The sequence below is a fragment of the Macaca thibetana genome, chromosome 1 (assembly GCF_024542745.1).
Source record: "Macaca thibetana thibetana isolate TM-01 chromosome 1, ASM2454274v1, whole genome shotgun sequence".
Taxonomy (NCBI): Eukaryota; Metazoa; Chordata; class Mammalia; order Primates; family Cercopithecidae; genus Macaca; species Macaca thibetana.
The window spans coordinates 106,137,003-106,209,091 of NC_065578.1; the positions used below are offsets into that span (position 1 = coordinate 106,137,003).

Sequence of the window (72,089 nt, forward strand, 5' to 3'; positions counted from 1 at the left end):
GTTGCATAAAGACAGATATGCAACAGAAATACCCTAAATAAAGCACGTTCAGAAAATGACATTGAGCAAAACCTGCAAGAAAAAAAGCAGCCAAAAATTGCAGCTCTCTGGAACTCTCAAGAAATTAGTTATGAACAGCTGCGTTTTCCATATAGCTAAAATGTACTCCTTTAAGCAATAACATTTTCTTTAATGGTTTTGAAGTTCATACCCGCAAGAGTCATGCAAGCTAAAGACAACAGCTACTCAGTCTCAATTACTTGTGTGTTTTGTTTGTTTTTAGGCTGAAAGTAGTTACTGAAACATAAGATGCTTTTAATATTCACAAATGTATATAACTATCACCTGGATCAAAATAAAGAATATTTCCATTTGCCCACAAATTTTACTTCCCAGTCAATTCCCCCACCTCCTCTCCTACCCCAACAATTGCTATTCTGATTTCTAGCATCATAAAATCAATTTTTTTTGTTCTTAAACTTTATTTATAAAGAAATCATGTACTTCTTTTGTCTGGACTCTTTTGTTCCATTATAATGTTTTTAAGATCCATCCATGATGTATCAATAATTTGTTTTTGTTTCAAAAGTAAAATTGTTTTGTGAGACAATAAGCAATACTGTTGGGCAGTATTCTTTGTATGGCTATACCACGGTTTGTTAAACCATTCTTCTGTTTATCTATATCTAGCTTGCTTTCAGTTTGAGGCTACTATGATTAAAGTTGCAATAACCAATCCTAAATAAGTATTTTTGTGGATATGTACATTTATTTATCTTGGTTAAATTAGGAGTGGAATTTCTGGGTCATACTTTAGGTGTATATTCAACTTTATGAAACACATTGAAGCTGTTTTCCAAAATGATGACATTTTTATTCCTAACAATAACTTACGAGAGTTCTTATATATTTGAATGCTGAAAAGTGAGAACATGGGTTCATTATCACCATATCTTCTAATTTTTCCAAGAAATCCAGAAATTCCAATTTATAGGTGAAAGTTACTGATTTTTAAATATTAGTGAGTAATGCAATTGTTCTAATAAAGTGACCTAACCAGATGTATTAATCAGCCAGAATCTTCCCACCACCACCGATTTGATAATTTTGGTGCATTACATACTTCCCTAACTTCTTAAATAAAGTAATCTTAACAGATTGAATATTTATTGACAGTTCAGACTACTTATATTAATTATTATTCCATATTTTTATAATTGTGTATGCCGTTGGAATCTATTGAGGTACAAAAGGTCTTTCTCAATACAAGTAATTCCCATCATCCAAGAATTTATCCTTTTACATCACTTTTGCCTTTTATAACTTTTCTATTTCCTTTGTTGTCATTAAGCCATTAACTATGTTCTTGATGACAGACATATGGTCATTCTTCCCATTTCTAATTTACTGCAAAAATAAAATATCATTTGTATGAATCCAGACAGTAACTTTTTCTTAAAGAACTACATGTAAAATATGGACAAATAAACTTTGAGTGAAGGCCTAAAAAATACCTCTAAATTAAAGTGGGAAAATTTAGAATATAGATTTTGTGACATCCAATTTTCTGCTTAGAAAGGCCTGTTTGTTTTCTTGTACTAAGCCAAGTTAGTGCAAGTTAAAGAAGGGAGTTATGAAGAGAGCTAAATTTTTGGATAGCTAAAGTGTTAGTTGTATCAATGAGGGATTTCAAACAAGGACAAAAATATAAATAAGTGACTAATAGGCAGAAGTGATATGATGTTCCATAATGTAAGTTTCTTTAGAAAAAATAAGCATTTCCATGTTAGCCTTTCATTATACAACAGAGTTGTATTTTATGATAGTTATCGTGAATATTTATAAACCAAGGCTGATAGAAACAATTGGTTCTCAAATGATGGTTAAATACTTTTTGGGAATGCAGAAAATACTCCCAGTTTCTGGTTTAATTTTGAAACAATAATAGCTAACAGTAATCGAGTGGTTCGTGCTTGGCCCCATCTAAGCATTTTATGTGCATTGTTTGATCCACTTTTCACAACCATACTACCAGTATAGTAATTATCTTTATGCCCATATTCAAACTGAAGAGACTGCAGTCCCAACAAGTTAGTCAGTGGACTAAACTCACTCAGGTAATAGGTAGTGGTAAAACAGGTGGTGGAAGGAAAAATTGAACCCAGAAATTTTCTTCCAAAGCCCATTATATTATCCACAAAGTAACATTCTTCTGTGTCTACATCTTTTTCTTTTCTAGGTTGAATTTTAAGAAAATACTTTAATGGCACATTGCAATAAGTGTAATAGCTTTCTATAAGTCGTTGTCCTAGTTCCCTATGCTCTACCATAAACTGACAGAAATCATTACAGAATGAGCAACGTATCATGTGTAGATATGTGTAGATTTTTTATCATGTGTAGATTTTTTTTTTTTTTTTTTTTTTTTTGAAGACAAGGTCTCACTCTGTCACCCAGGCTAGAGTACAGTGGCACTATCACTGCTCACCGTAGCCTTGACCTCCCAGGGCTCACAAGATCCTATACCTCAGCCTCCCAAATAGCTGGGACTAAGGTGCATGCCACCATGCCCAGCTAATTTTCGTATTTTTTGTAGAGACAGGGTTCATCATGTTGCTCAGCCTGGTCTCGAACTTCTGAGCTCAGTGATTTGCCTGCCTTGGCCTCCCAAAGTGGTAAGATTACAGGTATAAACCACTGTGCCTGGCCATAGGCTATTTTATAAGAAGGCTTTGTAGTAGAGGACAAAATCGTGAATCCACTGTGCTTGCCTACGAAATAGATGCCTTTGAGGTGTTATAAAGAAGACTATAAATGGTCCATTCCATTTAGTTCCATAGCCATATTTGCAGTGTATTCACAAGTAGGCACTGACTATGTAAGTTAGTTTGACATCTTACTTAGAAAATCAAGTGATTTGCATCCTTAGGTACTTAAAAGAGAACAATTAGCTTTCACCTAGAAAAAAAAAAATCTGTTTAATTGTACATAGACACAGTACAAGCTGCAATGTTTCCTTTTGTTAAATAATTAATCGCGTATCTCTAAAAATGTTCCACTTATTGATGTACTGAGAAGGCCTTTCCATGTTTGCTTGCTAGTTCACAAAGTCCTGCCACTCTGGCAGCTATAATTAGGAATGAGTAGGATTTCTAAATTTGAAATATTATTTGCTTGACAATTAACATAACTTTTAATACAAATGTGTGAGTGGGTTTGAATATATTCTTTAAAAAAAACTCCCATAAGAATTATAAAATATAGAATCCTTGAATGTAGACATTCTCCACACTTAATCTTACTAAACCTCACACCTCTTCTGCTTTGTCTGGGATTGCGAAGGTCAACTGAGATGAAGAATGCTCCTTGTTTGGAAAGGCAGCCTCCACTGGGCTTTCTACACCAATCTGGAGTTCAACTAGGTCTTGACAAGAACCTTGTCAGAGTTTCATGACTCATTCAGCTCCTCGCTGGTTCGCTACAGAGTGCTAGACATTATACTAGCTTCTTCAAATACAAATATGAGTAAAGAAAATATTCACCTTTCCATAGTGACTTAGCAATCTCTTCTCCCAACAGGTAAAAAAAATTTAAAATTCCCATTAACCTTTTAATAAGGCAAAATAAAAAGAGTACTGCAAATGGGGCATTTTAAATTCAGATATGAATTTAAGGCACTCTTATTTAACAGAGTGCGTGTTAAAACTTGCCATGAAACCTTGAAATAATAATCATTTTTATTTGATTGTCTACAAGAAACTTTAAACTGTTGTTACAGGGGAAAAGGCTGAATAGGACTAATGATTCTGATAAATAATATCTTTTAACAGGGGCCAGTATTATAAATTGTATAGATAAAATATTTGATGCAGGGGGACATCAGGTTAAGAGTCCCATCAGTTTACGAAAATCAAAGTTCATTTTCTGAATACTTCTGTTTATATCAGTATAAACATACATAGGAATACAACAGGCATACTATTTGTGGCTCATTCATTATCCAAAGAAATTGCTATTATTAGAAACAATCTTTGAGATTGTTCACTCCATGACAATATGTTTTGACTAACCATTCAGTATTAGGTCTAATGAGCAAATTTAAGCATATAAAAGCTTTCAGCTCCACCAGGAGTTCTTTTGGTATTTTAAAGACACCCCATTGAGAGAAGATATGGCCCTCTCCTCCTGTCATAAACAATGTCCCATCAAATCCCCTTTATGAAAGACCTAAGCAAATTGTATGTGAGAAATATAAGAATATTTTGCTGCTGTTTCACTGGGAGATTAATAGGTTCTCAGTGGGATTGCTCAAGTTTTTTAATGCATTGTATTTTTATACGGAAAACAGATCATAGCCATTGTTCTTCTTAAGGACAAAAAAGAAAGAAAATAGAGTAAGAGTTAACACATACTGGTTTTATAGCATCTAAAAGGAGTAAGTTCCTTATAGAAGCAACTGATAATTACTGGAATGTATTATGGAAATTTGTTTCCCTGGAGGTGGCAAACTGGTGGCCTGTGGACTGAATCTGGTCATCAGATATATTCCTCTTTGCTTGCACAGTATTTTAACACATTGAGACATAACATGTGAAAATTCAGATTTTATGCTTCTCTCAAATGATCTGGTAGCCCTGTGCTCAAGTAACTAGCTGACTACAACCAGCCGAGCATCAGCTGTCCTCTATAGATTGAACATGCTCTCTCCAGTTTACCCTGGTTCCTTTTCATTTCCATTGCCCTGTTGTCTGCCTCTCACAGGCAGCTATACTTTCCTCTGCTGTTTCATCCATCCATTCTAGTTGGTCATAATGTACTGTATTTTTGCTACTGAAGTTTCAAAAATGTATTAACTTTCCCTCCTCAATCTTAACAAAATGCAAAGAATGAAATAGCAACTAGAAAACTCAAAGTTTTCAGTCTCCACAAACAGGAGAAGGAGAAGGAGAGAAAGAGAGGTAGAGGAAGAGCAAGAAGAAGAAAAAGAAGAGGAGGAGGGGGAGGAGGAGGAGGAGGAGAAGAAGAAGAAGAAGAAGAAGAAGAAGAAGAAGAAGAAGAAGAAGAAGAAGAAGAAGAAGAAGAAGAAGAAGAAGAAGAAGAAGAAGAAGAGGAGGAGGAGGAGGAGGAGGAGGAGGAGGAGGAACAACAACAATAAAGGCAACTCCAAACAGCCCCATATAGTCCAAAATATCTGGAAAATCATAAGTTTTGAAATAATCAGTTTAAAAGCATTTAGTGAGTGTCTTTGGTAAGTGTCTTTGGCTAACAGCATATGGGTTAGAAAATATTTAATTCATTCCGACCTTCATGGTAAGTGCTGGATGCAAATTAATATAATACATGGTGAAATCTTAGAATCGCTTGAGGTCAGATCTTCTTAAGTCCTGTGTTGCTTTTCAGATGTAACTAGATAATGTCTTGTTTGAAAAAGCAAACAAATGAAATACTTCCAATAAAAACTAATTTCCTGGGGCCATCATGGCTCTGCACTGAGTAAAACCTAGATCATTCTAGTATTCAAGTTCAGGAAATTGGAAGAAACAGAAATGCAAGCACTGTACCAAAGCCGTTTCTGACATCAATGTCTAGGAGATGTGATGTACCCAGAGTATTTGAACCAGAATGGGTCAATTGTTAATACCCCATCCCGTACATGACAACATTATAGCACTTATAGTCATGCAATGAAAGGAATACTGATAATAGTCAATCGAGAAACCAGATGAGAATTTTCTTTTATTGAAGTGTATGTAAAATTACACCAGTAAAAACAATTTTTTAAAAATAAAATAAATATTACAGCACAAAAAAGTAAGGTACTAACATTTTAAGAGGAAAATACTTATATTAGTCTGTAGCGGTAATGGATAATAATGTTGTAATATTTATTAAGTATATTCAATAAAATCAAAACGTCTCACAATTTACCACTGATGTAAGATTTTATTTTCTTGATTCATTTTCTACTTTTAAAACAAATGGTTAATAATTTTAAAAGAATAAACTTCATTTTGAGAACACATTATTCAAATTCCATAAAATATTTAATGTACAGATTAATATTTGCACTTTCCAAACAAATAGAGTAAAATATTACTCTTGTTTGTGCTCTGTTTCACTGTCCTAAATTTTAAACACAAATAAACACTATAAGGGGTCACATAGAATAATGAAACTAAAATAGCTCAGCTTTTTTTTCTTTGTTTTGACAGCCAATATGTGGGTGACTGCCTGCATCCCAACAATGACTCCCACTACTCTGTCCCAGCTCCCGTTTTCTACCTCTGTCCTGACAGGAATGTGAGTGAGGCTGGAAGGAGAGAGAACCAGAGCAGTATTCCTGGTCAGCACATTCCTGTAATGATTCATTCAATCTTGTCTGCTCCCTTGGCTTTTGCGGGAAGGGGCAAGACTGCATGCCTTAACCCTTCATTCTAGGAGACTGCATGAGCTAGGAGACTGCATGAGCAGCAGATTTTAAAATAGAAGGGCATTCTCCTGGACAATAAGAACAGGACATTCCAGACTCCATCCCAAATCACTTCTAACTCAAGATGACCAAGAATAGGCTTGGTTGGAAATGGAAAGTTTTCTGGTACTAATTGAACTTCTGAAGTATTCATGCACCTCCTAGAACAATTGCTTCCCAAGCTTTATTGTGCATATGAATTATCCGGGGATTCTGATTTAATAGGTCCTGGATGGGGTCCGGGATTTGGATTTCTAACAAGCTCTCAGATAATGCTGATACTTGCCGGTCTAGAACAATCTCCCCCATTTTTCATAGTCTTTTCAACAGCTCCTAAGGGCCTGGGATAATGTATGGATCTTAAAAGGAACAGTTAAAGAGACAGAAAGAGTAATAGAGAGAGAAACAGAGAGTGAAATTACATGGTAGGATAAGCAAAATTCTGAGAAATCATCCACGTAATAGTTATAAATTGTTTAGACTGAACTTTCAAACGTTAAAATGGCTAATCAGTAAGTCTGGTTATCAGTATTTGATTTAAAATGTTAAAATTTCCATTTTATTTATATTTTAGGTAAAGATCATTTGGTTTAATTTCCAGTGAGATTTATAAATAAAAATCAAATGATGATAAGGATTTCACAGTCTATTCTGTGTTATTAGGCTTGTGAACTAACTTTAATGATCATTTTAAGTGATGGTTAGGATGTCACCTTTAGTAATTTCTTATTTTAGATCATCCAAAATGCTATGAGTCCAAATTACTCTTTAGTTTATCAGTATTTATGTATTAATATAAATATCAATTTTTAATAAAATTTTTACATAGAACTTAAATATGTCTTTGGTATTCCTCTGAGTATACAGGTTTTAAAAATGATCAGTTCTAGATTTTTTGTGTGTTAAATTCCATGTGGTTAATGCAATGGAGAGAGTTCAGTCATTTCTTTGGTCTAGATTTCAGATTCAATCCCTTAGTTTTCTTATGTCTTCCTTCCTTGTGTGGTAACTAATTTAGGTGAAATAAAGCAATTTTTAATGGAATAGACTGTTCAAATGACCCTATTTCCTGAAGAGGGCATTTCCATGAATATTTATTTAATCTCTTTTACTTTTCTCAGGTTTTATTTTAAATTATGTTCACCAGTATAACCTCAGGAGTTGAAAAATCTATTTTTTCATGAAAGCATTGAATAATAAACATATACCTGTTGTATAAGTTTCTGATAGATTTCTGGAACTTGCTTTTAAAATATTCATCAAATGCCATCCAGCCACAAATAGCAGATGCACTTCCTCTTTTCTTTAGATTTTTTTAAATAGAGTGAAAACCAAGGCATATAGAAATGATATAACTGAAAGGTAAAACAGAATAATTTTATTATTTAGAAAATGATCACAAATATACAATGTAAGTTTGCGATGAAATGGGGAAGTATGCATATCTACTGAATACAAAATTTTATATCTCTAAAATATGTAAACAACATAAACAGTTTGCATAAAATGTTTCATGACTGCTCATCTCACAAAGTTTGGTTTGTTAAATTTTTATACTAACTTGGGCAGAAATAACTCATTTAAGTGTTATCTTACTCATGCTTTAATCAGAACCATTAAAATAGTTATTTAAATTCTAGTTAGTAAGTGTTCTAAATTGCTGAAAATAAGTGTGAGTAAATTTGGTCTATAATAATTCTTTTCCCAGATCATTATTATTAGAGTTAATGAAAGGGGAAAAATGTATTTTTTAAAAGATATTCTGATTCCTCTAAGTTCTAACAAAGAAGATAGAAAACATGTAGCCCTAGACTCATCAGTACTAGATTTTTTTAAGTTACCATTAGGTACAAATGTCTCTGGCTGAGGCCATCCTATCTTGTGCCCCTATAAATACTAACGGGGAGATCCTCTTCCATATATCATAGGTTGAAGGCATAACTAACTCACCTTCCAGAACCAATGTTAGAAATGGTATTTGATAGCAGGGTTTTTGAAATGACTGAGAAATTAACCATCACTTTGAACAATTTTAATATTGGAAGCATTCTGAACTTTAAACAAATTTACAAAAATTTGCACACAGCCTGTACACAGTTTAGGGCCTGCTAAGTTATTGAACTTTTCTTGTTCCCCTTATCTATGCTTTCCATATAGAGGATTACATAAAATGACTAACTCACACTGCCTAACATCATACCTGACTTATAGGAAACAGCCCACATGCAGGACTTTCCTCTCTTTTGTCTCTCACTGTCCTCTCCACCAACCAGATTCTAAGAATCTTTGAAATGGATGACTGCTTGAAGTTGTCATTATAATAAATAGTACACTTGTCAATTTTAGATTTTAGAGCCAGCAAATCCAAAGGTGAATCTTCAAAATGTCATGTACTCTCTGTGTGAGTCACAAGTTTGCTCCATTTCCTAGCAAAATCCTTAACCCATGGGCTGTCGTGTAAATCAAATTAGGTAATATGTATGGATGTACTTTGTGAGCTACTTAGGGTAACAATTATCATGAAAGCAAGTAGAGAGCTAATTCTAAACTCAAAGGTAGACAACTCCCAAAGCTCCACTAGAACGTGGTGCAAACAGAAAGAAAAAGAAAGAAGGAAGGAAGGAAGGAAGGAAGGAAGGAAGGAAGGAAGGAAGGAAGGAAGGAAGGAAGGAAGGAAGGGAAGGGAGGGAGGGAGGGAGGGAGGGAGGGAGGGAGGGGGAGGGAGGGAGGGAGGGAGGGAGGGAGGGAGGGAGGGAGGGAGGGAGGGAAAAATAGCTCCTAAGAAAATGTTTATCTTCATACACTTCTTTATTCAGAAAACCAAATGCTAAATGAAAAGGTAGCTACTGTAATACATAAAAACTAACACAGTGCCAGATCCATTTGAATGCAAAACCCAGAATCAAATTATTATTTCTCTTCACCTTGACATTATTTTTTCAGTGCTATGGATAAAAGGCCACAGGCATTAAGTCAGCTTCTCCTTGACTTTCCCATAACCCTTCAAAAAGAAGCAAATCACAGCAAGGACTGAGCTTATTTTGTTGATAGGTGTAAGGCTTGCCAAGGAATGGACTTGGCTTTTCATGTGAAAAAGTCCTGAGGCTTTTAGTTGACTACAAATTCAATATAAACTTTCTCTGTGAAGCATCTGCAAACAATACTGATAATAGCAAAATCAATAATAGTAATAGTCAATATTTAATGAGCATTTACAATATACCAGCCATTGTTCAAAGCGCTTTATATGTTCTCATTTATTTAACCCTCATAATAATACTATGAGGTAAGCGTTATTTTCTCCATTTTTCAAAGAAGCTACTGACATTAACAGCTGGCACTGACTAAAAGCTTATTATGTGCCAATTCCTCACCTAGATGCTATATGACCTTTATTTTATCAAATTGTTAGCATAATTTTGTGACCAAAATGCAAAAAGGAAAATAAGGCCCCAGGACAGGACTGTCATACACTAAAATTCAAACTCTATATATGTTTTTCAATTGGGTGGGACTGTTCAGGGTGCTTCAGGACAATTAGCATCCCTCGTTACTAAATGTCAGTATTAGCCCTTTCCTAGATCCCATGACAACCAAAGCTTTTCTACTCATATCTCAGTCTTCTTTAAGGTACTAGCTTACTATTTATTCAGAATTAAATTATAGGGAGAATAGCAAAGTAGTTCTTTTGTATAGCCAGGAATGGATTTTGAATGTCTGTTTATAAGCCATTAATTCAACATATGTTTACTGGATGTATTATCTTTTAAAGCAGCACAATAGATGTTACTGGGCCACGAAGATGAAATGCACACCATCCATGTCCTGTTCGCAGTATTAAAGGGGGTAAGACATGAATAGAAATAACCATTTAAACGAAAGCAACATGTACCACAAGATGTGCAAATTAACATGTTCTTGGAGCTCAGAATAGAGTAGTCATTACTAGCTGGAGAAAGACCCCAAAGATTCCATGGAGAAGATTGGGCTCAGAACTAAGTTTTGAAGGAAGGGTAGCAAACTTTGGAAAAGTAAAATCTAAAATGAAGAGTATTCCAATCAAAAAAGCAACATGAGTCAAGATGTGGCAAAGTGTATGGTATTTTGACAAAGCATGATAGTGCTATTATGGCTGAATTAGCCTGGCTGGGGGTGGGGAGTGAGGTGGGAGGTGAGAGCAAGAAAGTAAAAGTCAGAATGAAAATCAAGGAGGATCGCAAGGGTCAAGTTATAGTGGCAAAGGGAAGTCACTGAACATTTTGAGAAAAAAAGCCATGACGACAGACAATAACCGTCTGTTGAAAATATTTATCTAGCTGCTATACTAGAAGGAATTGAAGGGGACATAGCTTGGGGACAGAGTGAAATATGAGGAGAAAATACTGCCTTTGTCCAAAAAAAAAAAAATTACTAGTGGAAAGAGGAGATGGATTCAGGAGATGTTACAAGATTTGCTCCACTCTGTCCACTGATTTAATGTGCCTGGGTAAGCTTCATTCATATTGGAGTTTTGAGCTTGAATAAATTAATAGTTATTTATTATAACAAAAATTATGGAATACGTATGCCTATTTGTGCAAAGTACTGTGTTAGGCATGGGAGATGAGATATAAATGATTCATAGCCTTGGATGAACAGAAAGGAGTTAATGACAGGTCCAGAAAAAGAAAGTCAATAAGAGGAGTAGATTTCATGGGCAAAGATAAATGCAGTTATGGAAACAATGAGTTTGAAGACCTGGCTGAACATCCAGAAACATGCACCCAATAAACATTGTTTTGAGTGCCCTCTATGTGCTAAGCACTGCCTGAGACTCCAGGGACACAGATTTTTCCCTGGACTCTATTTGATTCACAGCTCACTGATCTGCCCAATTTTCTTTATCCCCAAACAATTACTCTAATTCAGGCCTCCATCTCCTCTTAACTTCGTGAATGTATAAGCATAACCAGTCCCTTACCTGCAGCTTTACCTTCTGCAAATCTGTTCTTTATACTGGAGCCTGAGTGGTATTCTAAAACATAGATCTGATCGTGTCCCTCCCTTGCATAACACCATTCAGTGGTCTCCCACAGCTTGAAGAATAAAGGTCAGATCATGCAACATGACCTGTAACTCTTAGCCTCTGCTCACCTCTCCAGCATCTTCTCCCATTGCAGGCTTTAGCTATGCATTCAGATCTTCAAATCTGCCATCCTCTCCCTCACTGCCAGGTCTCCTAGGGTGCTCTTCTTTCCATGTGCATGACTGCTGTTTTCCTCCTCATTTGCCTGACCACTTTTCAACTTTCAGGGAATCTACCTATACCCCCAATTTTTGATCAGATGTCCCTATGTTTTCATAACACACTGTGTTTACCCAATCATAGCACGTATCATATTTTCATTGCATGTAACTCTTCAGTGCTTGTCACCCTCTAGACCGTAATTATCAGAAGGACAGGGGTTATCTTTATTTACTTCACAATTGTATTACCTAGCAAGTACTTGATAAATATTTGTTGACTGATGAAAGGAAATTACATTACAATACAGTTGAATACTACTTTTTCTACCAATGAACTCTACTAAATATGGATATTATAATCCTCATCTCAACACAATCACAATTATTTGTTTTATATTTGTTTCCCCAATATATTATGAACTCTTTGAAATCAAGGATTGCACTTTATAATTCCTGTGTGCCTCGTGTCTTCCAACCTGTCTTTAACATGGTAGGAACTCTCAATAAAGTTTTGCAAAGTGAAAAAGAGAATAAAATGCAGTGAATCTATCTCTATATCTATATCTATCTATATGTATACATCTATATCTATCTATATGATTGTGTTGAGATGAGGATTATAATATCCATATTTAGTAGAGTTCATTGGTAGAAAAAGTAGTATTCAACTGTATTGTAATGTAATTCCCTTTCATTCAGTCAACAAATATTTATCAAGTACTTGCTAGGTAATACAATTGTGAAGTAAATAAAGATAACCCCTGTCCTTCTGATAATTATGGTCTAGAGGGTGACAAGCACTGAAGAGTTACATGCAATGAAAATATGATAAGTGCTATATGTATAGATAGATATAGATATCACTGCATCTAATTCCCCCTCCCTGCCAGCAACCTTGTATTATATTTATAGACAAGCTATTAGATAGTTTTGCAGCTTATAAGCAAATACCATTTTCTGAAATTCTAGATAGACTTAATAAATTCACAGTAATTCATCATAAACATCTCCAAGATCTTCACTCCAATCCACTGATTTTCATGTTATTCTAATAGGCTAAAACAATGTTCCCCTGAGACAAGCCATGGACCACTTTTCTAAGAATTGCTGGTTAAACATACTGATTTCTGGGCCCCACCTACACCTCTTGAATCAAAATCTTATGACAAACAAAATTAGAGGACAGAATAAATAAGGAAAAAAAAAATCTCACTCACACTCACCTAAAAAGATTCATTTCCCATAATGTAACAAAAATTCAAACAGTTGTCCTTGGCAGAATTATAATCACATCTGTTCTCAGGAATGCCTATTTTAGGATCTAGACATATTTCAATTACCAGTTAAAAAGAAACTAAAAAGGAGAGAGAGAGAAGCAAACAAACCAAAAAAAAAAAAAAAAAACCCAAAACTGCATTCCTTGAGCACTTCCTACATAAACATTATTCTCTCTCTATTCTCTAAGGCAATCATATTTTTGACATTAAGTAACATATTGCCCCCTTGCAGGAGCAATTGATCCTTCGATGGGACACAAAGCTTGCACTGGGAAGAGGATGTATTTACCATCTGAGTTTATCCATACATAGAAAGATACAGCTGATGAGGCAAGGACTACCCAGATTAATAGGTCACCAAAAAATGAGAAAACTTAGCTTATTCAGAGTTCTCTTCAAAAAGATTTTTAAATTTTTATTTTAAGGCCCAACATTTAAAATACATTTAGTACTACTTAATGATCAAATTATCACGTTTTTATTAGTGTACATATTTACAACAAAATGTAATTATGAAACTGGATGTGAAGTTCATTTATTCATCAATAATAGAAACATCATTATATGAAAATAAATCATTTTGTTTTTTGTACATTTGAACAAGTAAGGAAGAGAACACCTCTTAGTGGATGGAAATTCGTGGAACACAAAGCTTTGAATTGCTGTTTTATTAACTGTGATCCTGAGAACCTTATTTGGTCATTCAGTTGTTGTTTTTTTTTTATCTATTGTATTAGTGAAGAATGTTTTGACTATAAGCAACAGAAAAGAACCCTGGCTTACTTCAAGAAAAAGAGAATGTATTGAAGGATATTAAAGTATCTCACAGATTTCAAAGAAGGGTTTGAAAAAAAAAAAAAAAAAAAAAAGCAGGCCTCTAAAAGGTGAGAGACAGGAACATGTCATGGAATTCAATACTATCTCATGCTGCCATCGGTGTAACTAATGAATCAACAGCTCAGTCTTTTGATCCTAAGCTCAAGATTTTAAATTATAGAGAAGCAGAGTTTATTGATCTATTTCTCTTCTGGCATGATAGTATTAAAATTAAGAATTTCTGTTCAACACAAATAATATACCCAAAGTTAAGGAAGAGATAAGAGAATGAAATAAGATATTTAGAAAGTCAAAAAACATGCAAAATATTTGTAATCAGAACATATCAGGAATTATTGCAAATTAGCTAGGGAAAAAAGCAACCCCATTTATAAAATGGGTACAAATAAAGAACAGACAATTGTAGAAGAAAAAATCCAAAAATTCATGATTCTTATGAAGTAATGTGAAAACATTCTAATAATCAATGAAATGCAAATTAAAAGCCACAATAAAAAAAAATCATTCTAAACCTATTCAGCAAAAATTAGAAATGTGAACAATGTCAAGTGTTGGTAGTAATATGAATCTACAGGAACCATCGGGTACTGTTGTTGAGACTGTGGAATAGAACAGCTATTTTTGAGAAAAACCTAATTCTACTCAGTCAAAATCAGTATGTACATAACCTATAATTTCTACTTTTGATATAGATCCCAAAGAAGTTTGTACAGAAGTTCTAGGGGAACATGTACAAGCATATTACCATCAGTGTTATTTATGGAGGCAATATTGTGTGTTAATCAATGAGACAGTAACAGGTAAAATGTTTTGAATGCACACCATGGAGTATAATGTACAGCTAAAAGAAACAACTTAGATATTATTATAGAAACATGAATGGATTTAAAGGCATTGCTCAGAATGAAAAATAGAAGTAAAACAAAATATATTACACAATGCCATTTATGGTCATTGAAAGTACATACTCACAAAAAATATACATTTTGTAAGGGTACAACAAACCAAAAGGTATATGTTCTGTACATTAGAAAATTTGCCTATGATATGGAAAAAGAGGGGAGAGGAGTTGAGAATTGAGATAAAATGGAATTGTTAAATAAATCAAACAAAGGAGTGGTTTTGTATGGACTAAATATGATAGTGTACCATGAGATAAGTAGTTAGCCATGCTACTTATTTTATGGTTATATATCTATATATGTTTTATTAACATACACCTCATCAAAAATAAAAGTCCATTTAAATGTATTAATTATCTGAACAATCTAGATTGAGGCACAAGGAAGCTGGATATGAAGATGGATTACAAGTAGTTACTCTCACCTTGTGATCCAGCATCCCTTCCACTATTTCAATACATTGTACAATGTTCTTTTATAACCACAATGTTCTACAACTCCATGGGGCCTATTTTGCTTGCACAACTGTGCATTTTCTTTCCAGCCTGATGTTCCCTTTCAGTCTTATTGACTTTTACATCCATGTCATGACTCATTCAACTTTCAGCCTCAGTTTGTGGCCCTCCGTGAGTCAGCCAACAGCTTCCTCTGCTATGCATTATTCATACACAAACTTGAATATTATCTTAGGCCTTATGTCACATGGTTTTTTTTATATATGCCTCTAATAAATTATTTACAGTATGCTCTTCTAACTCCTTGCATTCACTAAACCTACTTTCCACTGCCACATGGACTATAAAAGCTCAAACACAGATTATTAGGATTAACAATTGACTCCTTAATAGCATAGTCATCTAATTCTTTAACGTCTAAAATCTCACTACTTCTTTCTTAGCAGATGGCCTCATTTCACCTTTATTAGGGATATTGAGCTCTCTAACTACCATGAATCTCAATTCTCCAAATATCAGTCATTATCCCTATCAATTCATACTTTTATCACCTTCACAGGAACAGAAATCTTTCCTCTTACTAACTCTTCCTTCTCAGTCAAAAAAACTTTTCAATTTCCAAGAAACATTGCTCCCGTATTTATCTTATTTCTTTGAATATGTCCAATTTATCTCTTTTTACTGGGTCCATTCTCTTCTTTCAAGCATACCCGGTTCTTCTCTCATCTTGAAAACAATCTGCACTGAAATCATCCCTTCCATCTTCAATCTTTCTCTCCATGATCTAAATACTGCCTATATTTCTTAAATAAGACACTTAGACAAACACCATCTTGAATTGTGACTTAACATTTTTACATTGGGTAATTTTTTAACCCTTCCTGCTCCCCACCTCCTGACACACACATATGGGGATGCATACAATTAATTTCTTAGACAGAATAAAAAGTTTTGTTACAATATTAGAGACAATTTCGTTCACTCTGTGGACATATCCTTCCCAATATCAAAGACATAGAAATATAAATTATTTACAAATTTTCCCTGGATAATTTCATGGCTTCTTAATCAAATTTTACATCTCCATTATTCCTCCCTGCTCCAGCTTCCTCTTTTTCTACAACACAAGTATCTTTGTTTCTCTATTGCCTATAAAACAAAATTTTTTTTAGCATGGCGTGTAATTTTTAGTACAGCATAGCATTTAATCTTTCAAAAATTCACCCCAACTCTTTTTCATATTTTTATTTTTAGTTTTTTTCCAACTCTTCCTTCCAGTTTCATCTTCTACTAGCATCCTTCTCTTTTCCCATGTGTTTTAAGTGCTAGCTGTATCAAACTATTTGCATTTCCTCGGAGCAACCTATTACCTTTTTGTTTTACTTTTATGCTTTCCATTTTTGTGTATATACCCAGAATGTCCAATTTCCTTGTCTCTAGCTATTAAACTCTTACTCAGCCTTTAGGAACCCTCTCACATATTATCTGTCTTGTGATTTCCTCAAGTAATAAGGTAAATAGTCACTTTCTTTCTGTTCTCATGGCCCTCTGTTAGCACCCTGTACTTCTGCTGTCATAACACTCATCACACCTTACAGTAGTTACGTAAAGAACATCTGCCTTTACTACTGGAATGCAAGAGACAACTGTTTTAGTAACCACAGTATCACCAGCACCTAACTCACTCTATTTATTTATTTATTTATTTTTTATTTTTTATTTTTTATTTATTTATTTTTTTTGAGTAGGAGTCTTCCTTTGTTCCCAGGATGAGGGCAATGGCATAATCTTGGCTCACTGCAACCTCTGCCTTCCAGGTTAAACCAATTCTCCTGCCTCAGCCTCCCAAGGAGCTGGAATTACAGGCGTGTACCACCATGTCCGGCTCATTTTTGTATTTTTAGTAGAGACGGAGTTTCACCATGTTTGCCAGGCTGGTCTTGAAGTCCTGACCTCAAGTGATACATCTACCTCAGCCTCCCAAAGTGTTGGGATTACAGGCATGAGCCAACATGCCCGGTCCTCACTCCCTATTATGTAACAGATAGTCTATAAAGCTTTGTTGGATGAATAGAAAAATGAATGAATGTATTAATTGTATTTATTTTTGTAGGCCTTCCATTTCACCCACCACCCACATAATTGTTCCAGACCAAGAGTTAGTGCTCAAAAAAGATTTTTAGTAGATAAGTGGGCAAATGAATAAATGAGCTCTTCCATTTCCCTTCATCTAGACTTTGTCAAACCACGCCCTCTTCCATGGGGGTTTGTTATTATCCATTAAAATTGGTAAGAGACTGATTTCTCTTAGCTTTATGGATCCCTGACCCTGTCAAAAATCTGTTAAATATTACTTGCAATATATTTACAAATATATTTTAGGGGCATTTATTTTATTGTTATTATATCCAGGGCACAGGAATGAATTAATTACAACCAAAGGTTAATGAACATTAACATCCTTGGTCATTAATGCCCTTTTTTATTCCATTTGTTTATATTTTTGCTTATTTTACTGAATGGATGTCTATAAACCCATCGAACAACCTAAGAATAGAATATTACCAATGACTTACAGCTATTTCTGTATTATTTCTTATTGCTCACCTCTTTCCCTGCTGTGCCAAAGTAACCTATATCGAATTTTGTTTTTATCATTCCCTTGTTAGTTTTCATTTCCCTTATCCCATATTTGCCTTTGAACTGCATAAAAAGTATGCCATACTGCATATATTCTTCTGGGAATCCCTTTATTCCCTGAGCGTTATACTAAAAAGAATCAGCCCGTTTTCGCTTTTCCTGTAGCTGTAATGTTCTTTTTGGGAATGGCAAAAGTCTATTGTATTTTAATTGCAGTCATTTATAGGAGAGAGATGCCTCCTCTCTGAGGAGTCTGGGTCCTTTCAGACTAGTGATTTTAAAACACTTATACAGTGATAAAATTAGTATATTTTTAGATTGAGACTAAAAATGATGTATCCAAACTCTAAGCACATTGCCCATTGATTTACTTTTTAATAAGGCATAAAATTTCATGCATATGAGTCTGCAACTAACTACCCAAATATATCTGGGAATACTCTATGGCTTACTATCAAGGGTCCTCTAATAGCTTCTTGTCTAACTTGTTCATTCAATAAGCTTTTTTTTTTTTTTTTTAGCCTGCCTACTGTGTGCCTGGCACTGATTATAATGCCAGGTTCTCCTTCTGTTTAGTCATTTTCCAGACTTATATTTTACTAGTCAGTCACATAAGGGTTGAGCTCTGCATAGCACAAACCCAGTGTACAGTGATGAACAGTATTCTCACCTGCCAATAGAACATGATTTTAGCATGAGACAAAAGTAGGGAAAGCAGCAGCCATCTTTCAATCATCTAGTGAGATTATCTCCAAAAAACTGGAAGGCAGCAGAGTGTAACAGCGAAGGACACAGACTTTTTTAACTGGCTCTGCCACTTTTTGTCTGAGTGTTCTTTGAGCAAGTTATAAAAGCTCTGTTTACCTCAGTTCATTCATCTGTAAGAGGAGACTAACAACAGCACCTACTTCACAGTATTGTTATAAAGATTAAATAATTTAATATGTTCTTAGAAAATGTCTGTCTCATAATACAAGCCAATGTTGATATTTGATAAATAAACGGTTTTACTGATATCTCATATAACATTTTTTGCTTCTAACTTTAGCTACATTTTGATATCCTCCAAAAATTACTAATAATTATCTATTGACATTCTTTTTGTGAGAACTTTTGCTTTTGGAAACCGTGATATTTTATCCAACATGGAAATTCTGGTATAAGATCCTGTTCTTGATAATTATGGATTGTAGTTTTATTGTGAATATATGTAAATTTCAGGTAAGGACATTGTTCTGACTGAATTCATTCATGTAATTATGTAATAAATATTTGTTGAGCTCTTTATGCAACAGCTGTATGTGTGCACTGCACAAAGTTTTTTAGAAAATGTAAAAATAAATCAAACTTGGGACTTGACTTTTAGCTGCTTACTATCTAGTTGTGGAGATGACATATACGTACAATAAGAGAAGTAAAGGTGAATTATTATAGGAGTTTGGTAAAGGGAGATATTTTGCCAGATAGAGGTGCCAAGAATTTTTGAGAAGGTTGCAATTCAAGTAAACTCTGAATGACGAGCAGAACATGCAAAAGAAGAAAGCTATTCCAGTGAGAGAACACAGGATTATGCAGTTGGGCAGCAAGTTAGCCAAGTATGACTGCAGGGAAACTAAGACTGCAGAGGATAACAGCCAGTCATCATTAAGTATGCACTATGCTTCAGGTGCTGTGCTGACTGTTCTAATTCCAAGATCATATTTAATGCTCACAATAACTCTGTGAGTAGGCACTAATATTGTCCCGTTTTAAAGATGAAATTACTGAAGATCAGAGATGTTAAGTTAGATTCATAAGTACTCACAATGACAAGTATGAGAATCAGGGTTTTGAATCAGGTCACATGAAGAATAAAGGCTCAATGAAGACAATAAAGATGCTGCTCAGAATTAATTTTGAATTAGTTCAAGGTTTTTTATTTTTGTGCAACTGAATCTATGGAAAGAAAGATTTGAGTTTTAAATAAGTGAATGTTAAAAATCCTTGCTTTGCAAAGAGATATCATTTGAATAAGGCCCCAGGACCATATGAAAGGAGTGTAGATCTGAGGTATTTTCATTAACACTAACTCCTTGCAGACTCTGAGATGACATTGCCGTGCAGTACATTCCTATAAAGGTAGTGTTCTCACATCAACACCTGTGAGAAAGAGGAAGAAAGCGTGATTGGGTGGAAATATTGTTCTACGATAAAATCTCAGCAAACTCCTCAGTCCACATCGTGGGTAGCTCTGCCACTGAGTGACCCCTGAGAGTTACCTCCAGTTGACTTGAGGGGCCCAGCTTCTATACTGGAATGTTCACCAGTCACTGGAAGAAATTCACTCCTAGAAAGGAGGATGACCTTGGATAAGACGAGACTCTTCTATCCAGGCATTCTTTTTTTTTTTTTTTTTTTTTTTTTTTAACAGTGGAATTGCTGGGTGAAATGGTAGTTCTGTTTTAAGTTCTTTGAGAAATTGCCACATTGCTTTTCATAATGGCTGGTGGAAATGTAAATTAGTATCCGGGCATTCTTAAAGGTGGCTGACAACTGAAGACTCTCTGCTGGGAGCACTCCTGGAAAAAGTTCTTCACTTCTTAACAAGAACCTTCTTAAAGAAGGTTCATCCCAGCTTCCACGGCAAGTGGTAGATTAATCCCCAAATCTCAAAGACTTAATTTAAGAGTTTATTTCTTCCTCACATAAAGTCCAGTTGGTGTTAGTTGAGAGTTATTCTGTTTATGCATCATTCAGGAGCATAGGGTCCTTCTATTGGTGGCTCCCTTCACCTTTATGCCCTTGGCATCCTCTCCATTTATTCAGCAAAAAGGAAAGGGAAAGTAGAGGATCACATACGAGATTTCACAAGCCAAGCCTGGAAGTGACATATTATGACTTTTGCCCACCGTTCAAAGGGCAGAATTCAGTCATATGACCACACTCACCGGAATGGGAAAATAGGAAATATAGTCAAATATGTACTCAGGAGGAAAGAGAAATATGTTTTGGAACAAATAGCCAGTCTTTGACAAAATAATTTTCTTACTAAAACATATTTTCCTGTCTTTTGTTTTGTGTTGTACTAAGCAATGTGCCTTCCAGGCTATTCAACTCGGAAAATGTGAACTCCGTTGTAGTAAATGGCACCTTTGAGATCAGGTAGGCCCAATGACTGACTTAGATGAATGCCAGAACTTAGGAAATATGCACATGCAAAAAGCACAGTCAAAATGATTTTAAAAAGGTGTATCTTTATTTTTGTTGTTGATCTTAAGTCACTGTTTTTCTTCCCCTAATTGCTCCTTAAAAAAATCATAATCAAAAACATTTAATTTGTTTATAATAATATTCTATTGCACAGGTCATCAATTTTTTCTTCTTTTGGTTAGACTCTCTAGGTTTGGGCCAAGTTCCTAGAGGAAAACACCAGTAACACTTGCTGTTGGAAATATTACAATATATACCCTGGAAAGGTCTTCAGTAAGCAAGGGACAAGTGGTAGGTTTGATGGCACAAACATAGCAAATATCACAATTCATAAAATTCCAAGTTTGTAATAAAACCTTATCCCAAACCTGGCAGTAAAAGAAATACATTACTTACCTTTTGGTCTTCTCTGTCACTCAGATGGGCTGGCATACAATAACATACCATGCTGGCATGAATATTTTCTTGTGCTGTACTATACAGCCACTTCTCTCCCTCGTTTACATTGCTGTATTTCTAAAATAACATCCTGACACTTTTTATCCTCCATTTGTATTATTCCAGCACTTTCCTCTTCCAACTGCAGCTTGAGATGTACATTCACAAATGTAACACATCCATCGATTGCTTCATACATGAGAACCAGCACTACATTAAAAGCAACTTTAAAAACTCAAACATACTGATCTTTCTGCCTTTTCTAGGTCTATCTGTTGCTACCTTCTAAATCCCATGTATAGAAACAAACCATTTTACCTCTACACCCTTCAGTTTTCTCATCTGTGGAGTAGGGGTAATGATAACCATCATACAGAGTTACTAAAGATTATTGAATTAACACTCCTTATATGTCTGGAACCGTGTTTTAGAAATTGTAGTCTTTTAATTATTACATACCTAAACTGCATGAAAGGGGGATGATTATCTCCCCACCTCCCATTGTATAGATGAGAAAAGTAATTCACAGAAAAGTAACTTTCCAAAGGTCATAGTGAGAGCATGGGCAGGGCCAAACTCCAAATCCAGCCAGTATGATTCTAGAAATTACATTTTCAACCAACACGCTATATACTGAGAATTGAAGCTAATTCACTCAGAATCACTTAAAACACCCCCACTGGGCAAAAGTCACTCTGCGTTACGGAATGGGAACCTAAGTCACGTTCATGAATTATTTGTCCCAGACCCATGCTGTGGCTTAATTCTCTGAGTCCATATCAGCAGAAGAAAATATGAGTTGAAACTTCTTTGACTTTTTCAATAAAGATGATAACGATGACGATGATGACAACAATGATCTGTACAACTAAAATTTTACCTGCAGACTCAGTTTATCCTACTAATTATTCTCCATAAACCTAACAGGATAATCTTAAAATTGCTTTTTTGAAAGTAAAACTGTGAAACAAATAATGCTAATATAGGGATAACTACTAAAACCAATCATGTTTCATCGATATGAAAAAATACAATAACTGAAGTTTTCAATAAGTTAGTTATTTTTTACAAATACAGTTTTATTCCAAAGTTTTCTTTCTTCATGACTTCTAAGAAGTTAAAGATAAAATCCAACTTCATTTAAAATTGTCACTTTTCAAAACCTAAGAAATTGGAAGTGTCTTCTTTATTTGTTATTAAATAAATCACTCTTGAAAATAACATTTTCATATTTATATAGCTCACTTATCTAAAACAGTCAAACCAGAACGTATGTTGTAATAAATTACCCATAAAATAAAGCTTGAAATTATAACAGGACAAAGTATTTAAATTTAGAACTTTATTGGCAAAAAATCCCCAGAGACTCTCAAAGATTGCTAGTTAGATACCAGCTTCGAGAGAAATTGGAATCAAGTGTAGCATAAATCAGGTGGAGGAAGGAAGGCATAGCTTCTTTTGTTTCATACATCTGTGTGCTGCCACGGGAACCTGTTACTCTCACCTCTAGGACTGGGATCAGGATTGCCTCAGCACGGGAATGTTTAGAGAGGATACCTAATCCTCTTGTGTGATACACAGTAGCCCATCACATATCCTAACCATTGCTGTAGATAGTGGCCACAAAGAAACTGCTTTCCTGTCTTCAAATATCCCACAGCATGTTCTATCTTCATATTAAAACTCTTACTGCATTCGACATTGTATCATTGTTTGTTGATATCCTATCTTTTCTACTGGGTTAGAAATTTCTCAAGAAAAATGACCGAGCCTTCTTTATCTTTGCATGTCCACACCCTTAGTAGATACTTATCATTTACTAAATGAATGAATTAATTAAGGTGTGATGGATGAATGGATGGGCTGTGCATATCTGTAGAGTGATAGTGTATTAGTCCATTCTCATGCTGCTAAGAAAGACACACCCAGGACTGGGTAATTTATAGAGGAAAGAGGTTTAATTGACTTACAGTTCAGTGTAGCTGGGGAGGCCTCAGGAAACTTACAATCACGGTGGTAGGTGAAGCAAACACGTCCTTCTTCACATGGCAGCAGCAAGAAGTGCAGTGCAAAGTGGGGAAAAGTCCCTTATAACACCATCAAATCTCATAAGAACTCACTCATGATCACAAGAACAGTATGGAGGTAACCGCCTCCATGATTTAATTACTTCCCACCGGGTCCCTCCCAGGATCTATGTGTATTATGGGAACCACAGTGCAAGGTGAGATTTGGGTGGGGAAACAGTCAAACCATATCACATAGTGTGTAAAACTCTACTCCAGTCAAGTGGTGTATATCTTTCTAATACATGGAGAGTCCACATATTTATGAGCTGCGGACTGTAAGCCAATTTTTGAAAACACATCACCGACTACCATGTATTGAATAGACATAATGTGTCAGGCAATGTCTAGATAATTGTCACAATTTATAGTCCTCAGAATAATTTTCCAAAATACGAGTGTTATCCTCATTTTGTTAATAGAAAATAGATACAGAGAGGTTATGGAGTTTCCACACACACAACTAGTAAATAGGAAACCCCAGTCTAAATTCAGTCTGTGGTCTTAAAAAGGCATTTTAAAAGACCAGATTTTTCTCAGAGCACACTATTGGTATCATCGTATTTTATAACACAGTAAATATAATGTATGAAGGTTAATGCAGTGTCAATAAAGTATTTTCCGACAATAGGAAGATGTACCCTATAATTCCCAAATCAGTCTTTTCCTGTCAGTGTTTCCTTTTTCTTGCTTGCTTTTTTAAAATACCTTTTATTATTTCTCAGAACTCAGGGTGTCACTTACCAATCCTCCTTTCCAGAAATATATGCAATAGTTTTACTAGCCAAATAGGAAACAAAGTTCTAATTTATCAAACTGTGTTGTTTAAAGTATATTGATAAGTTATGGTATTTAATGAGGCTTACACCCGAGGCTGAAGTGGGATTTCCTATCCCTTACCTTGTGATTGGTAATAGCAAAGCTCAAAGAAAGGCTCAATCCGACTTATCTCCCATGGCCAACACCAAAGCTGGCATGCAGAGAGAACTGGAATCCCTGGTGCTCTGCCTATTCATCCCTCCCTCTTAGACAGAGTCTAGGTTTTAAATAATGTTTGTTTATAAAAATAGATTGTCAGCTACCACGTGACAGCTTGGATTTTTGTTTGTTTGTTTGTTTGTTTGTTTTGTTTTGTTTTGTTTTTTGGTTTTTCCAAGCTTGGCTTTTCTTCTCCTGTTTCCTCTTTGCTCCAGGAAGTCCATGGTCACTGGTTGCCTCACACCACAAATGTCAAGTGCCCACGTGGACCCCACCCTGCACAACTGAAGACTTCGAGCCTGCTGCACACCAGGGCTCATCCAAGTCTGTAATTTTTAAGATGTAAAAGCTGCCATGTGCCTTGGGCCTCTGTCCTTTCTTTGTGTTATATTTTATCACATATGGGTAAAAGTAGAGCCTTTATCCCTCAATATCTTAAAGAATCCTCGCTAAAATCACTTTTTCAGGTATTATTCAGTACACCCTATCCAAGACAAGTCTCACAGGGAACCAAGCCCGGGGATAATTCTAAAGGCCTTAATATACTGAGTGGCAAATGGGTTTGGTGCTCTAACACAGACTTCAACAAAAGTGTTCCGTAAAGGACAAAATAGTAAATACTCCAGGCTTCGTGAACTTCATATGTCCTCTGTCACATATTCGTCTATTTTTGTTGTTATTGTTTTGTTTTGTTTTGTTTCTCTACAACACTTTAGAAATGAAAAAAAAAAATAATTCTTACTTTGAAGGCCCATTTCTGCAGGCCACTAGCCATATTTGGCCTGAGTTTGCCAAATCCTGATCTAGATTCCAGCCAACCTTGTTTGAATTCTGTCTCTGACATTTACTAAATACAAAACAGACATGTTTAATCTCTCTAAGTTTCCACATGCCTAAAAGGTGGATAACTGTTCCTATCTTAATAAGACAGAAGGGAAATTAACTGCAGTAATGTCTTTGAAGCTCTCAGCATCAAGCCTGAAACTTGGTAAGCACTCAATAAATTATCTATTATTACTATTTCTCAAAAGGATGTATCCTCCCTGACCACTGGGTCTTTATTACTGATCAAGCTTGTCTGACTCTCTCTGCCTTCAGGATAAATTCTCTTCCAGGAATTTTCCTGTTCCATTATGCAAATAGAATCCTTAGAGACCTTCCCATCCATCAATCTGATTTGCCCAGATGTGTTTAGTGGCATTGTGAAATGTGCTTAGACATAAGCTAAGACTCCTCCTACAAAAATGGAAGGAGAGAGTGATAGATAAGATGGATATCACCAATTAACACATGTGCAGCAGATTGCTCAACAATAAACAGACCAGCTCAGTCTTGAACGCTCCAACAATGCCCAAATGAGCCAATTAGCAAAAATATTGGGGTGAGTTATAGCTAAATCTCATTATTTAATTTCCTCCTGATCTTAGATACCACCCCACCAGTTTCCAGTGAGAAAGTGAACATTTGCTCTTGGCACAGACTGCAGTTTTTCAATTCAACAAACATTTATTGAGCATCTACTTTGTGAAAAGCATTGAGCCTGGCATTATAGGGGAAACAAAGAAGAACTAGACACAGATCTGTCTTTAAGGAGGAAGGAAAAAAGAAGGTAAGTGCCAAGGCAGGCATATAAAAAGTGCTGTAGAAGAGGTACAGAAATGAGGTATAAGAAAACACAGTTTGTATTGCTTCATAAATGCAATCAGAAAAGTCTCCAAGTAGCTTTTTGGCTGCATCTAGAAGGATGGATAGGATTTCAACAGGATGAAATGGCCTTTCCATGATGAGATTACATAATAAGAAGAATGGTTTATGTTAGAAGATTGTTAGCGGTATAGTTGATCAAAGCACAGGAGTCGTGACTGAGGCTAGAATTAGAACAACTTGAAAATAAGTGACAGTTTATCGAGCCCTAACCTCTTGCATAGTACATGAGGAAACTGCATCTCACAGAGAGATTAAGTGCCTTTCCTGTGTCACACAGCTAATGACTGAGCCGAAATGCACCTCAGCTCCCCAGCTTCCCGGGCTGGTTCACTTTCCATCACCTAATAGCTGGAGACAGATAATGGATGAAACTGAATACCACACTAAGGTTTTTGTTTTTCCTCTGCAAGAAGTGATTTGACACTGAAAAACGTGAGCAGCAGTGTATAATAGTCAAGGATATAAAAATCTGATTTAAGTAGCGCCATGAAAGGGAAACCAAGGAGGGAAGAGGCTGGAGGCAGGGAGGCAGATGAAACTGCTGTAATTGCTCAGGGCCTGAACTAAGGCAGTGGCACTGAATGCCTTGGATGGGACAGATAAGAGGATCACCGTGAAAGGAGAACCGAAATGACTGAGAGAATAAGTAGAGATGAGAAATGAGAGAAGATGTCAAATAGGACTCCAAAGATTTTAGCAAATACCTATTGAGCGTGTCCTTTATATGAAGTACCAAAGAACAGTTGCTTCTGCCTTTATTCTCCATATTTTCATATCATATCTCTGCAGACCAAATACGTTACCCTTTTGAGGTTGAGAAAGAGTATAGCAGAAAGGACACTGTGCTTGATCCCAGATCTGCGACCAACTCCTTCACAGCTCGTAGCACGTCACTACTCTGATCAGTTTGCAATTCTGTAATACAAGGCATTTCCTGGATGATACCTAAGGCCTCTTCCAACTCTTATGATAGTGGTTGTATCTCAGATGTGAGAGGAAACACAGGGGCCAAGGGCTGCCACCTGGCACAAATTAGTGTACACATCTTTGGGATTGAAGGGGCACGGGCTTGAGGAAGAAGTTCTTCTCTCGTCTGAGTTCAAAGAGAATTCTGTTTGGTTGTGCTTCATCCTCCCTGAACTCTGAAGTTAAACACGTGGACTAATGAGATGGCAGAAGAGGTTCCAGAAAGATGTGCAATAGCTTAGCGGTCTGCCTCTACGCAGCAGGGTCCAGGAATAGCACACCCCAGGCAGGAGTTTGCCCTGATGTGTGCCCTTCTCGAAAGTATGCTAAGTAAGTCACTGAGATGTCAGCTTCATGGCAGGTAGGCAATCAGGGAATTGTGTTCATCCTGGGAGTACACCTCACTGAGTGTAAGGCTTTCTGGGTATTGAAGAAGATCTTTTACTTTTCACTTCATTATCCATAGCTCATGTCAGGAACCTGTGACTACTCAGTACTTTATTTCAGCCCCCAAAATATTCTATACTCACTGTGCTGAGGCACCAACCAGAGCACCAAATACACAATCTTCTGAGTAGTTTTTCTGCTTCTGAGCCAGTGCATGTGCCCTACAGCACAGTATGATGGATATATCTTTCAGTATCAAATAATTAATTATGCAGAATGCTTCATTAACAATGACCACTAGAGTCAACGGCCAGGGTCATCACAACATGGTTCATCCGTGCTTGAATTCACTGAACCCTCCCTCTCTCCTTGTCAAGAAATATCAAGAAACAGATTCATCAGGAATAATGGCCAGATGTTTGCTCATTAATGATCCTTCCATAATCAGAAAAGTGATGACCACGGGACACTTAATCTTGTCAATTTTTATGACAGAAAACATGCTTAATTTATCATCAGCTTTGCAAAAAAAACAGAGCTCTCATTCACCCAAACCAAACCAGAAAACAAAATAACTATTTAGGATTTAGTCTTATTTGCACTGTACGCCCAACATAAGCTTTGCGTGATTGGCCACACTGCTTTTGCTTCTTGAAACAAGTGTAAATATAGTGTTGGGGACTTAACCAAGCAGCTCCCAGACGCCACTCCAAGTGTTGAGCTGAGCTGAGAGTTGTGCAAAAATGAGCAGTAATGTTATCAATGCCAGACTCCTCAACGTGGCCCTCCATCGGGGCTCCATCAAGGGCTCTGCTTTACTTCAAGGTGTGGTCACTACTCACAAGCTTCTACCACTCTCAGTGCTGATAATCACCTCTGCATCTAATCAGGCACTCTGGCAACCTAAATGTCACACAGGCAAAGACAACTGAGCTCCTGTTAAGGGGTGTGTGTGTGTGTGTGTGCATGTGTGTGTGTGTTTCCCTCACAAGGTATTCTCATCTAACACTAACCACAATGTACTTTTGTTCTCCAAATATGAATGTGCCTACTGTCTGTACCATATACAATCATGCTGTATGCATGCCATCTGGGCATTGTACACAGTGTCATCTGGTTGTTTCATGTCTTATATCCACAGTTGAATCAGACGGGATTCAAATGTCAGCTGTCTGGTAACTTCCACAGCTGATGAATTGGGTGAAGATATAAGAAATCCTCACAGAGGCAATAAGAAATATAGAAAAAAACTTGAAATCTGAAGTTCAAAACCAAGCTTAAAATTATAACTCAGACTTCTACCAGTTGTGTACCTATGGACAAATTATTTAACGTCTCTGGGAAGTTTTGTGAGGACCAAGAGAAAAATAAAGAGTCTGGCACAGTGCCTGGTGTATGGTAAGGACTCTATAAAATGTCAATTTCCATTTCCTTTTTTAATTATCCAGTAAAAAGACCAGAACCTATAGAATGTCTCTCTCTCTCTCTCTCTCTCTCTCTCTCTCTCTCTCTCTCTTTGGGTTAACATACATTCACTCACACAGTCTTACACAAACATAATGCCCAGCAATCGAAGGATAGATTTAAAAAAGAAATAAAAGTGTTAAAACTAATAGCATAAAAAGTATAAATCTCACTTAATGAAGGACTTGTTTTAACATTATCAGAATCTTTTCAGTCTAGAAAGAAGATAAACACACAACAGCGTCAGAGCCATGTCATGTAAGTATTGTCCATAAAACTGCAAAATGGGCCAGACGTGGTGGCTCATGCCTGTAATCCCAGCACTTTGGGAGGCCGAGGTAGGTGGATCACCTGAGATCGGGAGTTCAAAACCAGCCCGACCAACATGGAGAAAACCTCTTCTCTAATAAAAATACAAAATTAGCCAGGCTTGGTGACGCATACCCATAATCCCAGCTACTCGGGAGGCTGAGGCAGGAGAATCACTTGAACCTAGGAGGCGGAGGTTGCAGTAAGCTGAGATCGTGCCATTCAACACCAGCCTGGGCAACAAGAGCAAAACTCTGTCTCCAAAAAAAAAAAAAAAAAATGCAAAATGTAGTCACCCCGTTATGTTTCACGACTCTGAAAGTGTTATGTGTTTTTTTAAGAGTAAACAGTCACTTCAATAGTTTATTTTTATCATTATTAGTTATATCACATCAGTATTTTAAAGCTGAAGTTGTTTCTTCAACTCTTAACTTGTAAACTAAAACCCAGAGTACCAAAGTTTGCTTTGCAGCATCAAACAAATTAGGAGGTTGCTCTAATTTAGTTTTTAACTGAGTTCTTGTTCCAGAAATAATAGAGACACAATAGACAAAGAGCAATGAAGAGAATAAAAATACACTGCAAAATATAATGCAATTCCATATTCCCCATTACCTTAGGTTAAAATTCCCCCAAAACTACAAATACTATCAGGAAAGCTTAACTAAACAGCATTGTTTTCCACATCTACCCCAGCAAGTTTGAATGTCCTAGAGTTTTCCAGCTTCTGGATTGGAGAAATATCCTCTTTACTACTGTCTCTCAAGTCACACAAAAACCCACTAAGAAAGCCTCCTCTCCTGTTTAAATTTATGTGTCAGCAGCTTGTACCTCTTCAATGCTCCAGTTCTTTCCATGGTGCTATTGTCTCCATATAAGGCTGCTGTTAGGAAAATAAGTGTTAACAAGGAAGGGCTAAATGCCGTGTGATAGAAAAAAAAAGGAAGAGAAGGAGGGTAAGAAAGAAGAAGGAGGATAAGAAAGAAGACAGAAAAAAATGTTAAATACCAGAAAAATATTTATATTTGTAAAGTATATCAAAAACACCAGAATTGTAGCAAGTGTACAGAAAAAGGAAGAGCTTTTGCACTGGAGATCTATTTATTTGGCAACTTATTACAAAATGTTATCATGAAATTTTTGATTATGTATTCCTAAATTTAAATTTACAATGCTGGCACCAAATGATGTTAATCTATTTATATAATAAAACAGCAAGTTGGCCTGGCCCTGTGGTTCACGCCTGTAATCCCAGCACTTCGGGAGACAGAGGCGGGTGGATCACGAGGTCAGAAGTTCAAGACTAGCCTGATCGAGATGGTGAAATCCTGTCTCTACTAAAAATACAAAAATTAGCCAAGTGTGGTGGTGCACGCCTGTAATCCCAGCGACTCAGGATGTTGAGGCAGAGAATTGCTTGAACCTGAGAGCTGGAGGTTGCAGTGAGCTGAGACCATGACATTGCCCTCCACCCTGGGAGACAGAGTGAGATTTGGTCTCAAAAAGAAAAAAAAAAAATAATAATAACAGCAAGTCGTTAATGGATAACTGCAAGTCTCATCAACAGCAATGCTATTAACTGAACTGGCTGATCAGTAATTGACACCCGCATCTATCCACTTGCTCATGCAGAGATGTAGGTGAGTCACCTTTGAGCCTTGCCTCTCTCTCATCCTATTTGCCACAATTCATCACCAACTCCTCTCAATTCTACTTTCCAAATACATCTCTAGTCCATTCAATCTTCCTGGTCTTCACTCTTCCCAGCCTAGTCCTGGCCTCCATTGCCTCTCACTGGGACTTCTCCAGTGGATGTCTAATCACTTTTCATTCATTCCTTTCCCAATCCATTCTCCAAAAGTAGCCAGAATGATCTCTATAAAATGCAAGTCTGATTATGTCACTTACTAGCCTAGAATCCCTTTAACTCCTTTCTAACACTTTTTCAGGAAAAAAAATGTCAAAGCTGTTAACAAGAACCTATTCATTTCTACAAAACCTGGCCACTACTTCTCTCTTTAACTTTTTCTTCTCTCCCACTGTTCCCCTCTCTCACTTTGCTTCTTCTCACTGGCCTACTCTCTTGTCCTCAAATATGCCAACTTCACTCTTACATCAGCCCTTTAGTACACACTGTTCTCTTCACTTGAAGCAAATGCCACCAATCCTAGCCCCTTTATCTAGCTCACTCCTACTCAGCCTTCCAGCTCTTGAATGCTTCGTTTTCAGTAGATTTTTCCTAGACACAGAGTTTACTTTAAGGTCTCTAGTATACCCTTTCATGCATTAATTATATTTTCTTTAAGGCACTTGTAATTGCAGTTATAAAGATATTTGTATGATTATCAACTTAATGCCTGTATCTACCACTCTGCTCTAAGCAACATGACAACAGGGACTGACTCTTTTGTTTGCCACCGTATCCCCAAGACTATCACAATATCCAGCATGAGTGTGTCAGCACTTTGTTGAATTCATTCAATGGTAAGTTCCTTTTACTTCTCTTTAATCAAGCGGCTGGGTTCCCACACAGTTATGTTGCTATACAAATCAATAGCTATCATTGTTTGAACACTTACTATACGTCAGGCACTGTGATAAGCATTTCACATATGTGCTCTTTATGGCATCTCTACAGTGTAGTACAGTTATCATCCCCATTTTATTATTTAGGAAACTGAGCTGCTTCAAGTGGCAGATTAGTAAAACTGCAATTCAAAGCAAAGCTTTTCAGGCTTCCTGGCCCATATTCTTAAACAATTCCCTATCCTGCTCCCTGGCAAGTGGAGTTTGATTGAACTGCATAGAGTGAGAGAAGGGAGTGGGAAGCATGTGTTTTGTTAAGTCACCAACATTGTGGCTATTCATGGTTACCATTTCATACTAATCCAAAGACATTGTTTTCCTCTGTATTTGTCATTTCCATTGACAGCCCCTCTTACTACACCATACTGAAGAGGGGAAATGTGTTCCCAGTTTCCAGAGACACTAAGCCACAGGTGGAGATGAATTGCAGCCTGCTTCTTTTAGCTAGCTGAGTTTGTTGGTTGGTTGGTAGGTTGGTTGGTTGGTTGGTTTTTCGACATGAACACGAAAGATTTCTCCTTCGCTGTCCTCAACACTGGTTTCCCTGCTTAGCTTACATGCTGGCTAAGGATTGTAGGTAACAGAAACAGTGGTATATATGTGCCAGAATTCACATCATGGGAAAGAATACGGTGACGCTTCCAAGGGAAATTAAAGACACCCTAGTTAGGCTTTAACTTAAATTGTGAAGGATATTGTTTAATTACTTTTTTGAAGGACAACCAACTCTCCTACCACAGGAGTATCTCAACCTGCAACTTTATCCATTAAAAGTCCTAGTAATAGCCAACTTCTCTGTTGTATAAATGTACCTTCAGGGCCTTTGCTCCTCCAAAACTGTTCCCTTGGTGGCAAGTCTGTTCCCTGGGTGATAACTGATGGATTCTTTCCTGATGTCACTCAGACACTGACTTTAATCTGAAGAAAGGTTTCAGCTCCTTTTGAGGCATTAAAACCGGGATGCAATCATGGCTCTCCTGAGGATAAAAAATGGAACTTGCTTGTAAAGCAGGAAAAGCTCCATTCTGTGCTGTAGAGTTGCTTTGGAGAAATGTTTCCATGCCTTTTTTTTTTTTTTTTTTTTTTTTTTTTGGCTAGTTCTGTTCGTGTCTGAACTCTGAGCAAGTAGAAGTGAATGTCTGCATTGCACAAAAATGTCATTAGTGACTACAATTAGCCTCCCTTCACCACTGAAGTGACAGTATTTCACAATCCTGGAGAGAACCTTTAGATTGCATATCCTATCTAGCCAGTTTATTAAAAAGAGGCTTTTTTTTTTATAAATCTATTTTTGTGGGAGACTTTAACTACCGTCAGCAATACCCTTTGGTCTTTTTGTTTATTTATAAAAATGTTTATTTTCTGTGTCCTTTTTCTGCCTATTAAGTATCAGGTGTTCCAAGAGGCAAAAATAAAGCAATTAAAAACTTTGAAGCTAGCCAAAATCATTTTTACAATACAATTACTTTTCTCTGATTTCCCGCAGATGATAAAATAGCCTAGTCTACAGGGGCTGAAAACCAAAATTGATGTCCACCTAAAACTATTCATGCTTTTTACAAGAATTATCAGGAGGCAAACAAAATATCCTAATGCTTAATGTCCATTTTGGCCATGGTTCTGAAAATCCTATATTATTTTGCATAGGATGTTTTAGGTAGGTATGCACCTGGTACATATGGTTAGTATTCTAAATTAAATCTTTTAGCATCACAGTTGTTGCATTTTAACAGCCTATTTTAGGTGCCTTGTTCACTTCAATCATTGCTGTCATTAAAAGCAGGATTTTGAGATTTCATGTATACCATATAAGAATGCTAAATTTGGGTTATTACAAAATTTAAAATCTTAAAGCCTCAGATTAATATATCAATGTGCTACCTGATAAAGTTTTTGTGCTCCTTTCCCACTTGCATTATCAGCATTGTTGACTCTTCCAGTTTCTTTTTAAAAAATCCTGCAATAAGTAATCACCTGCTGCCTTTCTCTTAATGTTCCCTAAATAAATATTGCAGGAGGGACAAAGAAACACTGAGATATTGAGTCATTAGTGGCAATGGAAGAAGAATTGTGCATCCAGGAATTAAAAAAAGGAAAGAATTTAAACTCTAACCCAGAGTCTGCTTCTCACGTCTTTGGCCATGTTATGTTGAGTTGATAGAATCTGGGCTTTTCTCAGGTTATGCTCTGATGTCTTTAATATTTTTTTAACCTTATTACTATCGAGAGTTGCAATGTTAATATAGTACTTTGACTCTCCGATAGTGAAGGCAGTGACTCAGAAGCAACATTTTGATAATTGTACATTATGGAGAGAGGGTATGTTTTATCTCAGTTTTCATGCTATTGATGTTTCCCATAAACAGTTACAAACAGACAAGAACAATAAAGGTGACCAAAATAACCAATTTAGGGGCAGAGATCGTCTTGATTATTTTTGCTTACTTTTTGTTTATTAATTTCTTTACCATTACAATGGGTATGGGTTATTCATAAATTGGTGCTTAATAAAAACTTTATGAATGAACATATAGTGGGATGAGGAAGGGGTGGTGATTTAAAATTACAACTGACTGTAGCAGTTTCTGCCTCCTTAGAGAATGGCATAAATTCTATTTAGCAAGACACATTGGTGGGTCATTTGGGTGTTGATGTGTAGGGGCAGAACTCAAAGGCAGAAAAGAAAGAGGAGAATTAAATTTATTGCATAATTAAGTACAAACTTGGGCATTTCCAGGAATATCGGAAAGTAGAATGGGTTTCCAGAGAGAAAGAGAGGATAGAGAAACTCAGCAAGGTGTGAAAACTGATGTTTTATATGAATGAGCCATTGATAACAGCCCAGGGACTTTTGAAAATGTGGTAAAATCTTAATTTTAAATTTTTTGCGTATGGACTGTGATCTAATCTATTCCCCCACACATTTCAGTAAATGACTGCTTAACCACAGAGCTTTGGATCACTGATATCTTGGGACCTGAAGGACTTAGAGCGTTATCCAGTTGGGGAAAGCTATTGGAAAACAGCCACAACATATTTGTGATGATGAGATCATCCTCAATTAAATGAATTCAATGGAGGCAGAGATCCCAAGCCACGAGACGCTAAGGGAAACATAAACCATCCAAATCACACCACAGAAACAGAGGCATTTCAAAAGTCAGGATACTCCTGCATATATCTGCATTACAAGTAGTACAAACATTATTAGCTTCTCTTCATTTAAACACGTTCCCAGTCTTCCAAATATTACTAATACAAATATTACTAATGCAAGAGGAGCAAGTTTATACTATATAACATTGCGTTGATTCTATTTAGTTGTGGGTTGGGTTTTTTTGGTTGTTGTTCAAGGGTTTTTGTTTTCATAGGTATCTTAAGTTATATAAAATACCCTATGATATTATTTAAGTATCATGATAAGACTATGTAGTAGACATTTGTATATCCATTTAAAAGATGAAATCTTGGGTTCAGCAATTAAGTAACTTGTCCAAAAGTCACATGGACAGTAAGATACAGAGTGAAAGATTGAACCCATGCCTGCCTAGCTCCAAGGCCTATGGTTACCTGTCTTTCAAAATGAGCTCAAAGGAGAGCAGGTATGCCATTCTGGGAAGAAAAACAATTATTTCTCCCTTGAATCAATCTCTGATCCTGAGAGAAAGTCAGTCTGTAAAACAGAGGGTTTTGTGCAAAATCTGTCTTACATGGAAAACTATGAGCCCCACTGACCAAATAAAGAAGAGAACTCTTGAGTCTTTTCTGTAGCATTTAGAATACCCAGAACTAGTTGGAATAGCTCTAAAGCCAACAGGGCAATGAGTATAACAATATAATTAAATCATCTTGAGGGCCATTAGTTCACAATGCAAGACTGGGTTCAAATCCAACTGCAATATCCACTTGTCTGTGTCTCTGTTTCTTCATCTGAAAAATGGGTATTGTAATAATGTCTACCTCCCAAAATTGTTGTGATAATTAAATGAGGCAATGCAACTACGTTACCTGGTATGCACACATCAAACAAGGTAAATGATTAAGAGGGTGATATACAAAGTCGCCGCTCCTGCTGAGTTGAACAAAAGTGTCCTGGATAGTGACATGTAATTCCTTCAGGGATGCTGTGGGACTATAGATTATGGTAACTACTTTAAAGCTTAATTTTGTATGGATTTTACTTCTTTTTAATTAAAATTCCTCCTGACATGCTGGATCAGGAGTTTTTACAAGTGAGTACCAAAAGGCTTTCCAATAAGATCTTTGTCTCAGTATTTTTGGTGACAGCTAAAGGCAAGAAAACCGAATGAAAACAAAGCCCTACACGTTTTGTATATAATAATAGCAAATGAAACAGGTTACTATTAACAATTTTTATCACATCTTATCTGTTCAAATAGTACAATTATTTGAGAAACAGATATTTCTAAACACCATGGAACCCGAAAGACTAAGTACATAGGAGGAAATGTTTCCTGAGTAGCATTGCTTTTGAGAATTCTCCTTTGTCAACCTAGAAAAATCACAACAAAATCCAAGCTAATTAATATAAAATAAATTAATTAATATCCCCATATAGGTCATGAAAAGGGTGAGAAAAATGTCACCTATTCTTTATCTCACTGACAAAGACATTTTTAAAAAAACAAGCAGACACACTGCTGGCTTCTAGGTGTGTTTAACTAATTGGAACAACACTGAATTTTGAATAGATCCCTCTGTCTGCCAAGGGCCATGTTTTACCACGTAGGAATATAGCTGCTAATGTGAATTCAAGCAGTGCACTCAGAACTATCTCCGTATCTTGCAGAAGAGACACAGAATACGTGGAAGATGTGGTCTGTCCCCTTGACAGACAAACTTCTATTTCGCTATTACTTCTCCAAAGGGTTAAACAATGGTGACATGTTAAAGCGGGGGGAAAATGTATTTAGGAAATAATCAATTTTCGCTGCTATATGGTACTCTGAAAGGTCGCTACTCTAATAAAATTAGAATACCACTTTATTATTGCAGTGTAGGTAATTTTATTTACTTTTAAAGTCAACACACACACAGGGCGATGAGAGCAATCAGCAGCTGCACTTGTTAGCTCACTGATTAAATATGTTGTCACCTAACTCTGAACTAATTAAAGAAAATTGAATCTGTTTGTGCATTAGCCAACATGGTATTAACTTTGTTAACTGAGGTTTTTCAGCTTGCTTACTCTTTTCCCTGCCATATTTTTAAAAATAAGTTTTATTTGTCACTAGCAATTTCACCCAGTTGCCACAACTTGTTAAGAGAGGTCTTTGAATATTAGAGTGTGTTATTTATATAGTAGCTATTTACATCTTTTGATTGTGGAAGAAACCCTCAATGAGAAGTACTAGAAAATTGTAGGAGACAGAAATATAAAATTAATTTATATAAGTTTTAAGTATATTTTTCCTACACGATGCCTCCATTTGCAAGTGGATCTATGTATTTCAGTAGAAGTAAACTTACATAGCTACTCAAGGTATAACATCAAGCAGACGACCCTACAGAACCAACCTAAATCCCAAGAACTCTGTGACCCCACTCCCCTGGTCTCTGAAATCAGCTGTCTGAAAGTAGCTAGGCCAAAGGTAATGCCACTGTCTTTGACCCTCTATTCAAGATCCCCATAGTCCAGCTGCCACAGTACCCTAAAGTTGAATAAGTTGACTTGTCTATTTCCAAAAGCAGATAGATATCAGAGGTTGTTTTCCCAAAAATGCTAGCTCTGAAAGGCTATTGCTTTGTTTATTCCTGTCCTGGTTTAAAAAAAAATAGCAACTTTAGAGATTCAGGGATCCAAAAGAGAAAGTCTCAAAATACTTCAGAGGAGAAAGGAAGCAAGGAAGGAAGACCTAGAGCAAAAGTTGAACCACTTTGCTCTTCAAAACCTACTTCACCTGTGTTAACTTACCCAAATGAGAAATACCAGTACTTTATATTCATATGATGGTTCTAACTTTCTCAAAACACTTCCACCTATATCATCTTGTGGAACCCAGGAGCTTATTTTTTTAATAAGTGGAAAGAACATAAGTGATGCTAGGGTGTTTCTAAAAGTTCCATACCAAAAAAAAGCTGTCAGGTTTAAAGGAAAATTGTCCAGAAGAACTTCAGACTGGGGCTATTCAAGCAACATGCTTGAATATTATCAGAAGAAGAAAAGACCTGTCCATTTAAATGGTTGAGAAGTCAACCGTTTAAATGATGTAATAACAATTCTGAGCAGGGTTAAATGTACAGGGATCAGCTTGAACCACTTTTAGTCAAGGTCGATTAATTTAGTTTTCACAGCATTAGCTGGCCAAACAACTAAACAATGGTTTTTCAACTCTGATGGTCTATATTGACTTTAAACTCATTGTATCTTATTGGATTTTGAAAATTATAAATCCACAAAATAGACAGTCTGAGAACAAAATGGAAGTTAATTCTGGTTCATTGTAAAACACACTTTTTAAAAATGGGCTAGGTATAGAGCATAAAATAGTAAGTGGAAAAATAAAACTAGTTAGATAATGACCAGTATACTTATTGTATTACGTCCATTGTCTAAGAATTGCAAGACTATGGATTAGAAAAGAAGTGAACATCAAGGACAGCTATGAAAAAAAAAAAAAAAAAAAAATCCATGGTCCCTATATCAGTTGCCTTAAAGCAGTGGTTCTGAAACCTGAGTGTGCACCAGAGTCATGTTTAGAGTTTGTTAAAACACATTTCACCAGACTCCTCCCCCTGAACTTCTCATTCAGAAAGTTTCAGTGAGGACACAAACTTTGCATTTCTAAGTTTCCAGGTGATGGTGGTGCTACTGATCCAGATACCACACTTTAAAAATTCCTGGTTTGGAATTAGAAAGTGATTTGGGATCAGAGACACTTGAATTCAGGTACAGTTCTAAACACTTTACGCATGTTATATTATGCAACTCTTCCAACAGTCCTGTGGTAGAAATTAGTAACACCTTATAAAAAAGACTTAAAATTTGAGATGCTTAGTAATCTACCCTACGCTGCATGCCTACAAAGGGTCAGAGGCAGCATTCAAAGCTCAGTCTGACTTTAAATTCTATTCTCATACTGCTATACAGTGTAGCCATCCAACCCACTTCCCTGTATTATATACATAGTGAGGCATTAATAAACATAAGTTGATTATTATGGCATGTTGAAAAATGAGAAAAAGGAAGACAACTCTTTTCTTTGTCACAAGACAGGGAGAAAATTTCATTCTAAAAATAATAATAATGTATCTCTAAGGGAGTTTCCACAAAAAGATTTTTCATGATATTGTTTTTGTGTATCTTCCACGATGTTGTACCTGTTAGAAAGTTAATCTGCTAAAGACCTTGAAAATCACAGTCTTAGGAGAAAAGAAAGAGAGACAAAAAGAGAATAAAGGAAGGAAGCAACTATCCACAATGAATAAGCAATTGGGCATGAATAGAATTTATTCAGTTGGTGGCTACTGCCCAAACAGAATGAATTGGCAGAATAAAGGAATATTACTCTGTAATACTAATGGGTGTTCACAAATCTTGAGGTCTACACTTAGTTTCTCCACTAATTCAGTAAGTGGACTTGGGCAAGACACTGGACAAGATTTTTCTCTAAAACCCCTTGCAGAATTAGCAGATTATGATTCTGTGAGGAACACCTTGACAACATGTTTTATCCACATCTCTAGCCCTAGCAGAATATCATTGTTTACATTGTCATTGTCAGTCTTTCACAGAAAACAGGATGACCAGTTTATTAATGTTTTAAGGAAACTTCTCAGCATGGAAATGGCCATCAAATCCATTTCTATACTTTGTTTGGATATAGAATCTCTCGGAATTTTCCATGAGCTTTCAGACACAGTCCCAATACACCCTAGTGGCTGGCCCTTGTTAGCTGCCAACTTAATCCATCAACTGCTTTAACTGAAAGCTCTAGAGAGCTGAGGCAGCCAAAGTTATTGGACTCTCCCAGCACAGCTGAGGAGACATCCCCTCAATAGCTGTGGAGACATGGCCCAGATTGCTTTTTCACTAAAAGGATGTAATTGCTAATGTAGTTATTGACTTGATGGATCTGTCCCAGTTTAGCTTATTTCATTAGGGCTGTTTCCTCAGCCATTTTAGGATAAAATTTCTTTGGTATCTTACTACAAAGAAAATGCCTATCTTCCTTTTCTCCTTATTTTTAACATCTCATTATAATTGGTTTGTGTTTTTAAGAGTTCACAATATACTAAGTACTATATATAATAGATGGCTGTAATCTCTCAGCAGTTTATATTCTAAATATGCCCTACCAGTGAATACAAAAGCAGCCTCCATATTTGAGATCCCTAAGATGCCCGTGGAAAGCTTTGTTGCTTTCATGAGTCAGTTATTTTAGGCCACTTATGCTTCATTGATCCTCTTAAACAATTGCTTGATCATTTGCTTGTTCATCAAAATATGGGCAATGTTGCCAAAGAAGCAGTGTACCCAAAAGCCTTGGAATTTCCTCTTGTGTGGCATGAGTTTTGAATCAATTTTTCAGTTTCAAATTGGAAGATCAAACGCCTTATTTTTTCTCTTTTAGCCAAAGAAAGATCCCAGTGATCACAGTTATCAAATGCAGCTTGCGAATCTAAGTCTGAGGTATGTTGCTACAACAGCCCAGGGAGGTTGGTTTGTTCGGTGTCAGGTTGCTTTGATCCAAACTGACAAATGAAGCTATTCATTATAACTCTAATGATAGTATTTTTTGGAAGGGGCAAAGAAACATAAATAAAACAGATCTATGTACAAACTTGATGACTTGGAGTTACATGCTTTCAGGATTGAATCACCAAGCCCACTTGCATCTGAAGCATTGAGTGAGTGAAGGAGTTAATGTCATGCTTCTCACCCCAGCCCTTGCTTGCCACACTGTAATTAAAGTGGTGTCAGCTTTCCACTATAAACTAGTGGTATGATTTTCAGAGGTTTATGACTCAACCATAAAATTCACTCTAGGCTCAAAACTGGCACAAGGCAATGAAACTTGAGAACACAATTTTCAGAGAAGAAAAATGATTTCAGCTCTTTAAGGTTATAGAAACTTTGTTTTCCTTAGTTTTCATGCTCACATAATGAAAATAAATCTGCTTTATACATACAAATTTTCTATGAATTTACTGAATTTCAATAATCTATGATTAGAGTTTAAAAACATTTATTTTATATATCTTCCCACTCTTGAATAGAAATATATGATACTAGCAGGTATTAGGGCTTTGGAGAATTAGGGTTGGAAGAAAGCAGAAGAGGATCAGATCTCATCCCTTTTCTCCATGCAGACAGTGACGTTTCCTTTCTTCCCCTTACTTCTTACTAAACATTATTGATAGGTTAAGACTAATTCCTTCCTAGGGTTTCCCAATAATTCTTTTTAAAATCTGTAACCCAGATTTCCTAATTGGAAGCACAAGGAAACTCTATTCTCTATAAAATGCCTGTAGAAGAATCTGTGGTAGGAGAGTAACATGGTTTGTGCCTTAAAGAGCGTTGATGAAAAGAATTGGTTTGGCCATTACAGATGATAAAATACACTTTCTCCGTTTGGGAAGGAAGAATTTGTCTTGAAGCAATAGAATCAAAAGAATAAATGAATTTTTCAGATACAGCAGTTACAAACCTATTCATATTTCTTTAGACAAAACTCTTAAAAGTCACACATCATTAGATTGCATTTGCCATACATAAGCTGTCACTTCAAGACCTTAAAATCTATGAAGACCCATTTACGGGTTCAAAAATTCCTCCCATGAAACAGCAAACAACTATTATTCTTAACAATAAAAATGATGAAATCTTCAAGCCTGTTTTTCTCTATCTTTATAAAAACTGTAAACAAAAATATCCAGTCCTAAATGTATTCTCTGATGAACTCTAGATCTTTCCATATTAACCATGCTATTTTAATTCCACTGATTTAAAATAATTTGGAAGGTTAAGGATATGTTATGGAGATCACTAAGAGAAAAAGAGAAAATATATTAATATTTTAATAATTTTTAAAAGATCAGTGAATCAGAAGACATGAAATCATCTATTGTGACTTGGACAGTTTTCTAGGCATGTTACATTCACATATTGAACTTAAGAAAGGAAAAAAACTTCATTTGAAGCTGATGCTCTCTCTAAGAGGTTGAAAGAGTCTAAATCACAGGGATTGAGGGTAAGTAAAAGAAAGTACAAGATCATAGTAAAATTCAACACTGCCTTTGAAGAATGCTCTTTCTTGCATTCATGTGAGTAGACATAATGTATGCACCAAGTCCACAGGCAGAAGGCTATAGACTGTCCTCAGAAAGCACATGGGAAAACGTGAGCCCCTATACTGAGTCAATTAAGCCATAGGTTTGCAATAATTTATACATTCCCAGTAAGTGTGAGGGCAATGAAGAAAAGCTCTTGTGTGTTCACTCTTTCTGTTGAAGCTGAACATACCCAAATGGCAGAGCTCCATTCTGAGGCACATTATTTTAAAAGTTAACTTTTTCTCCCAGCTAAAGAATTGAATATTCCAGGTGAACAGAAGAATAACTAGAGGAAACTGATGGAGATTTAGCTTGTGGCAGCAGGCAAGAAAAATATTTCCAATGACCCAATTTTAAGGGCTATAACCTTGTAGGGCACAGAGAAGACACAGCATCCTGTAGGACAAGTAGAAGCTTCATGATCAGAGATGAAACAATTCAGTTTGACAACACTCTGACTTTGAGGCCAAGACCACCAACAGAGCAGGGTTGGCAAGCAGCACTTAGAATCCTTGCTCAAAGGACAGAGTGGACTGGAAACCATGGTGTGCAAAAACTGCTGATTGGCCGCTGGGATTTTCAGCCACATCAGCACATATAGGAAAGAACATTGTCAACTCGGCCATCTCTAAATGCAATAGGCAGGAACAGAAAATGAATGTAGTTTTAAAAGCTAGTGAAAAGTTCTTTCCAGTGAAGAGTTTTTGAATAGCAAAAATAATTTTACTGAGAACAGACTTGGAGTGTTGTTTGTTTGTTATTGTTTTGTGTGTGTGTATGTGTGTTTGTGTGTGTGTGTGTGTTTTAATGTTCTCACCATGGATTTACCAAATGGGAATATGAACTTCACACTTTTCCTTTAATATTATTTTTCCAAAACCAAAAGTTATTTGATCGAAGACTGCATTTTCAGCAATTGCTACTTTCATTTCAAACTTATAATATGAAAAAAGCAGAATTGAGATATAGGTGTGGTCTTCTACATTCTGAGTATTTTTAGCATCTGGAAACATATATAATGATTTTTCAGGTAAATTATTTTGGGGATAATTGTGCACAAATAGATAAAAAATATTTTATATAATTTTAGATCTTTCATTCATGAATCACTTTAGATTTGGGATCATGATTTATATTTTGATGTTCACAACATGATTAAGGCAGTTGCAGATGAGCTGTGAATTGATCTTTTACCTTTGTGAATACCAGGAAAGAGAAACTACAATTTATTTATTTGTTATTGTAATTACAATTGTAATTGTAATTGTAATACCTGAAACTGCTCAGTTCACATTGACTCACAAGACTGTCCAGGTTCCCAAACCATATACTAACTTACCTTCCCTGAGTCTAATTTCTCCTTCTCATTTATGCTCCCAATGTCTTGAATGCTGGAAAGAGTGAGTATAAACTTATGAGCATGATCTTCCCTCTGCTTTCTATGATAAATGCATTGTCCACTTTCCAAGCTGAACTCTGAACTTACAAACCTCCTTTTCCTCATCATAGATCACATACTCCCACATCTCATTGTTCTGGGGCCCTGGTACAGGATTTCTTACCTCACGTCAGATTCATCTCTTGGTTTCTCTTTCCAGTCTTTATCAAAACTAATTGTGCAAGCTGTCACTTTTGAAAAGCCCAGATTAAGCAAATCATCACCTACTTAACATTCACCCTTCAGACATATAACCAAATGCAATTCCAGGAGCCTTCTCTAAAATTTAAGATTAGATGGTCTTACTATTACACACTTTAAAGAACTTTGTTCTTTTCAAGATTTATCGCAACTACGATCGTATAACTATTTGTGTAACCATGTGTTTAATGTCTGTCTTTCCTGCTGTACTGTTAGATACCTGTGAAAAGGAAATTAGTCTGTCTTGTTTCCTGCTGTGGCCTCAGCACCCAGCACAGTGCCTGGAAAATGGTGGGCCCTCATGAAATGCTGGTCATTGCTGTTAAATTAATAGTCACTGGTCCCATAAGACAATATTCCTCACAGGGAATATTTGTCTTTAAAAGGGGAAGAAAAGAAACATGTTTTTTAGTCCGCTTCATGTACCAGTACGGTGATAGGATCAAAAACATTTCCTTAATGTTGTTCTTAATAACCCTGTGAGGTATGGATCCTTGTTCTCATTTTACAAATTACCCGTTCGAAGTCCCATAGCTAGGCTTCAGTTTAAAACCAAGTCGGCCGGAATCCTAAATATTTTCACTGTACTTTGCTTCTTTCTTCCCCCAAAAATAATCTCTATGACAGAATGCACAAATTCCTTTCTTTCTGACCCTTCATTCATATTACAGATGTGATCGCTTATGTTACTTGTGAGCTTTTAACTGTTCTTACTGTTGACCCTCCTGCCTCCTAAAATCCTTTCTCTTTACCACAGCCAAAGTAATATTCTTAAAATATAAATTATGCCACACCACTGTCCTACCTTACATCATCCAGGGTTTTCAGTGCACTCAGAATAAAGTCTAAGTTCCTTGCAATGGCCAGCAGGGCCCACTATGATCTGACCTCTGTCTGCCTTCAGACCACACCTTATCTCTCACCCCTATCCACTTTCATTACCACACTCACACGGGATAGCCCTTTTAGTTTTCCTAGGCTACGCCAGGCTCATTCCTGTCACAGGGCTTTTGTATCCTCTCTCCTTCTGAAAGTCCACTGTTCTGATAGTCACATGGCTGATATATTCTTGCCATTGAGGTCTCAACTCAAATTTTACCTCCTCAGGGAAATTCCTTTGACTCCCAGTTTAAGTATCACCCTTTCCTTGATCCCTATGGCTCCCCACCATGGTGTGCTGAGATATTTTCTCATGTAGCCAAGACAGATCTTCACCTAGCTAACTCTTCTCATCTAGGCCTCAGCCTAATTGTCACTTCCTTAGGGAAGCTATCCCTAACTCTTCAGACGGGGAGTTTCATCACTTACAGACTGTTTTTCTTTTTTTTTTTTAAAAAAAAAAAAAAAAAACAACTACACTTTGTATTTGCTAAACTTATAATCAGTCAAATATTGATATCTTTTAACTAATTGATATTACCTTATTTATTTATATGATTTTCCAAACATTAATAAGAATATAAGCTCATTTAGTAGAGGTTTATTGGTCTGTCTTTTGTACTGAAGTATACCCGGAAATAAATGGTTCTTTTTCATGGAGTTTAGAGTATAGGAAACAGATTTTAAATAATTAATTTAAAGCGTGATGAATATTACGAAAGAGCAACCAGAGAACTTGAGGCATATATAATAGACCCATTCTAGTCTGGATAGAGGAGAAGTCAAGAAAAGCCTTTCAATCAAGTGATGATTAAGCTCAGAACTGCAATATAAGTAGGAGTTAGCCAGTCATGGTCTGGAAAGCAGGGTGGGATGGCAAGAGAAAACTGTAAGAATATTCCAGGCATCTAGAAACTCAGGTGTACCCTAGACTCCATCCCAGACATCCACTCACTCTGTCCCCTTGCCCTGTTCTCTTCATAGAGCTCACCGCCCTTTGGAAATACATCATTTTCTTGGTTGACTGTCTGTCCGTCCGTCAAAAATCATTAACATAAAAGTTGCATGAGAGCAGGGACTTTGTCAGTCTTGCTCACCACTGTTCCCTAGTGCTCAGAACAGTCACTATCATTTAGGAAGTGATTGATAAGTAACTTTTAAATGAGTGTGTAAAGATCCTGAAGCAGCAAAGGGAAAAGCAAAGCACCAGAAGAAAAACAGCATGGTTGTGACATGAGATGGGAGGAGATCGTGGCATAAGATGATAAGGGTTTGGGGGCAGTTGGGTAAGCAGAAAGCTGAACTTGTAAGCATATTAAGAGGTAGTACTTTATCTAAAATAATGAAAATATATTAAGTTTTAAGCCTGCTTTGTTATGTAATGAAATATGTGACTTTAAAACATCATTCTTGTTAAAGTATAGAGAATGGATAGAAAAAGAGCAAAACTGGAAGAAGAGTAGCCAATATTGGGAAATTTTACAGTTGACCACATGAGAAATGATAGTCTTCTGGACCAGAAGGGAGGCCATGGCAATAGAGAAGAGCAATTGGTTTTAAAAGTATTTAAGTAATAGGATTGAATGGATATAATGAATAATTGGATGTAGCAAGTGAGAAGAGAGAAGACAGTGTTGATTCCCAAGCTTGAGCCATAGATGAAATGATGGAGCCATTGTCCAACTAGGAAAATCTTTGGAGAAGGAGCGGGTTTAGTGTACAGGACGGTGAGTTCAGTTTGGCAGTGTGGATTGGGGGGATGTCTGAGACTTTCTGGGGGATAAGTCTAAAAGGCATGTGGATATACAGGTAGGTCAAGCTAAAGATAAACATTTAGGGATGATCTGCATGCATTACTGTTGACTAGTTGGTTTTTTTTAAGTTTTTTCCTCAACTTTTATTTTAGAATCAGAGTACTTGTACAGATTTGTTACAAAGGAATATTGTGTGATGCTGAGGTTTGGGGTATGACTGAACCCATCACCCAGGTAGTGAGCATAGTACCCAATAGGTAGTTTTTCAGCCCTTGCCTCCCTCTCTCTGTGCCTCTCTTGTAGTCCCCAGTGTCTATTTTTCCCATATTTATGTTCATGCCTACCCAAAGTTTAGCTCCCACTTATAAGTAAGAACACATGGTATTTGATCTTCTGTTTCTGCATTACACCTTTGCTTGTCAGTTTTACCGTCACTGTGTATTGATAAGAATCTGCATTCAAACTGCCTAAGTTGGAATCTTGACTCTCCTCCACTTTCGTTGAGAGGTCTTCACTAAGTACTTAATATCTGCAAGTCTTGGTATTCTCATGTAGATGAATGATGGGGCCATTGTCCAACTAGGAAAATCAGTTTTACTATCAGTAATCAGTTTTACTAACTGATAGTCAAACTATCAATTTTACTAACTATGTACAAATGCAAAATGAAATTAATTAAAGGACTAAAGTGAAGTTAATTATACATATAAAATATTATAGCCTATATAGAATGAGCTCTTACTAGATGTTAATGGTTGCTATCTGCTATTAGCTGTTTTTGGCTTTATAAAGGTTATCAACTTCACAGGTTTTTGTTTAACAGTATAGAGCTCATTCAAAGCCAACAGACTTATAGGTCAAATTATTTCAGTCTTCATCCGAATACGGATCATATCATTCAAATCTTCAACAATAGTGATACACAAGTTCCTACTAACAGTCTGTTACCTTTAATTATCATAGCAAGTACTAACACCATTTTTGACACACTCTATTCCATATTTTTTTCTCTTCTTCATATTATACTTTTGTCATTTTTGGTAAGTAGTTGCTAGAATTGAAATATGCATTACTTTATAGCAAGGAAGAATTGATAGAAATTAAATATATATCTTAAATTTTCATCATAATTGTTTTTCCTAACTTACTGATGCAAAAGCATTCAAAATTTAATATTATGCTTCCACAGGTATATGCTGAAAACTGTTACTGAATAATGGTCCTCTTTTTACCTATACCAGATAGTATATGTCAATAAAACATAACTAACTTTATTAGCTGTCACTATCTTGCTATTCTTCATCAAAAGACACTGTGGAATGAAGTTTAAATACTAAATAAAGATAGAGCTGTATGTATGTATGTGGGTATATACATATATACATATACATATGCACAGAGTAAATTAAAATGGAATGTAAGTTATAAAAATGGAATTTTTTAAGAGATAATGAACGAATCTTCATCCTGGAAGGGATCCTAAGAATCACAGTCCAGTGGCTTTGTTATGCAGATACAGTGCATCTGCAGTCTGAAGAGGTGGGATGAATTGCTTGAGATAATGCAATCATATGTGACAGAGAATTCTGGTCTCCTAATTCCCAGGCCAGTGTTTCCTCACTATAGTGTGATTAACACACCTACTACTGAGCTTCATTTTAAATTGATTCTGATAGAAAATCATGAATGTATTTGTGGTGTTAAACATCTCATGCTCCCACCATAGTAGCTAAATAGACTCAAATCACAGTAAAACTGATTATCTCTACCTTCTTTATTTAACCATATATTATAGTGTTAAAAAAAATAACCCCAGATAGACAATTAAAAGATTCACACAGAGAGTTATTGTCTACAAAAGATCTGAAAATAAGGCTGACATCTGTTACAAAGAAAGATTAATTAGGTATCATTTTAAATGATGAATTCTGGCTCCATTTCCCATGAGAACAGTTGGTAAATGTACTGTTCTAATTAGGGATTTGGATCAAAATATCATTTTATTCTAATCATGAAGCCTATTAAGATTTTAATACTATCAGCTTTACTAACTATGTACATCACACATGTTTATATGACAAACACAAATACTTTTCCTCTGGTGAAAAAACAATCTTATATACATTTATAGTTGGGGTTGTTAATTTAGGGCTAACCTACTACATTATAATTCCTTTTGCTTTCATCATATCATGCTTTCTTCATGATATGTTATTAAAAGTATTGTTATTAAAATCTCATAAAATCCCATAAAATAAGTGACAGAACAAGCAAGGCTCTGCCAAGAAGTGTGGCAATCATGGCTGAAATCATGGGCTTGCATTCTCTATGAAGGTCCAGTTCCTCCAAAAGTATTTCCAAAGGGAAGCACATCCCACAGTCCCCAGCTTTTATCTCTCTAGTTCCACCTAAATCCAGTCACATGACTTGTCCCAGCTACTGAAGCACACTTTGGAAAGGAAGTGTGGATAACAGAAAGAACACAGAAATCATAACATCAGGTCCTGAGATTGAGTTCTGCTTTTTGCTACTTACCGGTTCTATCACTTTAAGCTAATTAGATAAGCCCCTAAACTCTTCGTAATTTTATTTTACCATTTGTAATAATGGGATAGTTATGATGATAATACACTTATTTTCCAAGGGTTATTGTCAGAAGTGAGATAATTTTGGAAGGATGGCATACAGTGTTATTCAAGGGATCAGTTATTCAATACTTTAAGTAACTCTCCCAGAATTTGTGAATAGTTGTCTTACACTTTCCAAAAATGTATTACATCAAGATTAGTTGGGGAAAAGAATGGGGAAAGTTAAAATAGAAATACATGTATATGTGTAATTAAAGACTAAATTGCTTGCAGGTTTCTACTGATAACATGCTGATTTTTATAAATGTTTGATTATTACTTATGAATTTATTTATTCATGGAGAAGAATTAATCTTAAAGCAACCAGAGACAATCTCTTTTTAAAAACATTTCATTATAATGGGCAGGAAGGGAAAACAAAAAATCATCCTGTTAAAAAATAGACATTTGGGCATTTGGGAATGCTAGTTACATAAGGAGGCCTGCCCTGTTGTAAATGCATCCTCACTGACGCATTTACACGTACACAGCATGCTATCACCTCAAAAAACAAAAAGGTCATGGTGGCAGAGATGAAGCTCACAGGCAAGGCTAATATAACAGAGGGGTATTTGCTGGATGGGCTTTCAAAGATGGAAACGAAGGAGATTTGCAGGAGCAGTGTGCATGTGCGTGTGCGTGTGTGTGTGTGTGTGGCTGTGTGTGTGGTTTATCTAAAAAACTTACCTAACATATTCCTATTTAGACTCATATTTTTGACCTCCTTGAAGCAAATTTAGCGCATCTTTCACCCGGCAGGCCAAGAAAACGTCAATGGTATCAAGTGATGTTTAGAAGACAGCATTTTAGAATTCAAAATAAAATAACTTTTATAGTGATCCATAAAAATACTTATTCTTACAACTTAGATTACTGACTTTATTGAAGAGAATAATGCCAGTGAGAAAATTGGCACTACATATTAGCTACTAAAATGTTCAAATCTAGACATATTTTAGAAACAGCAATAAAGAAACCAATAATAGCCTTCAAACTGAATATATGTCACAGGGCACAACTCAAAGTTAGTTAGACCACAAATAGCTTACTGCTACAAATACAAAATCTACATCAATCTATTACCAAAAGTCCTACACTCAGCTAATTATAAACACTCCCTCGCAAACTACCCCTGTTGGCCTCCACTCACTGTCTTGCACCGCTCTGGCAAAACTCTAAGCTATATAAACCCAGTTATGTGCCTCTAGGCTGTATCCTTAAAGGTGAACACCAACGAAGAGATTTGTATAACCGAGGAGATCTGTATCACCACATATTTACAACTGTTAATCTCTTCTCCTAACAAAGCCCTTTGTCTCATATTCTGAGTTCCAGGCTCTCTTGCCTTCCAAAGGAATAACTTATTTGACTATTCTTTCTTTCTCCTTCATCTTAAACCTCTCCTCTCAGTTGGATTATTTATATTAACATGTAAGTATGTTTTATTTCTAATTTTCAACAAAATAAAAGTGTCTAATCTTCCAATAACTACTGCTCTAGATTTCTCTGTCCGTTCTTATCCAAAACTTATTTTAGAATTTTCTTCTTGCCCTGATTTCACTTCTACACTTCCTGTTTACCTTTCTTTTTTTTTTTTTTTTTGAGACGGAGTCTTTGCTCTGTCACCCAGGCTGGAGCGCAGTGGCGTGATCTCGGCTCACTGCAAGCTCCGCCTCCTGGGTTCACGCCATTCTCCTGCCTCAGCCTCCTGAGTAACTGGGACTACAGGCGCCCGCTACCACGCCCGGCTAATTTTTTGTATTTTTAGTAGAGACGGGGTTTCACCGTGTTAGCCAGGATGGTCTCGATCTCCTGACCTTGTGATCCGCCCGTCTCGGCCTCCCAAAGTGCTGGGATTACAGGCGTGAGCCACCGCGCCCGGCCCCTGTTTACCTTTCAACATCAAGCATCTGTCATCTGCTTGCAACACTCCACCCAAGTCACTCTTACTAAAGTTGTTACTGACCTCCATACAGTTTTTAAGCATTTGACTCAATTGGCCGCTATTTCTCAAAACACAGCCTTCACTGACGCTGACACCACACTTCCTCCTACTTTGACAACTCTTTCTCGGTCTCTTTTGCTAACAACTCCTCTTTTAAAGTTTTCAATGTTGGAGTTCCTTGGTTTCAGACATAGTACTTTTTTTTTTCTTGCATTAGTTTCTCTTCCTAAAAGTCTCATCCTTTCCCATGACTTTAAAGACAGTCTGTGCCAATGACTCCCAAACTGTTGTTGCTAGTCTGGATCCCCAGAGTCACAGGCTCAAATCCAACTAACTACTTCACTCAGTCACTTATATGCTTCTGTGTCCCTGCATACCAATGTGTCCAATATGGGACACTTATTCTTCCCTCCACTCTTTCAGTGGCATTCCATTTCTTTTGGAATAGAATCACCACTTTAACATGGCCTCAAACTCTGCATAATCTGGACTTTGTCCAGATCTTCAAACTCATCCCATGTTTCTATATTGCAACCTCATTGAACCAATTTCACTTCCTAGAAAACACCAAGCTCTTGCCTCCCTCAGGTATTGAATACGTTATTTCTTATCTGGACAACTCCTTCACTTCTTCCCACACATCAAGTAAGAGTCTTCACTTGGCTAAAATCAACTCATCTATTAGGGTCCAATTCAAGCATTGTACTCTCCAACTCTCCAAACCAAGTTAGCTATCACTCTCCAGATGTTATTCTTTCATATAGAATTCAGTTAATTTAATTCATATAAATTATCACAATGCTTAGCTAAGATCATACGTATGCTATGTCCAAATCTTCTATTAATAGTAGACAATAAACTTCATTTAATAAACCAGTTTTTGTTTTATTCACCATTATAATCCACTGCCTTTTCTGCAGCAAGTGTTCAACAGACATGAGTTCCTCAACCAAATAAATAAAAGTTCATGACTGGCTACATAAGCAGATTAAGCTACTTAATCTTTGTAATGGTTCTACATATACTATCCATGTCTATTAGAAATACAAAACATTTCATGTTTTTGTCTCATTTAATATCTGAATTTACACTAGTTTTGAGACATGTCCTAACTACAGAGTTATCCAGTTTACAGAATGTTCCGTTTTGTTGTTGCATTTCATCTTCCAAACTTATTTTTGTTAGCAGATAATGAAACTGAGGCGTAGAAAGATAAGACTTGCTAAAATTCACATTTCTAGTAAGAGAGCAGATCTTTAGAATCTCATCTCAAATATTATTTGTTTATTAGACTGCTTCAAAATTAAATTTTAAGTCCTTGGAGAAACAGGTCAGAAACAGTTTTGTTTGTTTTTTCTTTTTCTTTTTGTTTTTGAGACAGGGGCTGACTCTGTTGCCCAGGCTGCAGTGCAGTGATGTGATCTTGCACTGCAGCCTCAACCTGCTAGGCTCAAGCAATCCTCCCACCTCAGACTCCTAAGTAGTAGCTGGGACTATAGGTGCACACCCCCGCACCCATTTAAGTTTTCTATTTTATGTAGATACGGGGTTTCACCATGTTGCCCATGCTGGTCTCTAATTCCTGAGCTCAAGCAATCCGCCCGCCTCGGCCTCCTAAAGTGTTAGAATTACAGGACTGAGTCACCGTGCCTAGCCCAGAAACACAAATTTAATCTGCCATTTATTCCCTTGAAAGACAAGAAATATTAACTTTGTTGTTATTAATAACATCAAATTATGAAATGTACCTTCACCACTCCCACCAAGTATAGTGCTAAATAATTTTGTCAGCAAAGTGAAAACCTTTGAAACTATACTATCTAGGAACAAACTATACTATCTTGGTTTTTCTGGTTTCACACACTAGTTGAAACTAAAATAATGTGGCAATGGGAATAATCCCCCTACATTTGAGGAGAGGAAGCTAAAAAAGTCATAGCTGGTTTGGCCAATCTATTACAATGCTAATGACTTCCACAAACCTATCCAATAATTAGGTGATCCACATTTTATTTCGATAGTTCTTTTCCAAGTTTAAACATATAAGCAGAAAAATCTATTTATTAGTAATGCAAGTAGATTCTTTATAGTATTATCAAATGTAGACTCACATGGAGCCACTTCTCAAACAACTGCTCTATTTTATTATTAACAAGAAAATAATAGATAACATTTACTGAGTACTTATGAAGCTCAATGCACTATCCTAAACTTTTAAAGTGCTACCTTATTTTATTATTGGACCCCTCTTTAACATAGACATCATTTTATCATTTTTTAAATAATAAATGCTGAATTTCATGGACCAGAAGAATGGACCTCAAGTTTATTCAACTGGTAGGATGTTCATCTGAAATTTTAACTCAAGTTGTGTACTTAAAACCCATTTTCTTAACACGTTGGTAATACTGACCATCCTTTGCTTTTTTAGATTATAGCTGACCTTGGTTTCTTTAGCTTCAAAGTAGTGATTATAGCCCTTTTTTCTGGATGTCTAACATTTTCATGAAAATCCTTTAAAACCTGCATTAAGAATGAGTGTGAGCTGTGAACATAAAATCAGGCAGAAGCAAGAAATCCCTCTTTTTGTTTCAATTACTAGCTGTTGATCTTGGGCACATTATCTTACTTCAATAAGCCTCAATTGCCTTGTCTATAAAATAAGGGTAAAAATAGTCATAAGCTACTTCGTGGGATCTCATAAGAAATAATTCATGCATGTTGTTCATCAATTATGCTCCCTAGCCCATAGGAGATGTCCAATAGGTAAAGTTCTTATCATATTTTTTAAAACATTTTTGAGAAGTACTTCCAGGTCCAAAACAGTGGCTTAGACACAAGCTGGCTTCACTTTCCCCCACAGAAAACTAAAAACAAGTATACAGCACCAATATTTTCACCAGCAATATCCCAGAACTCAAATATGATAGAGTCAGATCTCAGGACCACACAGAAGTAAAAAGAAAAACAAAACAAAACAAAAAAACTCTGAGCCAATGGTAAGAGAATAGGCTTTTCATGTCTTAGATGCCCCTCCCCACAATCTTCCTGGCACCAAACATGTGAAAAATTTCCCCTAACTCAGTTTCTACACAAGAAAAAGTGAGATTGAGATGTACAACTGGCTTTTCACTGTCAGGTTCTTTGTCAGAAGTTCTGTCCATGCCTCAATCCACAGGAAGCATTGTGAGTGCCTGAAGGAAGACATAGTCCTGAGGAAAGCTAAAAACAAAAAAGAGGAGACAGAACTACAGTCCCCACTCCTGGAAATCCTGCTGTATAACTCATTCAAAGGAGATGCCAAAAAAGAGGGGCTGTTCAGCAGCACTACTCATGAAATGTATGTTCTACAGTTATTCTGGGCAGGAACCCACCTCCAGGAGAGTCCTTTTGGAACCTCTGTCTTTCCAGATGGATATCACTCTGATCCTTTATTAAAACTGAGGCAAACTTGGCTTAAGGAGCCGTCTAGTGTCAAAGAGGAGGCAGTGATCTAGCGGGACAAAAATATCAGAAATTCGACAAGTAAATTACAAAGAATCTCTAAGCAAATATATCCAGTAAAAGCAATGAATGTTATTTATGAATAGTATATTCAGAACAAATTCTGCTATATGTAGAATAATATAAATTTTTACTTTCTTATATTTAATGCAAAATTATTTCAGTCCAAATATTTTCACAGGTACCATATTTTACCACCATTCAAAGTATCAATGTTGAACAAATATATTTACAAGTAAAATTGTCAATAAATTGATTTTTATTATTCTTTTGAATGTTTCTCCAAAATCAATAATCCTTTCAATTTCTTTTTATGATACTAAAAATAAATGTATACAAGTAAAACCAAAAACTACAGTATAGGGTTTTTCCCATCAAATAAGACTTTCTAAAATGCAATTATAAGATTTTTAAATTAAGTTATGTAGAACGTTTACATTCATATGCTTTAATTTTTTCCATTCTATCTTTTGCAAGGACAATCTCAGTGTCTACCTGTTTGTATGCTTTGTCTTCAATAATTGCAAGTCTTCCAAAAGCTTCAAAAGTTAAAATTCCAGTGATACACTATGATTAAATACTTTCAATTATTTTAACAACATGAAACTATGTATTAAAGAACTTGGTTATTTAAAAATCCATATAATTGTAAAACACCACAATTTACAAAATCATTCTTTGTCAGCTCAAACGTTTCTAAAATTGAGTTGTTGATGGGCTGCAAGAAAAGAAAATACATATTGCTATAATGATAAATTTGTGTACATGTGTCCAATACCATCTCTTTCACAAAAATTTTATAGTTGAATTTCTCTGAGTATGTATAGGATACTTGTAAATTTAGATCATTGTAGCTTACAAAATATTGTAGCTTATTTGGAGTATAAATTATACATGTACTATAACAAGTTTCCTGTATATATCTGCTTTATAAGTTTATTAATTTATGAAGAAACAATGTTTTGCTATACATTGACTACACAAAATATATAGTCATATTATCATTATGAAAACAAATATATCTTCAATGTTCACCTTTGTAAATGAATTAATAAAGGTATTCAAAATAATGTAGATGTTTCACTTTCAGCAGAATGAAATTCCAAAAGATTTGCTTAAATTCCACGAATTGGATTCAAAAGAAATCAAACCATTATTGGAATTTAACTAATTTTTCAATTTGAAATTTCACAATATTGACATAAATCTATATGAGCTTATACTATGGAAATTGTATATATGTATGTTTAAATGTGTATAAAGTCTCTTATGTGTGGTATGCGTGTATGTATATATTTAGATCATTGATGCCGAAAGGTTCTAGTGCCAAATAAAAGTTACCAAAACTAAAACCAGTAAAAATGTATAAATTGAGACTATTCAGTGGATGAAAATCCATTATAGAAAGAACAGAATACTTTCTAATAATGTTTCCAAATGTCTAATTGATACTAATCTTTGGGATTCAAGAACTAAAAATCATAAATCATGGTAATTTTTACAAATTCCTGAAATTATAAATTATTCTGTATTTTTCATAATATATCATTTACATTATTTTAAGAAATAATGAGTGGCCATAATAGTGAACAGCAAATTATTCTTCTGTGATATGGTTATACCAAGATTTTCATAGATTTTTCTCTTTTAAGAAGCCAATAATAATGAATGCATGGCTTTCCTTATTACTGTAATGCAATACATCATTATAAGATTATATATTTCAAATAAATATAAATGTATAAGATTATATATTTAAAACATATTAAAACAGTCTCACATAGACTTTTGAAAACAGAAACGCTTAAATTAAGGTAACATTAAAAAATAAATAAAAATCATTTAAAAATTGAAATATATTCAAGACATAGAACACTTTCTCTCATTCTGCATTTATCTTAATCAAATTTTTAAGAACGTTTCCAAAAGCATTCTCAAGTCAGGCATTAGGGTATGTGTTACTTTATATAAGCTCATTTGCTTTAATAGTGATGAAAATGTCTTGTCTCCCTGCTTTTATTTTAGTTTTGCCTTTGAAGTCAATTTTTGTTTTGCTAATTTATATTATAAATCAATTACTGATTTCACTTACAGTATTTCAGAACAACATTCACATCTTTTCTTCTTTGCATTTCCTCTGGTAAAGTAGATTTTAAAACATGGCCTACACTGAAAATTCAAACACTAAAAAAAGAGAGTGAACATTATTGAGTAATAGTCAAATAATGTAATATTTGGATATCTTGGCAAGATAACAGCACTAAGTAGAATCCCATGTCAAAATTGCCGATTTAATGACTTATTTTGCTTTCAGAACTTGGTTCTTGGAACACTACTTATATTTTTTGGAACATCCCTCATAAAATTTGCACAATGTATTTTATAAGCATAAACCTATTACTTTTTGTTGTTGTTGTTGTAAGAATGACTCACAATTAGCAGCAGATGGAGCCAAGAACATATAATTATATAATGGCAACAACTATAAGCAAGGCTGATTGATAAGATCATGGCCACTTCTTTCCATTGTGTTCCTGTCCCATTTCCTCCAGGATGGCTGATTGCATTTCAAGTAGGCAAAATAGCTCATCTCTTACACTCTTACTTCCCAGATTCTGTGATTGCTCAATGACCTACACCATGTGACATATTACACATAAACCCAGAAGTAACCATTAGCTAATTTGCCAACCTGCCTGAAACAAAGGATGAGATCGTGCAGTAGATTATGTATTTATTCCATTTTCAAAGCAGTTAACTTCAGAAAAAATTGCCTAGGAAGGCTATACATTAATATCTTGGAGGTTTGAAAGATCAGATTAGGCCATCATCTGAATGCTTCTGTATCACATCAGAAAAAAAATCAGATGACCTTGAAGCCACTTAGAGCCCTGCAATATGGCTAAATTTTTGAAACAAGGAATTAATCCATTAAATTATCTCCACTGACTGTTTAGCAGGCTAATACTCTGAGGCCGATATGAACTCCCATACTCCTTTGAGCTGAGTGACTGCAGAAGAAGAGTCATATTAAGCTGTCATACAAAAAAATTAATAATAAAATATACAACAAATTGGCTTAGGTGTTTAAAAATTTATATAGTTACAATTTACATCTATATAAAATACGGTCATTATTTTTAAATCACTATATGCAGGGAAGAAAGTTATTAAAATTAAGGTTGTGACAGAAGTAAAGGAAATTTACAAAATGTACAGAAATTACAGCTAAATCCAAAATGTGTCTATCAGTACATGAGTAAAACACATTTTCTTGATATGCTTGGCTTCTATCCCATACCACTAATTACTTCTCAGCTCAAATGGGCAAAATCGTTAGTGTTTTGCTCTGCAATAGGTGAAAAGATATGTTTCTTTTTTTTTTTCTTTCCCTGTGGAAAATTGTCTGCATTGTACTGCAATGCTGAGGAAGTTTATTCTTAGCAGCATCTCTCCTCAGACATTTTATGGCAGCATGGGGAATATTAAATGTAAGATTAATAAATAATTACAACTGTGTGTCCAATCTTCGGTTCATATTCAAAAGGAGTTTTGAATGGGTGAGACATCTGAAAGGAGTTCTGAAAACAATGTGTTTATACATTTTAATTTAGATTTGTTCCAGAGTTAAAGTACAAATATTTACATATTCCATGCAAACTTTACATATAGAATTATTTTAACCATTGTCAGTATACAACTACCTCCAGGGAGAAACGCAATAAAAAACTGAGCAGCAGGAAAACATAGTAAACAACAATTTTGGACAGAAGGTAAAGAGTCTTGTAAACAAAGAGAATCTGAAATTAGAGAAAGAATTTTTAATTAGGTGGAATTTAATCACTCAGCTTGAATTTGTCTACATTACCAGAACAGGAGCATTTTGTCGTTGTGGAAAGTGCTCTCAGATATTTCATTAACAAACCAAGCAGAAAATCCCATTTCAGTTGTATCCACTGCCTTTCACTCTCTCTCTCTACCTAAGATTATAATGCAATGTGAGCTTAGCTTATCCATCATTGCACAGTGATGTGATAATGGAATGAGTACATCATTTGCAATGTGGTGTAGCTTCTGAACTTTCTGGAAAAGCCCCAAATTCCTCCTTGATCTGTAGTCCTTCGTGTTAGTTTCCAAAGTTATAATCACTGTGACTATGAAAGAAAAAGCTGTGGATGCATAAAAGAACACTTCTAGTTCCAGCTCTACCACTCACTGCGTGACCTAAAATGTCTTTTAAACAATTGAGATAGCAGTCTCTTTCTCCCTTTTTATGCAAATACATGGATGCTAAAATACCAATTAGCCCTCTCATTCCATGGTTTAGCTAGTGTTAAGCAAAATGGCCTTGCAATTAAAAACACAGACTGGTACCATATGTCTGGATTTGAATCCCAGCTCTGCTAATCCCAACTCTGTGTTACCCTGGGTGGGATATTTAATCATTCTGTTCTCGGCCTCAGCTTCTTCATCTATAGAATAGACTTGATGATAATGATAATTTTTCACAGAGTTGCTATATGAGGCTTCAGTGAGTTGAAGATATACACATATATATATACACATACATATACATATGTAGAGGGGGCACCTAAAATAGCACAGAATGTAACATAATATATGTATTAATGTAAACGAATGTATGTATTAATGTAAATTAATATATGTATGGATTAAGTAAACACATATTTAAAAGGACAGCATAGGAGTTCAAATTTTCTACTAACTTTATCATTCAGCTGCTATTCTTTCTTTGTACTCCATCTCATAATACACTAAGAAACAGGTTTTCTATATGAGAAACCAGATTAGAGAGGTTAAGAAACATACTCACAGTTTTGTTCAGTTAATGACACCTGATATTTAAATCCTTGTACGTCTGGTTTCAAATCTGTGCTCCCTAAATACAATCTCCCCAAAGTTCCCAGAAGTTTTGCAAGCTGGTTATTACCCTGTTATAATGTCTCTGTCCTGAGTTCATTGTCTGCAAAAATCTGTGTGGTGGTTAATTTTAGGTGTCAACTTAATTGCATTAAGGGATATTAGATAGCTGATAAAGCATTAGTTCTAGGTATGTCTCTAAGGGTGTTTCCAGAGGTGACTGGCAAATGAATTGGTGGACTGAGTGAAGAAGATCTTTGCTCATTGTGGGCAGGCACCATCCAGTGGGCTGGGGACTTGGATAGATAGAACAAAAGAGCAGAGAAAAAAAAAAAATAGCTCTGGCTCTCTCTCTTTCTCTGTGTGTGTGTGTGTGTGTGTGTGTGTGTCTCAGAGCTGGGACACTCCTTCTCTTGCCCTCAGATGTCAGATCTCTAGGTCCTCCAGTCATTGGACTCCCAGAATTGCACCAGCAGTCCTTCAGGTTCTCAGGCGTTCTCCCTTAGACTGAGAACCACACCAGGGGCTTCCCTGGTTCTGAGAGTTTCAGACTTGGATGGAGCCATCACTGTATATCAGCATCCCTGGGTCTCCGCTATGCAGATGACCTATCATGAGACTTCTCAGCTTCCATAATCGCATGAGCCATTTCCCCTAATAAGTTCCCTCTCATCCATCCATTTATCCATCCATCCTTCCAATTAATTCTTTCTCTTTGGAGAAAGCATGATGTTTGGTAATAAAGTGATTAAAAAGTAATTCCTCTGGTTTAGTTTCTCACTATAAAGAAAAGCAGTTAAAGAACCAGAATCTCAGCAGGGGAGGGAGGCTCACACCTGTAATCCCAGCACTTTGGGAGACCAAGCTGGGAGGATTACTTGAGGCCTGGAGCTCAACACTAGCCTAGGCAACACAGTGAGACCCCATCTCTACAAAAAATTTTAAAAAATAACCGAGCATGGTGGCTTGTGCCTGCAGTTCCAGCTACTTAGGAGGCTGAGTCAGGAGGATTGCTTGAACCCAAAAGTTCAAGGCCGCAGTGAGTTATGCTCATATCACTGCACTCCAGCCCGGGCAACAGAGCAACAGAAAAACAAACAAACAAAAAAACAGAGTCTAGGGTCTAGACTAGACTGCCTATGTTTTTATCAGAGACCTTGGATTTAATCTCTCTGTGCTTCCATTTCCTCTTCTGTAAATGAGCATAATGGTATCTAATTTAGAGAATTATTTCAATATTAAATCAATTAATAAAAATAAAGCATTTGAACAGTACCTGGCACATAGGAAATACCATGGAAATGTTTCTTGCTAATATGATTATTACTACTCCTACTACTATGTGGGAGGGTTGGGATTGCATTCTAGGAGAGATCTTTAATGGTACTACATAGATGTAATCATGGTCCTACAGAAATGGGTAAATGTGCTTCCAGCTTTTATTCAAACAGAAAGTCATTCTTCTTGTCAAAAGGGATTTAATCCTCCCTCTTCACAAAGTAATGCTTTAGTGTGTAGAAGGACATTGATCCCCAAAGAAGAAACACTTAAAATACTCAGCTTAGAGATACAGACAGCTGGAGATTATACATGCCCAACTAACAATAAGCAAGAACATTGAAAGGAAGCAAAGCCTTCCATGGAAACCAGTTGTTAAAGATAGAGTGTCTAATAACTAGTCTGTGAGTAAGTACTTAAAAAAAAAAATTCTAAAACCTAATGGAATAAGTCTGACTGAACTTGACCTGGATAAATGAGAACAGTGTCACATATAGAAGGAAGTGCAGGATGGAACAGAAATATTTTCTTGGCTACACCTGTTCAAAGTTTTCAATAATCAGTGAGTGAAGAGCAAAATGAAACTGATTTCAGAACTCTTGTACAGCCTTGAAAGTTTATGTATGTAAACAGAGTATAGCTTTCAGTAAAGAATGTACCCTTAGTTGTTTTTTTGCATATTTATAGAATTCTAAATGAAAGAGCCTCTTCCAGTATTGTAAAGGAAAGTTGCCTGAACTGGCTGGACCCCACTCAGCTGTTAGATTTGATATCCTCGTGCTCAGAATGCGCAAAATAAGTAGGCCTCACAATAGTCTCTCTTAATAAGGCTTATTTCTGTGTGGGCTCTTCTGAGGTTTGTCTTGGTAGGGTTTTGCTTTCCCATTTGCTTTTTCCTTTGTTTTCAGCAGAGGGAAGAACTGAATAGATTTGTTGAGAGACTCAGTGAATGGGTCACTAAGAGGATTGGAGATTTTAATAGACTCTTCTCTTTCCTACCCACACAGCTAGCTATTTCCTAAAACCCTAAGTTTGAAGGATTTGAAATAGAACTTTAAATATTATACAGCTGAATCATCAAAGAGTTTTAAACCTGCCACTGGATGAAGGACAGAAAGAAAGAACCATCTGATCTAATGGCACGAATTCTTAGCAGTTAGAATGGTTCCCCTGGAGCAGAACAGAGAAAAACAGGAAAGGAAATACTTAATTGAACCAAAATAGGCTGCTAGGACATACATGGAAATCAAAGCTTTAAAATGACAAATTAAAATAAAGGGTAAAGAAAGCAAAGGTGATTTTAACTTTCTATCCTAGAGGCGGCTAACTTATCTAGGACAATGGTCCCCAGATGCTAAGAAAAGCGTTGGTCCAATAATGTTTTCAATTGTCCCCTGCAAAGTAAGGATAAAGTGGTATTTTTTTTGTGAAATATAATTTTTCCAATTTAAAAGATTATTTCTTATTTTGGGTGTATGTTCTACTTACATTTTGGAATTAAAATGTCCTCTCTTGGGAAGGAATGGTGATAACGTGTGGTAGTTTTTATTGTTGTTTAATTTCAATGTCCCTGCATCAAATTAAAGGTCAGCAACACTACATTGCCCCCAAATCAAAAAAGAAAAGTGTCCTCTCCTGTGAAAAACAAAAGTTGAAACCCAACAAACTGTCAGTGTTCTTGCAGAGGATGGATCAAAACTACCTTGGAAGGAGTTTCAAAATAGGCATTGTCCCTACTCTCTTTTGTGAGACCTCAGGGAAGAAAAGTAGAAGGAGCAGGAAGAATCTAATACAGATCTTAATTGATATCCACTGCTTTTGGGGGAGAATTGTCAGCTATCATCCTTGGAAGACCCAAATATTCTTTTTATTTTCATTGACTTTATTCACCTTTGTGTACAGGAAACAAATAGTTTACAGAGGATTTTCCTAAATAAGATGAATAATATTTTGGGAAACAAGTTTCTATGTTCCATGTGGAAAGATCTTTGAAGGAGAAACTTCAACCAAATGACAGTTCTTTTCATAAAGAAATTATAATATTAAAACTCTAGGGATACAACAAATAGATTCTTGACTGTGGTGGCAAGCTAATTAAAGTCCTTGAGCTAATTCTAATGGAGAAAGTTTCTACACATAAACCAAATAAGTAGACATACTTTATAAATGTATATCTCTTGAACTCTAAAAAGCTACATGGAGGAAAACTAAACCAAATATTCAAACAATGCAAGACATGTGAGAGAAAGTGTAAAAGTAAATGTAGATTTTTTTTTTAACACTGTGAGGCAAAATAAAATGTTTAAGATACTGAGTTTCTCTCTGTCCTTGTGGAGGTCACAGTCTAGTATAACCCTTTGCTCTAATCAAGCTGATTTCTTCACTGGCCTATATTTTCTATATATATTAAACCAAATATAATACACACACACACACACACACAATATATAATGAAAATTCATTGCTAAATAAGTTTTACATAAAATGTATTTCCACTAAAGGCATTGCTTCCTTGCAATGTTATACTGTATCCTGTCCCTCCTCTCTGCTCACTCTCATGCCAGCATTGTGTCAACTCTTCCTTTGCAAATCCTATTCATTTTCTAATGCTTATTTAGTGTATACAAACACTGAATATTAAGTATGTGCCTGGCACTTGCTTGACCCAAAAAGCCACGAAGAGAAATTATACAGTTTAAGAACATTTGTGTTTTGGAATCAAGACAATGGAGTGGAATATGGCTTGGAAAAAGTCCTGAACAGGGGAATCCATTAGACAGCCATCGTAATAAACTAGAACAATGGTTGTCAAAATGTGGTCGCCAAACCGACAAAATCAAAAGCACCTGGCAACTTGTTAGAAATGCAAATTTTCAGGCCCCAATCCAGACCTACAGAACCACAAACTATAGACTCCATCCCAGTCACCTGTGTTTTAGCAAACTTTCCAGGTGGTGCTGGTGCATACTAACATTTGTGAACCACTTGTTTAGGATACTAGTGGTGGCAGACAAGATGAGTGACAATGGGTTTGGAGAGTGGAAGACACACTTTCCAGATGCTATAGAACTGAAAGACATGATAACAGATTAGAAGAAAATTGAAGTAAAATATAATTTCAAGGTGTATGATTTGAGTGATTGATGCCTAGTAGAGTTTTTCAGAGATCGAGGAATAAAATACTAAGTTTTGGGTGGTTGGCATAAAAAATAAATGGTTATTTCTCATTGGGATGTGTCAAATCTGAAATACTGGACATTCGAATGCAGACATCCAGAATGGTAGTGTAATAGAGAGATCTGAAAGTAGAAAAAAATATTATGATAAAAGTGATTTTAGGAGTGATTAAAGTTGAAGAGCTAATTAAAATCATGGGAGCAGAGGGTCACCCAAAGACAGTTGAGAAGTAGAGAAAACTGAAAGTAGAACCTAGAAAACACTAAAATTTGAAGAACAGATAATGGCAGAACCTAGGGAAGAAAAAACATAATTATGGTATTTTAGAAATTTAGCAAGGCAAGAGTTTCAAAAAGGGTAGTCAACAATTTTGAATGTCACAAGGAGATTAAGGTAAGGAAATAAATGTGTCCATCAAGTTTAGTAATAAAGATAGTTGGACCTTCGCTAAGAAAAATTTTGATGGTAAAGAAGTCAGATTACAGTATAAAAAAATGAACAAATTAGAACTCCAACATGTAAAAAGCTTAGAATTTGTCACTCTTATCTTTATAGCAAGAAACAGTTGAACAAGGTGAAAATAAACAACTTTTCTCAGACCCATCAGAGAACTGAAGTTTCAGGGCAAATCATCACCTCAAAATCTGGAGAAAAGGAACATCCCAGAAGAAAGAGGCCAGAACTGTTTACCTGGCGTACAAGCCACTGGAGCCATAGACTGATATGAACACTCAAATAGTAATTTTGGCCAATTACTGGTGAATGAGGAGGGACTGGAGTGAATGTGAGAAACACCTGGGAGCCAGTCTTGTGGGGGCTTCCACAATACCACAGACTCCTTTCTGGTGAAGATCCAATAAAGACTCCTTCCTGACTCTTAGCAGCAGTGTTTTGATCACCTCCTTTTCATCCCATTTGTGAGGAAGAGAGTCCACTCTAGCATTATGGGAATGACTGAGCACACAACATCCAACATCAGACAAATGAGATAGACAGCAGTTTATTAAACAGACTCACAGCACAGGGAGGAGGATACCACAGGCAATACAGAGACATATGGGGTTGCACTTGGGAGCACAGTAAACAATCAAGGACTGTGGGAGGCAGGCTTTGTAATGTCAAGAGTGGAGAGCACTCTCAGGCCCCATGTTAGAATGTGATTGGCCTGTTTGAATAATTCTGCAAGCTGGAAGGGAACTGAAACCCGACACTCACTGATGAGCAGGATCTGCATTTGGTTTATTTGATAACGAGGGCTGATAGACTAGGGAACCTTATCCAAGGGAGCATAGTTGGCGGGTATAATAACCATGCTTCTGTATTTGATGCTTTGACACCTGGGGCCTTGCTGATCCTAGGAGAATCCCTTCCAGGGCCAGCCAATTCCTAGAGATAGTAAAGGCCTCAGCTCTGTACACATTCTTTCTTTTTCTTTTCTTTCTTTCTTTCTTTCTTTCTTTCTTTCTTTCTTTCTTTCTTTTTCTTTTTCTTTCTTTCTTTCTTTCTTTCTTTCTTTCTTTCTTTCTTTCTTTCTTTCTTTCTCTCTCTGTCTCTGTGTCTGTCCCTGTCTCTCTCTTTTTTGTTGTTTTTTTTTGAGATGGAGCCTCACTCTGTAGCCAGGCTGTAGTGCAGTGGCACGATCTTGGCTGCAACCCTCTGCCTCCTGGGTTCAAGCAATTCTCCTGCCTGAGGCTCCTGAGTAGCTGGGACTACAGGCAGGAGCCACCACACCCAGCTAATTTTTGTATTTTTAGTAGAGACAGGGTTTCACCATGTTGGTCAGGATGATCTTGATCTCCTGACCTCATGATCCGCCTGCCTCAGCCTCCCAAAGTGCTGGGATTACAGGCATGAGCCACCGCGCCAGGCAATGCACACCTTTCTTATGCAAACCAACCAATCCAGAGCCCACACCCCAAACTCCACCATTTATTGAGCTCTTACACTCCAGGCCACTATTTCCCTACCCTTATTATCCCAGGACTTGTTACCAGAAAACAAAGGACAACCCTATGCCATGCCCTTAAACCCACTAAAATTATTCAAACAAATTAATTCTAAGCCTGCTTCACTTGTTTCTTCCCACAAACACCACAGTAAAGGCTCTTGCCCACATTTTTCCCTCTCTGTCTGTCTCCTGACTGACCTGGGTGCTTCCCTGTGTGGCCCTGCCTGGCATGCTGTGCCTCCTGCTTCTAGGGCTCTATGAGTATAAAAAGTCTTCTTTTATGATATGATAGTAATGTCTGCATGATAGTAATGTCTGCATGTCTTACCATACCTGTTTGAAAGAATTCCCTGGTACCTTTAAATCAAAGAATAACTTGTGGTTAGGCCATTCAAGGCCCTCTCATTTTTACCAGATGTCAAGGCAGCAAATGATATTAATTTTCCAAAAAAACAGAAGCAAAGGGAATACTTCCTAACTCAATCTACGCAGCCAGCATATCCTAATATCAAAACTAGATAAATATATTACAAGAAAGGAAAACTACAGACCAATATCTCCTAGTAACATGGACATACAATCCTCAACAAAACATTAGCAAATCAAATTCAACAGTTTATTAAAAATATGCTCACAACAATCAGGTGAGATATGTTCTAGGTACACAAGGCTGGTGTAACATTAAAAAATCAATTATTTAATCCATCACATCAGATTAATGAATTAAAATCATATGACATGTCAATGAATACAGAAAAAGCATTTCACAAAATCTAACACAAATCCATAATAAAAACTCTCAACAAATAGGGAATAGAAGGGAACCTCAGCTTGATGAAGAACATCTACAAAACAACCTACAACTAACGTCATACTTAAGGATGAGAAACTGGACATTTTTCCCCTAAGATTGAGAATAAGGCAAGGATGTCACATCGCACCTATCCTTTTCAACATTGTACAGGAAGTCCTAGCTAGTATATTGGCCAGAAAAAAATATATAAGCTACATAGATAGGGAGGAAAGAAACAAAACTGCATGTTTGCAGATGACATCACAGTCTATATACAAAACCCCAAAGTATCAACAAAAACAACTGTTGTGGGATACAATGTTAATATGTAAAAGTAAATAGCTTTCTCTTATAGGCAATGAACAATTTGAGTTTCAAATTAAAAACACAACACCATTTAAAACAGCACCAAAAAAATGAAAGTTAAATATAAATCTAACAAAATATGAACAAGGTCTCTATATGCAGGAAACTACAAAACTATAATGAAAGAAATCAATGAAGGTCTAAATAAATGGAGACACATTTTGTGTTCATAGGTTGAAGATACAATATTAAGATATCAATTCTTCTTAACTTTATATATAGAATCAATGCAATTCCAATCAAAATCCCAGCAAACATTTTTTGTATTGGCAACCTGAATCCAAAGTTTATACAGAAAGGCAAAAAACCCCAAAAAACCAATACAACATTGAAAAAGAACAAATTAGAAGCACCAATATTATCCAAGATTAAGACTTGCTTTAAGGTACAGTGAACAAGACAGAGTGGTATTGGTGAAAGGGTTGACACCTTTATCAATGGAATAGAAAAGAAAGTCTAGAAGTTGACCCCTCAAATATGCTCAACTGATCACTGACAAAGGAGCAAAGGCAATTCAATGGAAAACGGACAGTCTTTCCAACAAATGATGCTGGAACAACTGGTTGTCAATATACAAAAAAAAAAAAAAAAGTAAATCTAGGAATAGTGCTTATACCTTCCACAAAACCTAATGGGTCATTTGCATAAATATAAAAGGCAAAACTATAAAATATTTGGAAGACAAGAAAAAAATCTAGGAAACTAGTTTGGCAATGAGTTTTTTAGATACAACACCAACAGTACAATCCATATATGTATGTTGTATTTTTTAAAGCTAAAATCTTCTGTTCTATGAAAGACGCTGTTAGGAGAATGAAAAGATAAGCCACAGATTGGGAGAAAATATTTTCAAACCATATATTTGATTAGGGACTTTCATCAAAATGTACAAAGAACTTTTAAAATTTAAGAATGAAATTTTAAAATGAGCAAAGGATATGAACAGACACATCACCAAAGAAGATGTACAGGTGTCAAATATGCTTAATAAAAGATGCTCAACATCATTTGTCATTAGAAAATTGTAAATTAAAACAACAATAAGAATATAATTCAGCAACAAAAATAAATGTTAACAAGTCATTTGTTGTGGCTTGAAGGAGGGGAAAGTTCATAAAATTAAATGCCTACATCAGAAAGTCTGAAAACGTGCAAATAGAAAACCTAATGTCACACTTCAAGGAACTAGAGAAACAAGAACAAATATCACATCCAGCAGAAGAAAAGAAATAATAAAGATCAAAGCAGAACTAAATGAAATTGAAGCAAAAAAAAAAAAAAAATACAAAAGACAAATGAAACAAAAATCTGGTTCTTTGAGAGGATAAACAAAATTGATAGACCATTAGCAAGATTAACCAAGAAGAGAAGAGAGAAGATCCAAATAAGCTGAATTAGAAATGAAATGACAGATATTACAACTGATAACACAGAAATACGAAAGATTATTCATGGCTTCTATGAACACCTTCACATGCACAAACTAGAAAATCTAGAGGAGATGGGTAAATTCCTGGAAATATACAACCCTTCTAGATTAAATCAGGAAAAATGAAGAACTCTGAACACACCAATAACAAGTGAAATTGAATCAGTAATTTTTAAAAGTGCCATCAAAAAAGTCAAGAACCAGATGGATTCACAGCTTAATTCTATCAAACATTCAAAGAATTGCTACCAATACTACTAAAATGATCCCAAAAGATAGAGAATCTTCCCTAAATCATTCTATGAAGCCAGTATCACTCTAATATCAAAACCAGTAAAGGACATAACAAAAAAAGGAAACTACAGACCTATATCTCTGATAAACATAAATGTAAAAATCCTCAATAAAATACTAGCAAACCAAATCCAACAGCATATGGAAAAGATAATATATCACAGTCAAGTGGATTTCATAAGAGGTATGTAGGGATTGGTTCAACATATGCAAGACAATAAATGTGATACATCACACAAACAGAATTAAAAGCAAAAATCATATGATCCTCTCAATAGATGGAGAAAGAATGTTTGACAAAACCCAGCATCCATTTACGATAAAAAACCCTCAACAAAATTGGCATACAAGGGACATACCTCAAATAATAAAAGTCAACTATGGCAAACTCACAGCCAACGTCATAATGAATGAGGAAAAGTTGAAAGCATTCCCCCTGATAACTGAAACAGGACAAATATACCCACTTTCAACACTTCTATTCAACATAGTACTGGAAGTCTTGGCCAGAGGTATCAGGCAAGAAAAGAAATAAAGGGCATCTATATTGGAAAAAAGGAAGTCAAACTGTCACTATTCACCAACATGATCATATACCTAGAAAACCCTAAAGACTCATCCAAAAAACTCCTAGATATAATAAATGAATTCAGTAGTCTTAGGATACAAATTCAATGCACACAAATAGGTAGCACCAATGCACACCAACAACAATCAAGCTGAGAAACATTTCAAGAACTCAATCCCTTTACAACAGCTGCAAAGAAAGAAAATTAAATACTTAGGAATACACTTAACTGAGGAGGTGAAAGACCTCTACAAGCAAAACTACAAAACACTGCTGAAAGAAATCATAGACTACACAAACATATGGGAAAATCATCACATGCTGATGGATGAGTAGAATCAACATTGTGAAAATGACCATAGTGGCAAAAGCAATCCACAGATTCAATGCAGTTCACATGAAAATATCATTACATTCTTCACAGAACTAGAAAAAAATTCTAAAATTCATATGGAACCAAAAAAGGGTCCACATAGCCAATGCAATACTAAGCAAAAAGAACAAATCTGGAGGCATCGAAGTACCTGATTTCAAATTATACTACAAGGCTGTAGTTACCAAAACAGCATGGTTTGTTTAAAACTGGTAGAAGAATAGGCACATGGACCAATGGAACCAAACAGAGAACCTAGGAATAAAGCCAAATGCTTTCATCCCACTGATCTTCAACAAAGCACACAAAAGCATAAAGTGGGTAAAGACACCCTATTAAATAAATGGTGCTGGGAAAACTGGCAAGCCACATGTAGTAGAATGAAACTGCAACCTCATCCCTCACTTTACACAAAATCAACTCAAGATTTATTGAAGACTTAAATCTAAGACCTGAAACCATAAAAATTCTAGAAGATAACATTGGAAAAACTTCTAGGCATTGGCTGAGGTGAAGAATTCATAAAAGAACTCAAAAGCAAATGCAATAAAAACAAAAATAAATAGATGGCTAATTAAACTAAAATGCTTCTGCACTGTAAAATAAATAATCAGCAGAGTAAACAGACAACCCATAGAGTGGGAGAAAATATTTACAAACTATTAATCTGACAATGGCTAATATTCACAATCTACAAGGAACTCAAATTATCAGAAAAAAACACAATCCCATCAAAAAGGGCCAAATGACATGAATAGACAATTATCAAAAGAAGATATACAAACAGCCAACAAACTTGAAAAAAGGCTCAACTTCGCTAATTATCAGGGCAATGCAAATTAAAACCACAATGAGATACTACCTTACTCCTGCAAGAATGGCCATAATTTAAAATTCAAAAAAAAAAAATATATATATATATATATATTCCTTGACATGGAGTTTTAAATGTATAGACGGTCGCCAATTAACAATAGCTCAACTTACGAGCTTTTTTACTTTGTGATGATGCTGAAAAGGTACATTCAGTAGCAACCATACTTTCAGTACCATACAACCATTCTCTTTTTCACTTTCAGCACAATATTCAGTAATTTACATGAGCTATTCAATAGCTCATGAATAGGTGTTGTGATAGATGATTTTGCCCAACTGTAGGCTAATGTAAGTCATCTAGACTACTGTAGTCTATGCCAAGCTATGATGTTTGGTAGGTTAGACGTTTATTATAAATACATTTTATAATTAGGATATTTTCCATTTGTGATGGGATTACCAGGGTATAGCCCCATTGTAAATTGAGGAGCATCTGTATATTTCAAAGTGAAAGAAATCCTAATACTTACATGCTGTATTATTCCAATTATATTACTTTATAGAAAAGACACAACTATGAGTTAAAATGTCATGGAGTGCTAGAAATTAGAGACAAGAGAGATAAATACATGAAGTACAGGGTGTTTTGGGGGCAGTGAAACCATTCTGTATGATAGAGTAAGGGTAGATACATGACATTATCTATTTGTCAAAACCTGTAGAACTTTATAGCATAGAGACTGATCCTTAGTAGGAGTAAATTAAAATAAAAATCATTTAGGAGCTGAGGGAATCGCAAGAAATAATGCAGACTGTGATCTGTGATGAAATCATCTACTGTATGTGCCAACTTAAGTAACTTGGGAAATAAATGAAGTCTGTAGATTAAGAGCAAAAGAAACCGCCTATAATGGGAGTCAATAGAAGTTGTTTTCGAAGTGGATATAGGTTATCGATTTTGATACTATTATAGATGTATATTAGAATTGAAAAATTAAGTAAATGGATGGCAGATTGTGCAAGCCAGGTTTCTTGCTGTTGGAGTAGAAATTTACATATTGGCCAGGGGAGGAGGCTAGAATGATTTATATAGTAATGGATTAGAGCAAGAGACATCAGTAAGGGATCATATTTAACTTAATATACATACAGATTATTACAATACAGAAATGTTTATAAGTATGTAAATACATATGGGTTAGTATACATGTATAGTTATTTGCTCTGTCAGCTTAGAAGACCTAGAATAATTGACACTCCAGTAACAACAAGAATACCCACCACCTGGACTTTGATTTATAATACCATTCTCCAACAAGAGGAACCTAGGCTTCTTGGAGAATTTGAGAATTATAGAACTGGGGAAGAAAATATACAAGATGAACCTGGAGCACCTTAAAGTACCAGAAAGTAAGCAAGTGAACAAAAGCAAACAAACAAAATGCATTGATAGATGTATGTCCAAAGGGCACAGGAACCAACGGAAAGAGCTCCCAATAGCCAAAGCTGGAGCACTCTGAGGCAGAGAATAAAACAATAATGGACTGCAACCCAATGTATACATAACTTTCTATGAGTCTGTATTTATATAAATAAATTGTTAAATAAATTCATAATTATGGGAAA

At 35.8% G+C, this 72,089-nt stretch overlaps 1 long non-coding RNA gene across 1 annotated transcript; it reads right to left on the bottom strand.

Moving 5' to 3' along the window:
* Nucleotides 1–32,652: 32,652 nt before the first annotated feature.
* On the bottom strand, nt 32,653–56,724 carry LOC126947825 (uncharacterized). The gene is made up of 3 exons (XR_007723211.1): nt 56,633–56,724; nt 54,411–54,529; nt 32,653–32,873 (listed from the first exon to the last, which is right to left on the bottom strand). It is a non-coding gene; the product is annotated as an uncharacterized LOC126947825 (long non-coding RNA).
* Between the last annotated feature and the right edge of the window lie 15,365 nt (nt 56,725–72,089).